General features: G+C 42.7%; 1 protein-coding gene across 3 annotated transcripts; it reads left to right on the plus strand.

Annotated features, from left to right (window-relative positions):
- Positions 1 to 29,855: 29,855 nt before the first annotated feature.
- On the plus strand, positions 29,856 to 36,987 carry LOC309711330 (uncharacterized protein). Of its 3 annotated transcripts, none has more exons than XR_014277937.1 (3): positions 29,856 to 29,992; positions 30,308 to 36,551; positions 36,868 to 36,987. XR_014277937.1 is itself a non-coding variant. In XM_082541589.1 (2 exons), the coding sequence occupies exon 2, from the start codon at positions 30,515 to 30,517 to the stop codon at positions 36,350 to 36,352; it is 5,838 nt and encodes a 1,945-aa protein (XP_082397715.1). In that variant the 5' UTR covers positions 29,856 to 29,992; positions 30,308 to 30,514; the 3' UTR covers positions 36,353 to 36,853. The 3 variants fall into 3 exon arrangements, 1 of the variants encoding a protein (XP_082397715.1); XR_014277938.1 differs by having other exon boundaries at positions 30,308 to 36,544; positions 36,860 to 36,987; XM_082541589.1 differs by lacking the exon at positions 36,868 to 36,987 and having other exon boundaries at positions 30,308 to 36,853.
- Positions 36,988 to 62,014: the final 25,027 nt, after the last annotated feature.

Below are 62,014 nucleotides of genomic sequence, written 5' to 3' on the forward strand. Positions count from 1 at the left end.
TGCAAACAGCACTGCAGATTTAATTTAATGGTAAGGGTCCCCAAATTGTCAACCAGTTTCTTATTTTTGTCCTGCACCAATGCATTTGGAGGTTTAGTGCAACCATGAAGCGATACCAGAATTTCAAGGCAGCCAGATATTGCAAATTGTCCGTTTTTGCATTTCCCAGATTTAATAGGTCTAATTGTAATTGATAACAAAACATTTCTTTCTATCCTTTCTGTCTATTTGAGAGAAATTTTACAATGATTTTGTTTCATTTGCTCAGAAGGGAAACACTGGTGTCCAGTTTTTAAGCAAGCTAAGATCTCCCCTTTTTTGGAAGTAGTGACAAAACTGCCCTTGTGCAGCTCAGTGATATTGTCCCAGAGCCCAGTGAGTCTCATGCAAGTCTTTTTCTTACACAGATCAAAATCATTTGTAGAACTCTGCAGGAAGTCCTTTGAATCCCGCTGGACGGTGACAATAAGCTGCTGGACACCAACAGACATCTGCTCAAAAAAAGGAGTGACTCTATGGAAGGCTTCTGAGATCCATTCAAGTTGGCTGGTTCATCCAATATGATAACTAATTAAAGTGAAATTTTCACATTCACTGTAGATCTGTATGGTCTCCTTCACTGTGCTAGATTAGTTGTTATGGCTATCAGGAAGCTTCGGGTGTGTCACCAAATTATGACTTGTTTTCTAACTTAAACCCATATATAGCTGGAACTATGTTGTTAATAGAAGATGCTCTGTCTATCTCTTTAATTAAAGATCCCTTTAAAGCTTCCTTTCCTACTGTTGGTCTTATTGTCAAGCAATAATCTTATCTTTCTACTACCTGTGTTCTATTCCTTATTGGTCTTTCTTAAATTGTGTCTAATCTGGCTGTCTTTCCATTACTTTCTGTGACTTTGACCCATGTCTGTTCTTTAATATGTGGGTTAAATTTTATAAGTAAGGTTATTTTCTGCTATGACAGAAGACAAATTGGTAAAAGAAAGTAGGTGGGTTTCCTCAACTGTTTAATTTTTGTTAACTATGAGTCAGTGATCCAATTCCAGTCCCCAGCTACTTTTATTAGTTGGGGATTGGAATTAGATGAGAAGATGATAGCCACACCTGCCCTGAGGTTTGTACAAAAACTTTAAATAAAAATAAATCCTTTCCAAGCCTTTTCCAAGTCAACAGCATAATTATGAGAGCTGTGTGTTTCTTGTAGGAATAATATGTCTATGTTTATAGTTTTTATCTGTTTAGCTACGATCGCTTGCTTAATTCCATCTCGGTTTGGTCATTTTTGTAACCAAAATCCTTTCTATTTGCCAAGGTGCTTATAACCTACCATCTTTTGACTTTTTGTACAGAGTTTGAGTCTGCGAAACATGTTTAAAACCTTGCTGATCTACTTTAACAAGTAACATTATTGATCATCTTGTGATACAATGTCTGAAAACTGTCTGTTTGCTCTAACTTTCTCTCTGTACCACTGGAGTTTGGCCTACCACCAACTCTACACATTCACCATCCACCACTGAAATAAAAGCACTAAAATGCAGGACTATATGAGATAGTGATACATTTGTACTGTATTTATCACAAATACAGACAATATCCAGAAGAATGCTCACAGGATCTTTGACGGATACATCTTTAAGAAATCTCTGTAAATGGAAAGGTTTGGCCTGTAAACTCCAGATACCCATCTGTGAAATATATGTGTAATCTTAGCTAATATTTAATCTGCTAAAGATCTTTTCACTCATCTTTTCGCATATCATTTTGATCACTTAATAACACAAAGGGAAGCAAAATAAAACACAATGCAGATGAGACAAGAGACTATCAAAATAAAACAGGAAACCAACAAAGAGATAAAGACTGAGACACATAGGTCTTGTCCAAATTCATGGGCTGCATCCTCCTGAGGACCCGGCCTTTGCAGTCTACGTGGGCCGGGTCCTCAGAAGGTCGGGTAGGCCGGAAGTAAACGGCTGGGGAAATTGGACGGTCTAGCCTTCTGATTAGCGTCACCGTTGTCTCGGTGGAGTTTAATAAACTCAGCCGTCTGCTCCTTGCTATCTAAAATATAACAGGACACTGGTATAAATGCTCGACCGTCTCACACTTCTGTTTAATCAGTTTTCTATTTGACGTTTAGTCAGCTGTGTAAAAACCAAGGAGGAACCCACGCGGGGGATTAATAAAGTTTTATTTTATCTAATCTAATAACTTTAATCTCAGCCAAACTTTTGGCCGAGTAACTTTACTCACGAACAAACAAAACACTGAAAAAAGCCCAACAATAACATTTTTAGGTTGTCTAAGTGACTTATATATTACGTTTAACCCGAGTAGCGAAAGTCCGCGGTGATCTGAAAATGATGTGCCGGGAGTTGTGCCGTCCTCGGCCGCATCAGTGACCCTCAAGCTCCCGGCTAGCTATTGAGCTGGTGGGTAGCAGACGTCTCCGAAAACGTCGAAGCACTTTTGCAAATATGCGATATCTTGATAAACCGAGCAGATATTTGATGTTTACACAGCTACTTTCTCGCCTGAAAATATGTTAAAAGTTTATTTTGTGACACAGAAAGATTAGTATGAGTAATTTTAAAACTTAGTAGCGGCCGCCATTGTTGGAAACTGTCGTTTGGCTGGGCCACGCTATGAATTCTGGGATATGGTGGGCCACGAAGGACACACCCGACCCATCCTTCAAATTCGGGGAAAAGGAGGACGCATTTGTCGGCTGCATTCGGAGGAGTCTACGAATTTGGACAGCCTTCGGCGCGTCGCTGTGACGTAATTGGTCTACAAATGCGGCCTCAGGAGGATGCAGCCCATGAATTTGGACACGACCACAGACTTGACAAACACAAAGGGAGAATTAACAGAGACACGACTGACTACATAAATAAAGTACAAAGGGACCAGACAGACCGAGACATGACTGGGGAAACAGACTGAGAAGGCAATTCAAAAGTTAAAAACCACTATCATAAATCTTTAAAAACAGTTAAAGAAAAATACAAAACTAAGGATACTCTTAACTAAGACTACAAAACTGCAACTGAAAACACTGGGCCAGGCTCAGGACCATGGTTATGGCGATAGGGCTTTGGAGCGTGATGTCACGGGGGTGGGCGTGGAAAGGATTTTGGCCCGATCCGCCATTTTGGGGGTCTAGCGCAAGTGAAAAGGGAGCGAAGGCACACACAACAGCCATGGTTCGTATTTGCTGTGTGGTCGGCTGCAGTGTTCGATCACACGACCGGCAAGAGAATAAGGTTGAAAATGGTTTATCTTTTCATTCTTTCCCAACCTGGAAGCAACATGACGCAGCTCGTGTGTTACCAAACGAAGGCGTCTAGCCTGGATAGCAGCTGTGAGACGAGCTGATATCCTGTTCTCTTCCATCTCCAAATATCTGTTGGTGCTCCAGACATTTTCATTCCGGTAAGTTCTAAATATGTTCATATCACTCTTTATAGCCTATTAGTTTTATTTTCTATGCGCTCTGAGGTCATAGCAAATTAGAACAAACATCCTACTGAGTGATTTTGCAGAACTACCTTCTATTTTTAGAGTTGCTAATTATTTGGCATTATTGCAGCAAACCAGCCAATGAAATGGATGAAACATCATGACTGGGTTCCAGCGCTACACAAGGGACCTGCTTCAAACATACCACCATGCCAATCAGATTACTTCTTCCATGTAAGGGTGAAGAGGTGACCCTTCTGGATAAGACGGTGAAGGTTTGCTGAGTTTTGGTGAACAGTGTGATAATAAAACCAGGGAAAATGAAACCTGCTCCTGTTAAATATTCTTAAGTATTGTGCTGTTAAAATTGCTGTATTTTTTCAAAAGATACAGTAAATAAAGTAATGTTAGTAGTGGGTGATGTCATGTAAACACTCATGATTTTGTGTAAACATTTTGTCCTTTATAAACTATAAATGACATGGATTCTACACTGTAACTGATGTGATGTTCTATAAAGTGGTTTTAATTAAAAAAAAGAGGCAAAAATTAGTTTGTTTCTTTATTCAACTTTTGAAACGTGGTACTCAGTCAGTACATATTCAGTAAATGCAAATTATTTACACGGCAGTGCACTACAGGCATAAATCTAGACCCCTAGATAAAACATTATGGGTCATTCCCACAACCCACAGCTTTACTGTGTTCCAGCAAAGTATCCAATAGCAGTGACAACTCCTCCACAGTAGCAGGTGGGATTTTTCTGTTTTGAGGATGGCTCCTTTTACCTGTCAATACGGATGGTCTGTTTATGTTTTGATCAAGAGCCTTTTTTGGGGCAGCTGAAGAGGAGAAGTCTATCTTATGGCCAACCTCTGGCTGTATCTTGGTCATATTACCCAGCAAAACCCAGTATACAGGTTTATCTGTAACAGTCCTTGTGCCACGGATCAACACTGTTGCTCCTACATTAAACAGAAGAGCAGGTACAGTACATGGGTGCAGGTCTCCGCGACTCTGGCCATACAGGTGCGGTGGGCGGCTTCAACCTTCCCTGTGATGCTCACAGTGACCCATGGCTGCAATGCTGGTTCATTCAGTCTTTGAGAGTGCAGGACCTGAAACACACACAGACAAAGTTCATTTAAAGACAAGAACTATGAGCCATGGCTGACGTAAATGTGTTTTATCTACTTTATCATAAATGTAACAAAGTGTTTAGAAAGTTAGCACATACATGTAATTTTTCATTTTTTTATGTATCCATCTATAGAACTCTGCATGTTATATTCTAAATCTGCCTGTTCTCTGTCAGAAACCTGCCTGCCGAAAATGAACCTAAAGTATGTAATCAAATCAAATCACTTTTATTGTCACATCACATGTGCAGGCACACTGGCACAGCACATGCGAGTGAAATTCTTGTGTGCGAGCCCCACAAGCAACAGAGATGTGCAAACACAACAACACAAACGAGCAAAATACAAGAATGGCCAACCTGAAACTAATAAATATATGTACAATATATAATAGTGTATGCATTTCTGGATGTGTATACTAAATATTTTCCTACGTGTGTGTGTGTGTGTGTGTGTGTGTGTGTGTGTGTGTGTATACACATTTTTACAAATTAAATAGTAAAAAAAAAAAATAATAATAATAATAATAATAATAATAATAATAATAATAATAAAATATATAAAATATACAGAGTTGAATATGTGCAAAACAAGTGGCATTTATATACAGTGTGGAGTGCATAATGTTGAAGTTCCAGTAGTGAAGCTGAGGTGTCTATGACGTGTTCAGCAGTCTGATGGCCTGATGGAAAAAGCTGTCTCTCAGTCTGCTGGTACGGGACCGGATGCTGCAGAACCTCCTTCCTGATGGAAGCAGTCTGAACAGTTTATGGCTGGGGTGACTGGAGTCCTTGATGATCCTCCCCGCTTTCCTCAGGCAGCGCTTCCTGTAGATGTCTTGGAGGGAGGGAAGCTCACCTCCAATTATCCGTTCAGAGCACCGCACTACTCGCTGGAGAGCTTTGCAGTTGTAGGCGGTGCTGTTGCCATACCAGGTGGTGATGCATCCAGTGAGGATGCTCTCAATGGCACAGTGATAGAAGGTCCTGAGGATGCGGGGGCTCATGCCGAATCTTTTCAGTCTCCTGAGAAAGAAGAGGCGCTGCTGCGCCTTCTTCACTGTTTTGTTTGTGTGTACTGACCACGTAAGATCCTCAGCCAGATGTACTCCAAGGAACCGGAAGCTGCTCACTCTCTCCACAGCAGCGCCGCTGATGGTGATGGGGGTGTGTACTTCTCTGCACCTCCGGAAGTCCACTATCAACTCCTTTGTCTTTGCGACGTTGAGGGTGAGATGGTTGTCTTGACACCAGTGGGTCAGGGCGCTGACCTCCTCCCTGTAAGCCGTCTCATCACCGTTGGTGATAAGACCCACCACTGTAGTGTCGTCCGCAAACTTCACAATGATGTTGGAGCTGTTAGTGGCTGTGCAGTCGTAGGTGTAGAGTGAGTACAGGAGAGGGCTCAGTACACACCCCTGTGGAGCACCAGTGTTCAGTGTGATGGGGGATGAGGTGATGCTGCCCAGTCTGACCACCTGGCGTCTGTCAGACAGGAAGCTAAGGATCCAGCTGCAGAGGGAGCTGCTCAGTCCTAGATCCTGCAGTTTCCTGTCCAGCTTCGAGGGAACGATGGTATTGAATGCTGAGCTGTAATCTACAAACAGCATCCTCACATACGTGTCTCTCTTCTCCAGGTGTGACAGGGCAGTGTGTAGTGTCAGGGCTATGGCATCATCAGTGGACCTGTTGTGGCGGTATGCAAACTGTAGAGGGTCCAGTGAGTCGGGTAGTGCAGAGCAGATGAAGTCCCTGACCAGCTTCTCGAAGCATTTGCTTACGATGGGGGTCAGGGCTACAGGTCGCCAGTCGTTCAATGAGGAGATGGTGGAGGATTTGGGTACAGGGACGATGGTGGCCATTTTGAAGCAGGCTGGGACTACAGACAGAGAGAGGGAAAGGTTGAAGATGTGTGTGAACACTCCAGCCAGCTGAGCCGCGCATGACCTGAGGACGCGGCCGGGAATCCCGTCCGGACCAGTAGCTTTGCGTGCGTTCACCTTCCTGAAGCACTTCCGCACATCCTCCTCAGACACAGTGTGCGCACTGACGTCATCCGCGGTGCGCACACTGTCCGGTCTCATGGTGTTCGCTGTGTCGAATCTAGCGTAGAATACGTTTAGATCCTCACATAGAGAGGCCGTGGTCTGCGGTGTGCTGGTTTTCCCTCTAAAGTCTGTGATCGTGTTTAGTCCCTGCCACATACTCCGAGGGTTGTCAAACTGTTGCTCCACCCTGTCCCTGTACTCACGTTTGGCTGCTTTGATCGTCTTCCGGAGTTGGTAATGTGCGTGTTTGTAGTCCGATGTGTTCGCGGAGGCAAAGGCGGTGTTCCGTGCCGCGCGAACATCTCCGTTAATCCAGGGTTTTTGATTTGGGAAGGATTTGACTGTTCTGGATGGGACGACATCTTCCACGCATTTCCTGATAAATCCACAGACTGAGTCTGTGTATTCATCAATGTCTCTGGCGGCCACGTGAAACATTTCCCAGTCCGCGTGATCAAAACAGTCCCGCAGCGCAGACTCCGATTGGTCCGTCCAACAGTGCACCGCCCTCCGGGTTGGAGCTTCCTGTTTCAGCTTCTGCCTGTAGGCGGGCAGGAGCAGGATGGAGCAGTGATCTGATTGGCCGAATGGGGCGCGGGGGAGGGCTTTGTACGCATCCCGGAAAGAGGTGTAACAGTGGTCGAGTAGCCGGTTTCCACGTGTGTTGAAAAGGATGTGTTGATGGAGTTTTGGTGAGACTTTCTTCAGGTTTCCCTTATTAAAGTCTCCGGCTGTGATAAATGCTGCCTCTGGGTGTGCGGTTTCCTCGCTGCTGATCGCGCTGTACAGTTCCCTGAGTGCACGGTCAGTGTCAGCTTGTGGGGGAATGTAAACAGCCGTAATAATCACTGCTGTAAATTCCCTCGGTAGCCAGAATGGCCGGCACTTAATCATCAGGTACTCCAGGTCCGGTGAGCAGAAGGATTTGACCGGGTGCACGTTCGCATAATCACACCAGCTGTTGTTGATCATGAAACACACACCACCGCCTCTGCTTTTCCCAGTAAGATCCTGTGACCTGTCCGCGCGGTGCACAGAGAACCCCGGCAGTTGTATTGCGGAGTCCGGTACTTTGTCCGATAGCCAGGTTTCTGTGAGGCAGATCACGCAGCAGTCCCGCATCTCTCGCTGGAATGAGATCCGTGCCCGAAGCTCGCACAGCTTGTTCTCCAGAGACTGCATATTAGCTAGTAATAAACTGGGTAACGGTGGTCTGTAAGTGCGCCGTCTCAGTCGAACCAGAACGCCAGATCTTCTCCCTCTGCGTCGGCGTTTGCGGCCTCCAGGGCCAGAGAACAAAGGCGTCTCAGGTGAGATGAATGGGGGGTCTGCAAACGGAGCGTCCGTGTTGCAAAACTTGAACTCCGGAAAGTTATAAGAAAGACCGTCTTTTATGTCCAGTAAGGTTTGTCGGTCGTACACAAGGAGACAAGTGCTGCTCGTGAAAAAATAAAGGAAAAGTAAAATTAAACACGCAAGGATGCAAGGATGTAATCACTTTCAAGATGGAGAAAGCATAAAGTGACAATTATGAATCACTTAATATGATAAGGAGATTCTGCAGGTCATTAATCAATGTATAAAAGTAAAATAAAATGTATTTTTAGTCACACAGGATACAAACATGGAAGCAAGATGCATAATTAGGATTATTTATAATAAATATGAATAAATTAGTGCAATTTCTTTAACCATAAAGAATAACTAAATTCTTCAGGACAATGTCACATCAATGCACTGAACTCACGCGGCCGGGAATCCCGTCCGGACCAGTAGCTTTGCGTGCGTTCACCTTCCTGAAGCACTTCCGCACATCCTCCTCAGACACAGTGTGCGCACTGACGTCATCCGCGGTGCGCACACTGTCCGGTCTCATGGTGTTCGCTGTGTCGAATCTAGCGTAGAATACGTTTAGATCCTCACATAGAGAGGCCGTGGTCTGCGGTGTGCTGGTTTTCCCTCTAAAGTCTGTGATCGTGTTTAGTCCCTGCCACATACTCCGAGGGTTGTCAAACTGTTGCTCCACCCTGTCCCTGTACTCACGTTTGGCTGCTTTGATCGTCTTCCGGAGTTGGTAATGTGCGTGTTTGTAGTCCGATGTGTTCGCGGAGGCAAAGGCGGTGTTCCGTGCCGCCAGTGCCGCGCGAACATCTCCGTTAATCCAGGGTTTTTGATTTGGGAAGGATTTGACTGTTCTGGATGGGACGACATCTTCCACGCATTTCCTGATAAATCCACAGACTGAGTCTGTGTATTCATCAATGTCTCTGGCGGCCACGTGAAACATTTCCCAGTCCGCGTGATCAAAACAGTCCCGCAGCGCAGACTCCGATTGGTCCGTCCAACAGTGCACCGCCCTCCGGGTTGGAGCTTCCTGTTTCAGCTTCTGCCTGTAGGCGGGCAGGAGCAGGATGGAGCAGTGATCTGATTGGCCGAATGGGGCGCGGGGGAGGGCTTTGTACGCATCCCGGAAAGAGGTGTAACAGTGGTCGAGTAGCCGGTTTCCACGTGTGTTGAAAAGGATGTGTTGATGGAGTTTTGGTGAGACTTTCTTCAGGTTTCCCTTATTAAAGTCTCCGGCTGTGATAAACGCTGCCTCTGGGTGTGCGGTTTCCTCGCTGCTGATCGCGCTGTACAGTTCCCTGAGTGCACGGTCAGTGTCAGCTTGTGGGGGAATGTAAACAGCCGTAATAATCACTGCTGTAAATTCCCTCGGTAGCCAGAATGGCCGGCACTTAATCATCAGGTACTCCAGGTCCGGTGAGCAGAAGGATTTGACCGGGTGCACGTTCGCATAATCACACCAGCTGTTGTTGATCATGAAACACACACCACCGCCTCTGCTTTTCCCAGTAAGATCCTGTGACCTGTCCGCGCGGTGCACAGAGAACCCCGGCAGTTGTATTGCGGAGTCCGGTACTTTGTCCGATAGCCAGGTTTCTGTGAGGCAGATCACGCAGCAGTCCCGCATCTCTCGCTGGAATGAGATCCGTGCCCGAAGCTCGCACAGCTTGTTCTCCAGAGACTGCATATTAGCTAGTAATAAACTGGGTAACGGTGGTCTGTAAGTGCGCCGTCTCAGTCGAACCAGAACGCCAGATCTTCTCCCTCTGCGTCGGCGTTTGCGGCCTCCAGGGCCAGAGAACAAAGGCGTCTCAGGTGAGATGAATGGGGGGTCTGCAAACGGAGCGTCCGTGTTGCAAAACTTGAACTCCGGAAAGTTATAAGAAAGACCGTCTTTTATGTCCAGTAAGGTTTGTCGGTCGTACACAAGGAGACAAGTGCTGCTCGTGAAAAAATAAAGGAAAAGTAAAATTAAACACGCAAGGATGCAAGGATGTAATCACTTTCAAGATGGAGAAAGCATAAAGTGACAATTATGAATCACTTAATATGATAAGGAGATTCTGCAGGTCATTAATCAATGTATAAAAGTAAAATAAAATGTATTTTTAGTCACACAGGATACAAACATGGAAGCAAGATGCATAATTAGGATTATTTATAATAAATATGAATAAATTAGTGCAATTTCTTTAACCATAAAGAATAACTAAATTCTTCAGGACAATGTCACATCAATGCACTGAACTCACTATGTTATCCACCTAACAGCCTCCACATGTTCTCACTGTAATTTCCCCTCATGAATGAATTTATGCTGCACTAATCTGAATGTTTGCAGGGAAATCAAACGCATTTCACACGCAGTACTCAAGCTGACTTACCTTTGCTTGAATGACGACTTGTACGCGCTGACTCCACAGACAAGGTACGAAAATATGTCAGGCTACATCAATAGCGGTTGGTCTTCAGGGTTTCTATTCCACGGCCCTATTTCATACGGGTCCACATTTCCAATGCACGTTATTTTCTGCAAGTACCGCTGCTTCGCCTCTGGACGCAATCGGTCTCTATACAGTTCATTCTCTTTTGAGCTGCTTTTAAGCATCTTTCTTGTCGTCTTCGTTCCAACACAGTGTGTTTGTTTTGATTCGTAGACCCCGAAAATGGCGCTGCGCTCCCATAATGCATTGCGCCGTGACGTCAACTCCAAAGCCCTATACTGAAGGAAAAATACTCCTGTAGCAAAAACATCAGACTGCTGTATGAACATAAAAACACAATAAATAATGAGTTCCAAAATATATTTTTTTTCTCTTGAAATGATAATCATAAATTCCGAGCAAGACACATTTCATCCCTTCTCCATTTCGTTAAAGGTAGTTGGTATATTGGTTGTTCTCACAAGCTGACAAGCTTACTTTGCTTTGTACTTCTCCTGCAAAGGTCAATCCTATGAGACCTTGACTGAGCTGGTTTAGGAGGGGTTTAATGCCCAAAGCATACAGCATCCCAGATAGAGGGCAACCTCTCTGAACAGGAACCGGTCAGCTAAGTCCTCCCCCACCTTTAGCCAAACAGTGGCACGTGAATACAACACATTAATCCAAGAAATAAAAGCTTTTCTAAAACAAAGTCTTCAAATGTTCTGAACAATGATCACTCTATCAAATGCTTTTTCTCCTGGAGTTTGGACAGATCAATAATGTCCCAGATAAAAAACAAGTTGTCCATTATAGTCTCTTCCCTTGTGCAGCTCAGAGTTAAGGTTTCAGAAATCAAGCAGTCTACAGTATAAGATAAAGCTCATACAAATGCTTATAAAGAATTCAGAATTTGTTTTAAAATTGTGCAGGAAGTCGATTAACTCCAGACAATCAGCAGCAGTTATTTCGAGTTATTTCGTGTGTTCACTTGGTAAAATGTTATAATCTGTGTTTTGTGTACAACCAATGATGATCAAGCTAGATTGTCTTGTCTCTTGTACTTAGTCTTCAATGACTCCAGAAGTCAGAGCAAAAAAAAAAAAAGAAGAAAAAAGCCATGGGCCAGTTAGCTAAATAAACCAATGGATAATATTGCTGCATTAACTAAACTATTATTGTATGCTTAACTGACATAAAATCTGTCTTGCCTGGCAGCCATCAAACTCCTTTAAGAGACATTTACATGTATATACTGTCTATAATGTGAGACCATTTTCTGCAATGATGGTGGATATCAGGGAACCTAAATGTCAACATCATCGAATATACAGTTGAAACCAGATATTTACACACTCTTCAGATAAAAACAGATACACTTTTTTAATTATAACATCAAATCAGACTAAATGTTTATTTTTTTTTAGATTGATAAATATAAAAAACATATTTGTTAAATTTAAGAGTAAAGAGAGAAACTCTGTATTTCTTAATTGCAAATTGCACCCAAATTGTATTCAAAATTGAGCCACACTTATGGAGCTCCACAGTTCTTTTACTGGTGTTTTGATTGATATCTCATGATTTTCCCATGTCAAAGAAACAGGCTCTGTGTTTTGCCTTATATGCATCCACAGGTGTGTCGTGTTTTCAATAAAACATCCGTAGTAGTTAGCAAGCTTCTTTATTTTAACGTGGCTCACATCCATGTACGTAAACATAACCTGCCGCTGCTTCTACGACACAGTATATATCACAATTTGGTTAGACAGCCCCCTAGTGGTGAAGCTGAACTACCCCCATAACTCCTATCAACACATCCCCTTTTCTTTAGATGTTAGCTGCTGAACAACACTATGGAAACATACCTAACATTGCATAGCTTGAATAACATCACAAACACTTGTGACAGTGTAAACTACGGAACACACAATAATGCAGAAAGTTCCTTTTTGATATATGCATATATATCTAGCTATATATGTATACACCAACATATACATATATATATATGCTTAAAGGTTTAGTCTATCAGGTGGCTTGATAGAGCGTGCTGATCTTCTGACAATGGGTGGCTGGTCTCTTTGCTCCACACTGTCCTTCACGGGTGTTGTTGGTTTAGGTGGTGTGTTGTTGTCATCACACTGTTCTTCCGATGGTCCCATTGTCTTTTGAGTGTACAGTAAACTCCTCCGATTTCTCCTTAATATCAGTCCATCTTCAGTTTTCACATTGTACGATCTTGGGTTTACCTCCTCCAGTACAGTTGCTCTCTTTTCCCAGATGTTTGCATCTTCCACTCTGACTGCTTCATTGGGTGCGAGTGGTTTTAGACTTTTTGAGGACTTGTCAAAGTTGACCTTTTGTCTCTTCTGCAACTGTTTCATTTTGTCTCTCACTTGTTTATGTTTCCTGGTTGTTGTGTAAGGAAGAGTGGTCCGTAGTTTTCTTCCCATTAATATTTCTGCTGGTGACTTGCCATGCTCCAGTGGTGATGCTCTGTAGCTCAGTAGTGCCAAATAAGGATCTGCCTTACCATCTTGTGCTTTCTTTAGTAACTGTTTCACAATGTGCACACCTTTCTCTGCTTTCCCATTGGACTGTGGATGCAGGGGGCTTGAGGTCACATGTTTAAAGTCATATTCCTGAGCAAATAGTTGGAATTCTCTACAACTATAGCAAGGTCCATTGTCACTATGAACAATCTGTGGTATCCCATGTCTAGCAAATATTGATTTCATGTGCGTTATGACACAAGTAGCTGACATGTTGGACAATAATGCCATCTCTGGATAGTTTGACAAGTAATCAATAACCAGCAGGTAGTTTTTTCCTCCTAGGTGGAAAATGTCTGTTCCGACTTTCTGCCATGGTTCCTCCGGTATGTCTGTTATGGTCAGAGGCTCTTTTGGTTGTTTTGCCTGGTGTTTGATACACGTATCACAAGTGGAAACCATTTGCTCAATGTCTGCATTTATACCTGGCCAATAGACTGCTGTTCTGGCTCTCCGTTTGCATTTCTCTATGCCTAGATGTCCCTCATGCAGTCTTTTCAGGATGTCTCCTCTCAGTGAGTGTGGAAATACTACTCTGTTTTGTCTTAGCAGAAGTCCATTCACAACACTTAGTTCTGCTCTTATGTTGTAGTATGTTTTGCATTCACCTCTTGGCCATTTCCCATTCAACAGTGTTATAACTCTTTGCAGACTAGAGTCCTTTTGTGTTTCAGCCTTGATCTGATGTGATTTTCTGTCTGACACAGGAAGTGACTCTGTTACCAGGTTTACATATATATTTACATCCATCTCTGTGGAGCTTTGCTCTTTGTTTGGGGTTGTGGCCCTAGAGAGTGCATCTGCTAACACAATGTGTTTACCTGGTGTGTAGATCGAGTTGAAATCATAGCGCTGTAGTTTCATCATCAATCTTTGAATGCGTGGAGACATTTCACTTAAGTTTTTCTTGATTATGGCTATCAATGGCTTGTGGTCAGTCTCTGCCACAAATGTTGGCAAACCATAGACATAGGTGTGGAACTTTTCAAATCCAAAAACAAGCCCCAATGTCTCTTTTTCTATTTGGGCGTAGTGAGATTCTGTCTCTGTCATTGCTCTTGAGGCATATGCCACTGGCCTCCAGTGGTCTCCATAAGCCTGCAACAACACTGCGCCGATCCCGGCCTTCGATGCATCTGTTGACACTTTTGTTTTTCTTTTTGGATCAAAATACGACAAAACTGGCTCTGTTGTAAGTGTCTTTTTCAGTTGTTGCCACTCGTTTTCCAGTTCTTCATTCCATCTGAACTCGCAGCTATTGTGTAGAAGCTGTCTCAGGTGCACTGTTTTGGCCGCCAGGCTTGGGATGAATTTTCCAATAAAGTTAACCATTCCCAGGATTCTCAACACACCTTTTTTATCTTCAGGACGTGGCATTTCCAGTATAGCTCGTAGCTTTTCCTTGTCCGGCTCGATGCCTTCGGCTGTCAGCTTGTCACCGAGAAAGGTAATGTCACCCACGCCAAACTGACATTTTACTCTGTTCAGTTTAAGTCCATAACGTTTCACCCTTTCCAAAACCTTTACTAGTCTCTCATTGTGCTGCTGTAGTGTGGATCCCCACAAAATGATGTCGTCCATATAAACTCTGACTCCCTCGATTCCCTCGATCATATGCTCCATGGTCCTGTGGAATATCTCAGGAGCTGAAGAAATTCCAAAAGGCATTCTCAAGAAGCAGTAACGCCCAAATGGCGTGTTGAACGTGCAGTATTTTGTACTGTCCTCATGAAGCTTGAGTTGCCAAAATCCTTGGGACGCATCTAGTTTGCTAAAAAATTTTGCACCAGCCATTTCACTTGTTATTTCTTCTCTTGTAGGTATCTGGTAATGCTCTCTTTGTATGTTAGCATTTAAGTCTTTCGGATCCATGCAGACTCTAAGAGCGCCGGTTGGTTTTTTAATGCACACCATGGAGTTAACCCATTCAGTAGGTTCTTCAACTTTTCTTATGACTTCCAGTGCCTCCATCCGCTCTAGTTCCTCTTTAAGCTTGTCTTTAAGAGCAGCTGGAACACGTCGAGGTGCATGAACCACAGGCTGAGCTCCTTCTTTCAGCTTTATCTTGTAGGTGAAGGGTAAGACTCCAAACCCCTTGAATATGTCTGGGTACAGATCCACGATTTCTTTCACACTTTTGGGCTCAGAGCTGTTTATACTGTATACCCGTCTGACTAGGCCGAGTCTCTCACATGCTTTATCTCCCAACAGAGATTCATGTCCCTCTGGCACAATGATAAACATCAGACTGTGATATTTTCCTTTTACTTGTACCCGGAGCCTGCATTTACCTTTGGTTTTGATTGGTTCTCCATTATATGCTTGGAGTAAACTGTTATTTTGGAATACGTGTGGTTTCGTTTTCATCGCTTTCACATCCAGCTCATTCACCAGATTAGCCTTGGCTCCTGTGTCCAGTTTGAAAGTTACCAGGGCTCCGTTCACTGGTAACATCTCTGTCCATTTGTCCTGCTTCACTGTACTGACTGCAGGTTGGTCCATGGGTGTATCTTGCTGCATTACCATTCCCACAAAAAACGTGTCACTGAGAGCAGTTTCTTCTACTGTGTGTACTCTTTCTTTTTGTTTATTCTTTGAAAAACATTGCTTGGCAAAATGGTTTTGTCCATTGCATTTTTTGCATATTTTACCATAAGCTGGGCATTGTTTCCTTCCATGTTTTGTGCCACATCTTTTGCACAAGAAAGTGTCTTTTGATTCTTTCTGTTCTTTTTTGTACGTGCGCCCTGCCTGCCGTGTATTAACTGCAGCTACAGCTGTGCTTTCCGTGTCTGTTTCCCTCGGCGACCTGCTGAAGGTTTTTGCATGTTGTATGGCGAGCTCGCTGGCATGACATACTTTCACAGCACTTGCTAAAGTCAGATCCGCCTCTCTCAGAAGCCTCTCTCTTATCTTTATATCTTTTATTCCAAATACGATCTGATATCTTATCATAGATTCTTGCAGCTGTCCAAAATTGCATGTTCTTGCCTTTAACTTGAGGTCAGTCAGAAACGTATCAAAACTCTCTGAAGGTTGTTGTATACGTGACCGAAAGACGTACCTCTCAAATGTTTCATTCTTTTTGGGCGAACAGTGTTCATCAAACTTTCTCACTACTTCGTCAAACTTTTCTTTGTCTTCTGCAGTTGCGAACACAAACGTGTTATATACTTCCACCGCTTGTGGACCTGCTACGGTAAGAAGCAGTGCAATCTTCCGTGTATCAGGCTTACTATCTAGGCCGACAGCTTGCAGGTATAGCATAAACCGCTGTTTAAAAGTTCGCCACTCACAGTCCACATTTCCGTTCCAGTTGACGGCATCTGGTGGCTTAACACTGTCCATGATGACCTGCTTTACTACCCCACTCCTGGTACCATGTCGTGTTTTCAATAAAACATCCGTAGTAGTTAGCAAGCTTCTTTATTTTAACGTGGCTCACATCCATGTACGTAAACATAACCTGCCGCTGCTTCTACGACACAGTATATATCACAATTTGGTTAGACAGCCCCCTAGTGGTGAAGCTGAACTACCCCCATAACTCCTATCAACACAAGGTGTGCCACCAATTTACTCACATGGACTCTACTAACCTATCAGAATGGAATCGTCGTTTTCTTATTAATTAACAATAAACTAAGTTTATATGTACTCCTAAATTTGATGAAAGTGATAAAAAATAGACAGCTCTGTCTCTCTTTATTCTGACATTTAACTAATTCAAAAGATATTTCAATATTTATTTATCTAAAACAAAACAAGTTTACTCTAAATTGATGTTTAACCGAAAAAAAAATGTTTTTATGTTTTTTCCCTAAAGTGTATGTAAATATTCAACTGTGAATATACTGCTGTGTGTTGAAATTCCTCTTGTTTTGCATAGAAATATACTGAACAACATACAAAGAATAATATATAAAATAACATCTCCCTGAGTTTTTTCTTTGAAAGAAGCTCCTTATGTCCATTGTTGTATATCAGTACATTACTGAAACCGATTTAGAGGGCTTTGTTTAGCCATGGAGGGTAACAACTGAAAATATGAAATAAACACATATGTAAGCTAAGAGTGTCTAAAAAAAAAAAACAGCATTGTTGCTTGTTTTTTCATTTCGCCATTTGTTGATTCACTCCAAGAGCAAGTAACGTAATATGGGTCAAGTGATCAGTTTGATATCAATCTTTTGCGATACACCATCATGTTTACATTATTTGTACAGTACCAATGATTTGCTTTGGTACCTGGTCAAACTTAAGCTCTCCTCTGTCTGCCTGGCTCCGCTTCTCCTACAGCAAACTCGCAGGCAGCAGCTTCTCCCCCCTCGCTCACATGTGTAAGTGCTGTGCTCAGTGGCCTAGTGCCTGAGCTCGGATCATACCAAAATTAGGAGGAATTTACGACTGTACGCTATGTGCTTCGAATATTGTGTGTAGTTTTTGTTTTATACAGTTGTCAGTCAGGCATCTAACTATGAAAAAAATTGCACTCCAAACAACTCCGGGCTTCTCATAAAATGACTCGGGCTTAAGCTCAGTAAGCCGCCCCCCCAATTTGAACACCAAATTCAAAACATGTCATACTACTCAAGCTTGCATAAATAGTGTTGTATTTTTGTATTTAACTATGAAAGACACCCCCAGTTCAATAAGGCAGACCTGAAATCATCTGGCTGCTTTCCTGGCTTTTAGTCTATTCACTCCCTCTTTTCCATGCTTTCAAACTCTATATAAATACTTCATTACTTCATTACTCTAGTCCAATCATTTTCTTGCCTGCCTTCTGGGAGCCAATCAGCCTCTATTCTGCACGATTTAAATTTCAGTGCTCATCACTGTCAGCATCATCAACACCAATGTCTAGGCTCCAGAGGATACTGTTCTAACTCCTGCTAGGATCCTGTTCTGCTATGATGGGTCACCTAAGCCTAATAGCCAAATAACTTAATTGAATTCTGTATCTGAATAAATCATGTTCAGTTCTACCAAATGGCCTCTCCTTATTGAAATGTTTTCACGGTCACGAATGTGTGTGTGAATATGTGATTGGGTAAATGACACTTGCAGGACAGTACGCTTGAGTGCTCAGCTGAGTAGAAGGGACACTAATAAGCAGTGTTGGTCAAGTTACTTGAAAAAAGTAATCAGTAACTAATTACTGATTACTTCCCCAAAAAAGTAATCCTGTTACTTTACTGATTACTTATTTTCAAAAGTAATTAATTACTTAGTTACTTTTTAAAAACACGATTTACAATCTGAATAGGTGATAAAGCGATAGAGCTTTCAGCCCAATTCTACTTTTTCTACATAATCCATCATACAAAATGTAATCAAATGGAAAAGTCTCTTTTTAAAACTTGTTTTATCAGTTTTAATCTTTTAACTTTATGCATCAAGCAAAAATTTAATTATATGCAACATTCTCTGACTTGAAGAAATTTGTTTAACATTTAAACCTATTTTCTGCACATTCCAGCACATAAAATAAAATTTTTTTTGTGTTTACACTCAGTCTTTCAAATAGATGCAAGTAAAACACAGCAGAAAAGAAATAACATCAAAGACTAGCGGTCCTTTTGCTCTATTTTCACCTGTAAAGCAGGAGTAGGGTAGGCGGAGGTTTACCCTGGTGCAGGTGTGCCGCAGCGGTCAGTGGAAGAATCCGTGAGTTTCTCTGTGAATTTCTCATTACGTCGTAGCGCACTCGGTGCTTGTTTAGGGTTTTTTTTTTCACTGTACAAAGAAGTTTTCTTCCCACACACAACGGACACTAATGTTTTTGTCACTTTTTATGGAATCAAACAACGTCGCACTTGCTAACGTCATTGTCATGAGACATTCTCGCAAAAAAATCACGGTTTTAGTAACGCAGTAACGCAGCGTTCCTACGGGAAAGTAACGGTAATCTAATTACCGTTTTTGCAATAGTAATCCCTTACTTTAATCGTTACTTGAAAAAAGTAATCAGATTACAGTAACGCGTTACTGCCCATCTCTGCTAATAAGTACCACTCTGATTACAATTTACAGTTCATCAAGAAGCAGGTGTAAAGAATGAAAGTCAGAAAAAACATGCAGTCCAGATGTCCCAAGTCATCAGCTCCACACACTCACCAACAACCTTCATGCACTCACTCACATTCCCAGCATGCAGTGCAGTAAGGAGAGGAGAAGAGAGATTTATGTAACTTCCCATGCATGCGACCGAGGATTTATTAAAGTCAGATAAACCTCATGCAGAATGTATGAGTGTGAAAGTTTTTTATTGTGTCCATGCTACATAAAAACTGACTGTGTGCTTGCATCTCTTTGAAGAAAAGACGCTCTTCCCTATGGGTAACTGCATGTGTGTTTGCATCTTTGTTCTTATGTGTGTGTGTACTTAATGCAAACGCCCATCTTTTTATAACAAGAGCCTGTAAAATTGTATCCGCACATAAGTCTGCAGAGCCAGATTTGGTGTGTCTACGTGTGTGTGCATGTGCGTTGGTGCACCCTCACCACAGCTTCCATGCTCTCTTATCCCCCTCAGTTACTGCGTTGAGGTATCCTTGCTCTCTGTATTGTGATGTTTTTATCTGTGTGTGATTGCTACAGTTCCCCTCAGCCAAAACACACAGCTCTCTGTAGGCACACACAGTGCCAGCTTTAGCCGCCCTCTAAGGAGTTTACGTCAATAAAATATGAACATGAACTCCGCCATACACACAATCTAACAAACACTAACGCTAACCCGACGACTGTACACACACCGAGGCATGCCTTAGCCTGTGCGTTTACACTGCTGTGAACATCAACACTAAGTGGAAGTTTGCACGCAAACATGGCGGCCACGGGAGTTACCTCAGGCCAGCTGCTCTGTCATCCGGTGAATCAAGCGGCCCTCTGTATTCACTGTCCATTATTATTCAATCCGATTTGGGTAGCTTTAATTAATGAGCAACGTTTCTTCTTTTATATCCTGCCCTGATCTCTTAAGACCTTTGCATCACTCCCAAGCAAGGAAGACAAAAGGGGAGGAATGAGGTAGAGGTATGGCTAGGAGGAGGGAGCGTTTTTCTTTTTTCACATGGGAATGAGGGTTGGTGTGGGAAATTTAGTGCATCAAGTTCACGCTTGATTATGTGAGCAAAGTTTTCCTAATATAAGTGTTATCAAATTGTTAAAGGGATCATTGTTTTCAGTGACTTGCAGTGATTAGGACTGCTCTGGTGACCTGTCCAGGGTGTACCCCACCTCTTGCCCCATGTCAACAAAAACAGGCTCCAGCTTCTGCTGGGACTCTAAATTAGATAAGAAGTTAAGAAAATTGATGGTTGGATGGATGCAAACATATGTGATCCTGTCAAAGAATAATGCCCCCGACTAAGCGGAGCTCCTAATTCTGTTCATTTTCACAAGATAGACTGTCTCAGAGGTCCTGCTGCATGAATCTCCAATGCTGGGATTACATTTGCTTACAGATGTACACTGCTGAAGACACCACAGTAGTTCTTTTTTAAGGACCAAATACTAGCCTCTCACCCACCCTGTGATGATGAAATTTACATCACAGGGACTCAAGCAGACCATAACATACTCAAGGATATGGCAATGGTGAGAAGTCCAGGAGAAGATGAGAGGTTTTCTTTACAAATACAAATACTGCTGGGCTGATTACTCTACTGGTATACACATTAAACATACTTACTGCACAAGCATCAATGAATTTCAAATACAAATACAGAAGAACATGGTCCGCACAGTTGATTGCGTTTGCTTAGAACCCACGGCCAAGTCAGAACCCATGTGCGATATTTATTTTACACCTTAAACTTACAATCTGTCTTTCTCAGACCTATTTAAAGGAAACTTTAACGGCTCACACTTCACATGCATGACTGCGATCTGAAGGAGAATTTAAGGCTTCAAGTCAATTTTTTATGTATTAGAAAAACTGTGAATTTGATTTTGACTTCAAAGCATCTCTGAGTTTAAACTGATTTGTAAATAACACACCCAACACAACAAACTTTGAAGCACAGAAATACTTTGCCTTACTCAAGTTTGTGGCTCTTTGTCCTGTAACAATTCTGTCAAACTTTGCTAATTAGTATTGACAAAGAGAACTGGATTTGTATTAATGAAGGTGTTATCACTTCGGATCCAGACTATTGAGGTATTTAATGGTCTGGCTGGAGTGTCATGAAGCGTGGACTGACGTCATGTCGTGCATGCAGGCTTTTGTGAGGAACAGTTGTCCAGCTACATGTAAGATTTAATAAGACACTAAACTTTTTGCTCCTTAAAGTTATTATTGGTCAAGTTTTTAATAACAGCCACATTCCTTCGTACCTTCTCTTCCCTTCTCTTTTCTTTCTGTCTGTCTTTCTTTCTTTATTTCTTCCTCTGAATGGACAAGGGAGCTCATTAAAGCCATTCTTTATCATTTAATGAAGCCATTGGATTAGAGGTGATGCTTTGACCAGTCAAAGGGGAGAAATGAGGAGAGGTGAGGAGAGCAGAGAGTAAAAGAAAATCAATTGCTGGTAGAAACAATTCAACAAGCATTTGGCTGTGTATCAGTGTATTTACAGTTTCCAGATTATTTTAATCTTCATCATGTACGATTATTGCACTTCTTATTCCCCCATTATGTACAAAGTTCTTATTAACCTTCCTTACCACTTTTTTATGTACCATGATTATACTACACATTACATCCCTTTTGCCAAAATTATTCAAAACAAATTGCTTCAAATACACTTTAAATACTGTAGCATAATACACTGAATACAACTTACATTAATATATTGAGTAAAACTGTAACAGTTAAACAAAACTCTTACTTCCAAATACATCAAAGGTGAACTTTACTATATATATTAGAGTCTCTCCTTTAGACATATGCTCAATCTTTAACATTGCAGATGAGGTGGAAAATTAGATCTTAATAGAAAGGACAGAGTTGTTGCTAGTTGCTTCTAAGGAGGTGAGGTAGAGGCCAGGTATCTGATCTGATTTTCATATTCAGGCCACATAAGAAAGAGTTTTAATATTCGGTTTGAAGAAGAGTGAGACTTCAGGCTTTGTCCTGATGTCGATCCTTGGAGGGATAAAAACATCAATGAGGTGTTCGAGCTTTAAAGTGTGGATGCAAGCTGCGGTATATCTTCCTGACTCCATCCAAGGAGACTGTTCTGTGTACACGTAGCTGTGTCAATATTGAGATATCTCAGCCTAAAGAAACAAGAGAGCAGGCAGACTCTAGCCTGCCCATGATTGCTTTCACTGTATTTTCTGCTATTTCATCTCTCATTTACTACCTTCTCTATCCATTCTTCTCTCTATTGCATTTTCAATCTGTGTCACTGTAGCTAACCCCATATCGCTGATCATTCTTCTTTCTGCCATTCTACACCCGAGCCTTTCCCCTTTTCTTTTTACTGGGTTTTTTCCACTTCTGATTGTTTATGTCTGACATTCAACTCTTTCATGTTTTTTCTGGTGCACTCTGTTCTTCCCTGGCTTTCACTTTTTACTATTATCTTCCTTCCTCTGTTCTTTTCTGTTTTGTACAAGGAGATGCACAAGTTCATCATCCTACAAGTAACCTAAAATGATTTCTACAGAAATTTCTTGGATCCATTAGCAATCAAATTTCAGTGAGTTAGCTGAAACCAGTAGGTTTTGAACAAGCTCTTGCCAAAATTCAAGATAAAAGCGAAACAATCTTTTCTTTTTTTTTTGCCTGTCCCGTTTGTATCTTTAGCCATCAGAATTGTTGTCTGAAGGCCAACAAAGATGCCAAGTGGATTTACTTTACCAAGTGGATCATCATGGCCTTGCCATATTGGTCCATTTGGTTGACCTTTATTATAATTATGTATTTGTTTTATTTTCGTTTTTTAAAAGATGGGACAGACATGACTGGGGGATAGGACAGGGAGAAAGAATGAAAGAAAGAGAGGGAGAGAAAGAAAACCAAAGGGGAGAAGAGACGGTGAGAAGGGGGGGAAGAAAGAAAAAAAAACAAAAAAAAAAAACACCTGGGTCACCTGTATGGAGAAAAAAAAAACAGAAGAGAAAGCAAACAACAAAGAGCAACATAATAAAAAAAACGGCACCATCACAATAAACTAGCTAGCAGTAGATATCAGTAGATACTAAATAATAAACGATATTGTGCAGCACGCAAGATAGACAGCGCACAATGTGCTTTGAGGCAGCAACCAAGAAAGCTGTAGTCCGCGTCTGTGAATACCCGTGTGTACACCCGTGTGCATACCTGTGTGGATCAGCATGCTTGCATTCCAAAGGTTTCTCCATGTAACGATCTGCTAGGGAGTGTGGGGAGCCACAGCCCTGTCCTCCAGGGTATGAAGCAGGTATGGAGGAGATCAAAACTCCAGACATCCAGAGGCCCCCAGAACACAAGAGACCAAGGAAGACCAACAGAGGGGCAGCCGCGCCACTGTCCCAGTAAGAGCTGAGGAGAGTCCCAGATGAGGGCTCACTCAGCAGCCGCAGAGCAGAAGCCAGGGGCACCCCACCTCCGAAGTGGCCCGAGTGAGCCCCAGGCTCCAGGCCCCGATAAGCGGCCGCCAAGGAGTGAGCCCGGACGCCCACCCCCAGACACAAAGAGCCACCAACGCACCGACACCTGAGGGAGTCCGCCACTGGCAGGGGAAGTGGTGGTGGGTGGAGATAGGCCTCCAAACCTTGGAGGGCCTGAGATGTCCCCAGAGAGGTGGCGTCTGATACCCAACCTGACATATAGACACAGACATACAGGCACACACAGATACAAACATTCATTCCCGCCCTCATGCTCTCATATGCACTTACTCCACACTCAACCAACGTGGAGAAAGACATAAAGAGACGCTGTACACACGATCACACTCCCCAAGCGTACTCTACGAACTGGGTCTAGGTACCCTTGCCCCTGGAGGGGGGAACTGCACCCAGACCCAGGTGGTGTTACCCTTTTCCCTGCGGTGGGGAGAGGCAGACCGCCCCGACTCCGCAGCAGTAGGGAGGCCCCACACTCCAGACCGCAGTCGGACGGCCAACTCCTCCTTGCCCCCCCGCTCCAGCAGGTCGCAGAGATAATAATAATTCTGCACTCCCTGTAGTCAACAGGGTCGCAAGAAGCGTGTGGAAAAACCAAGGCGCAAAATAACTGCCCATGAACTGAGAAAAGTCAAGCGTGCAGCTGCCAAGATGCCACTTGCCACCAGTTTGGCCATATTTCAGAGCTGCAACATCACTGGAGTGCCCAAAAGCACAAGGTGTGCAATACTCAGAGACATGGCCATGGTAAGAAAGGCTGAAAGACGACCACCACTGAACAAGACACACAAGCTGAAACGTCAAGACTGGGCCAAGAAATATCTCAAGACTGATTTTTCTAAGGTTTATGGACTGATGAAATGAGAGTGAGTCTTGATGGGCCAGATGGATGGGCCCGTGGCTGGATTGGTAAAGGGCAGAGAGCTCCAGTCCGACTCAGACGCCAGCAAGGTGGAGGTGGAGTACTGGTTTGGGCTGGTATCATCAAAGATGAGCTTGTGGGGCCTTTTCGGGTTGAGGATGGAGTCAAGCTCAACTCCCAGTCCTACTGCCAGTTTCTAGAAGACACCTTCTTCAAGCAGTGGTACAGGAAGAAGTCTGCATCCTTCAAGAAAAACATGATTTTCATGCAGGACAATGCTCCATCACACGCGTCCAAGTACTCCACAGCGTGGCTGACAAGAAAGGGTATAAAAGAAGAAAAACTAATGACATGGCCTCCATGTTCACCTGATCTGAACCCCATTGAGAACCTGTGGTCCATCATCAAATCTAAGATTTACAAGGAGGGAAAACAGTACACCTCTCTGAACAGTGTCTGGGAGGCTGTGGTTGCTGCTGCACGCAATGTTGATGGTGAACAGATCAAAACACTGACAGAATCCATGGATGGCAGGCTTTTGAGTGTCCTTGCAAAGAAAGGTGGCTATATTGGTCGCTGATTTGTTTTTGTTTTGTTTTTGAATGTCAGAAATGTATATTTGTGAATGTGGAGATGTTATATTGGTGTCACTGGTAAAAATAAATAATTGAAATGGGTATATATTTGTTTTTTGTTAAGTTGCCTAATAATTATGCACAGTAATAGTCACCTGCACACACAGATATCCCCCTAAAATAGCTACAACTAAAAACAAACTAAAAACTACTTCCAAAAACATTCAGCTTTGATATTAATGAGTTTTTTGGGTTCATTGAGAACATGGTTGTTGTTCAATAATAAAATTATTCCTCAAAAATACAACTTGCCTAATAATTCTGCACTCCCTGTATTTTGAATGAAACGCTTGATTGTTCGATGATCACGCTTCAGAAGCTTTGCAATTTTGAGACTGCTGCATCCCTCTGCAAGATATCTCACTATTTTTGACTTTCCTGAGCCTGTCAAGTCCTTCTTTTGACCCATTTTGCCAAAGGAAAGGATGTTGCCTAATAATTATGCACACCTGATATAGGGTGTTGATGTCATTAGACCACACCCCTTCTCATTACAGAGATGCACATCACCTAATATGCTTAATTGGTAGTAGGCTTTCGAGCCTATACAGCTTGGAGTAAGACAACATGCATGAAGAGGATGATGTGGACAAAATACTCATTTGCCTAATAATTCTGCACTCCCTGTACAGGCACACACAGATACAAACATCCATTCCCACCCTCATGCTCTCATATGCAATTACTCAGCACTCACCCAACGTGGGGACAGACATAAAGAGACACTGTACATACATTCACACTCCCCAAGCGTACTCTAAGCCCCGGGTCTATGTACCCTTGCCCCTGGAGGGGGAAACTGCACCCAGACCCAGGTGGTGTTACCCTTTTCCCTGGGGTGGGGAGAAGCAGACCGCCCCGACTCGGCAGCAGCAGGGAGGCCCCACAGAGAACGGGGGTGTGTGAAGACTCCAAACCTCCCTCCGCCCGCTCTTATGTAATGTTGATGCATGTGTGTTCTAAGGTGCCTTTAAAACCCAGGAGGGCATGGAGCTACCTGCCAGAGAGCAGCAGGTAAGCGCATAGCCCCTCCTGATAGCCCTCAATGTCTACGTGTATTTAAAATTGAGAGGTGGGCAACGACGCCAGGGGTGAGGTGTCCACCCCCACCCCCAAGATCCTATATGTATGTGTTATGAGATTGTGAGTAATGTGAATGTCTAAGTTGTGGGATAAAATTGAGGCAGAGACAGCCAGAAGGGGACAGAGGGGGGGGGGATGCCTCCCCTGCACCTTGGTGACACATCTTTACCCCAAGGCCCTGCATGTGTGGGTGATTGTGGTGGAGCGGGAAGGGGGAGGAAGCTGGAGATGGGGAGGGAAGGAAGGGAGGGGCAAGTGACCCCTCCCTGGGGCCAGCTCCCGCGCTGACCCCAGTAGGCACCCCCATACTCTGCAACCTGCCAGGGAAAAGGGGGCCCAGGCCCCTCCCGACCAGGACCCAGTACAGCAGTGCCGCCCGGCCCCACAGAGCCCGGGAGAGTCCACCCAACCCCACCACAGAGAAAACTGCACCCACCCCGTCATCCACTCATCTTCCAAACTGCACAAGACAATAGACGCCCAGGCTGAGATCTTCCTCCACCTCTCCTGTATCTCCCCCTCCTGCAGAGTGAGTTCCTGAAGAGAAGAGAGCTCCTGCAAGATGTAACAACCTCCCCCACCAGTAGAAGAGCCCCCCAGGTGGCTTGATGCACCGGCGGCACCCTGCGCCAGGACTGGGGCCCCATACACCCACCCGCCCACAACCCCGGCAACACACCAACCAGGACCCAAGCCCCCAAGGCCCAGCCAGGGCCCCAGCCCAGAGACGGAGCACCCCCAGAACCCCGCCTGCCCTGGACACACCCAGAGACAGCCAGACTCCCAGGTCAGTAACCCACATCCGTCAGCACAGACCCTCCCCTAGCCCCGCTGCATGCAGCCACGAGGAAACCGTCACCTAAGAGCCAACAGAGCCCTTAACAGGCCATGACCGCAACCCCGGGTTGAGCCCTCCAAGGAAGACGCTTCTGGGGAATCCCCTGACGCCCCAAGCCTGTCCCTATCCCCACACCAATCACAACAGCGAAGGTGGGACCAAACTATGACCCCCCACCCCCACTAGGTGATGGAGCTGATCAAAGGAGCCCAGAGCAATTGATGTGGTGGCAGAGGCTGTATCAAGACTAATGTAATCTAATAGATAATTTCTATATTGACTGGAATCAAGATTATTTTTATTTTTCCAGTTCATGAGGACTGTTTTCTTGGCTATGCATAGGGCAGTGAAAACCAAATGGGCGATATTCTTTTCTGTAGTGACATTATCTAAGCTGCCCAACAAACACACTAAAGGGGAAGTTGGAATGTTACATTTCAGACACTTTGATAAGTCTTCACATATCTCGCGCCAAAACTTCTGAACTGGTGGACAGAACCAAAGAGCGTGCATATAATTGTGAAACAATCTAAGGGAAATCTGTTTATGATGAAACTATTATCTCTGAGCACTTTGTTACATAAACAGCAAATTAATGCCTTCAGTGTTGCTATTAAGACACATTATAACTTTTAACAGCTTAAAAAATTTGAGTAAAACAAATGTTTTTTTTAAATAGTCCAAAAATGTCAAAGCAAACAAGCAGAATTTTAATCAAAACTAACTGAAAGTTAAAACTATTTCTTACCACCTACAACAGAGAGATGTAAATTACACACTGACATGAGTTAGGTGGAATAGACTGATCATTGATTAAATTTTCACACCGCCCTTATGCAACAGTCTGGCTGCATAATATTAACTTGATAATGGCATGATCAACAGCACTCATGTGTCAGGAGCATAACTGAGAGCTGGGTATGACAATTTCTACCCTGTCTTGTTATCTTGCAAAGTGTGTCACAGCCACCATGTCACACCTCAAAGGGCCCAAACAGATGGACAGCTTAACATTTTTATACACATTCTCTCACCTTGTTTGACAATGTAATGACAACCCATACAACACATAGCTGCTTTCATGATCCCAGATATCTACAGTATGTGTGGCTGTCTGATTCTGTCCAATCTGCTATAATAAGGCTTTGCTGTGTTGTCTGATATTATTCCCTACAAAGTTAGGCTGCATGTCAAGGGACTATGATAGGAAGACTTATATACCATACAGTATGACCCTGGTTTCATCTGGGATAAGGTTAGTAAGATTTATCTCTTCTTTTTTTGGTCAGTATTGTTTAAGAAAATACTTTGCCACTGATGAACCCAAGATATATTATTTGTAATAAGGTTATGGCAGACATGGATAATACAAGCAAAGGCTAGAATGTAGGATCTTTTGGCAATGGGTCTGAAATTGTCCTTAATCCTTTTGGTTGAAGCTTGAGTCAGTATGTGTGTAAGACAAACAACCAAAAGACAAAAAAAACATAGGCCAATTTATTACAGGCCCTATAGAAGGTCAGAGTACCCGCAGTGGTTGAAATTATGTGTGCCCTTCACTCTGGTGGATAATGAGTTCATACATTGATATTTTTAGTTATGTCACATCAAATGGTGTCGTTGTCATGGTCCTGAGTCTGAGGACTCAGTGTTTTGTGTTCCTTATGCTTTTGTTCATTCAGAGTGTGTATACTGTTGTGATTTTGCCATTTGTTAGGTTTCTGTTCTTTGCCTGCCTGCTTCCACTTCTCTGTGTTCCCTCTGTCTGTCCATGGTGTTATTGTGTCTGCTCATGAGTCTGCCTGTCAAGTTCAGTGTCCGGTCTGGTTCTCTGTGTCTGTTAGTTTCCTGTTTTATTCTGAAAGTTCATGTCTCATGTCAGTGTGTTCAGTTTTACCTCTCCCCTGTCTCGTTAGCCTTATTGCTCCCAGCTGTGTCTCCCTCCTGTGGCCCATTCCCTGATTACTCCCCGTGTATTTAAGCCCTGTGTTTTCCTGAGCTCTCTGTCGCGTCGTCTGTTTAACTCCATGTCAGTCTGCATTATTCTGTTACCTGGTATTCATTCTGCGTCTCTCTGCCATCTCTCTTTGTGCATTTCGCTCCTCCTCCTGTGAGTGTCTGGTTTAAGTTTTGTTCTTTAGTTTTCCCAGTTTAGGTTTGTTTACTCCCCGCTCTGCTCTTCCTGTTTTGTCACTTTATCACCTCTGCAAATAAATTTTCACTCGCACCCCAGTCAGTGCCTGCATCTTGGATCCTTTTCTCAATTCACCACACGACTGCTGTGCAGCCGTGACAGTACGACGCGACCACAAGATGGATCCAGCGGTCTTGGCCGGGGAGAGCGACCTCACACGTGCCCTACGCCTGGTGGACTGGGTAACCCACACCTCCAATGCACGAGCGAAAGTTGTGGGGATAAATGCCGTTGAGGCAATCCTGGCCGGAAATCCCTATCTCCACCAGGTCCGGGGATTTACAGACTTAATCGCTGAGCTGCATAAAGCCCAGGAAGCGGTGCAAGCTCGGGAAGTAGCCAATTGTGCCCAGCAACAATGGACTACGACCGCCACAAAGCATCCGTCTCAGATTCACCCACCGGAGGTTTCACGGCCCGACCCCCCAGAGGTTTTTCCCTGCCTGTCGGAGCCGTCAGCGGTGGGGAGGAAACATTCGCGCCACCGACGCTTCACCCCACAGCCGGATTCAGGGACTCCTGTGCGACCAGCTGTGGTGAGTTTTAAGGACGCTGGTGCTTCTGGGACTGTGTTTTCTGGGGCCGTTCATGGGGAGGGTAAAGACAGTACACGGCGTTTACCTACCTTCGTGGTAACTGACCTCTCACAAGTTGGCATTTTCAAAACATCCATAACAGTAGCTGTGCTGCCCCTTTAAGGCAGGCATGATCATTTGGGTGTGTGTTTTTTGTACCAGCAGACTTGCCGTAGTACCTCACCAGTGAAAAACAGTCCTTTAGACAAACTGTCGTCTATTCCACTTTTTGTTCACTTTTTCTTGCTCAGCCTGAGAGAGCACATGCCTGTAAGTAGTTGCTATCTGTTTTGTAAGCTTTCCCGCGATAGTTATGTGTAGCAGTTTAGAGATTTGTGTGGAAAACTTTCTTTTGTGAGGAAAAACGGCCGCGATGCTAACACGTTAGCCCGTCTATGGGATTTCCCATGTAATGTTAGCATTAAGCTAATCGCTAAATGCGTGAGCCTAATAACTAGTGAAAGGGTTTGGATACGTTTGTGTTTATGTGTTATATACATTGTAGTGCATGGCTTAATGTTTGATGTTGTAAAGAAAATTCAATTACAGCAGAAATGTAATATTTTATTTTTGTTTCTGTACCAGTTTTACAGTGCTTCAACAGTAAACATCTAAAACGTATCCGCTGACTCCTGGATGTTTATTGTGGACCTGTTAGCTATCTGCCAAGCTAGAAACCAGCTTTACACCCTAGTGAGGGCAGAATAGTAAAAAGGCATCGTCCCAACACGGCTACCTACAGAAAAGTGGATCTGCGTGGAACACAGTTTCTTCTGTTTCTTCTAAGCTACAATGGATAGTAACGACGACACGCTTGAGACGCGGTCAATATGCTCCAACACCTCACGTGCCAGTCAGCGCTCTTCAGCCAGTGCCATTGCAGCCAGAGCACGGGCAAAAGCAGAGGCTGCACGTGCTCAAGCACTATTTGCACAAAAAGAGGCAGATATGTTAAAAGCACAAGCATATATTGAGGAAGATCAACAAAAAGCAGCAGCTGAGGCTGCTAGGAAGAAAGCAGAGCTGCAAGCCAGTTTGCATACCTTGAGGCTTGAGAGCGCGGCTGCAGCTGCCATTGCTGAAGCGAATGTTCTTGAAGCAGCCGTTGAAAACGAATTTGGGGAGTTAGATCGGGTTAGCCTAAAAAATGAATACGTTGAGCGTAATCCAAGTCCTGAACCTCACCAAAACTCACAGCTACCAGAACTCATACCAACTCTGATGCACCAACTACCAGTCGACAGTGATGAGATCAGCAAATACGACTTGCCTGTTCAGAGAACATCCAAATTGAGTCAAGATGCCACTCCCTTTTACCCTCGTACTCAAAGCCCCTGCAGGACAGCCCCGTTCAAGCAAGAACATTCACACAGCTTAAATCCATCCAGGGATACCTACAGACACCAGACACAGTCACATGATATGAGACAATACAGCAGTAGCTACCAACCGCCTCAGTCTCATACAGGTGCTGCCAGGACTGACGAGCCCACTTCATCATCGACCACAGACTTGGCCAAGTATCTAATACGGCGAGAGATGATAAGCTCTGGGCTGTTAAGGTTCGACGATCAGCCAGAAAATTATTGGGCCTGGAAGCAATCTTTCCACAGTTCTACAGAGGACTTAAAACTGACGTCAAGAGAGGAGCTTGATCTGCTATGTAAATGGCTGGGACCAAAGTCATCAGAGCATGCTAAGAGGATACGAGCAGTCCACATACACGATGCAGCTGCAGGTGTAAGAATGGTATGGCAAAGGTTGGAAGACTGCTATGGATCGCCAGAAGCAATAGAAGAAGCTCTCCTAAAGAAACTGGATGATTTTCCAAGAATCTCAAATCGAGAAAATCAAAAGCTGAGAGAGCTGGGAGACATTCTCTTGGAGCTTGAAGCCGCCAGAGCCAATGGGTTCCTACCAGGCCTCAGTTACCTGGACACATCTCGGGGCATCACTCCAATCATCCAAAAGTTGCCATACTCCCTGCATGACAAGTGGGTCTCTTTAGCATCTCGTTACAAAGAAAATCATCAAGCGTCTTACCCACCGTTCTCCTTCTTCGCAAAGTTTGTTTGTGATCAAGCCAAAACGCTCAATGATCCAAGCTTTGCCCTTCTTACAAGTGGTTGGAGGACGGGGAAGCCAGAACACCCCTTCAAATCAAACATGAAAATACCCATTTCTGTCAAAAAGACAGAAGTCTCCTCAAACTCTAAAAACATGCAAGCCAGCCCCTCAGGGAAGAGGAGGGCCGAACCAGATGAACAATGCCCACTCCATAACAAACCACACCCCCTCAGAAACTGTCGTGGGTTTAGGAGTAAATCTTTGGATGAAAGGAAAGCTTATCTTAGAGAAAATAATATTTGCTTTAAGTGTTGTGCTTCGTTCACTCATCTAGCAAAAGACTGCCACAAAAACGTTCAGTGCAGAGAGTGCAAGAGTGAGAACCACCCTACTGCGCTACACCCAGGGCCGGCCCCCTGGATATCAGAGACTCCTGTAACCGCAAGAGAGCAAGGCGGGGAGCAAGGAGAAGAAGCTCCTCAAGCTGTCACAGCAAAATGCACAGACATTTGTGGGACTACCGTCAGAGCAAAGTCGTGCTCCAAAATCTGTCTTGTCAGAGTTTATCCAGCTGGCCAGAGGGAGAAAGCTGTTAAGGCGTACGTTGTTCTCGACGAGCAAAGCAATAAGTCTTTGGCAAGAACAGAGTTTTTTGAGCTTTTTGGAGTTACAGAGGGCGTGGCAGCATACACCTTGAAGACCTGCTCAGGAGTTATGGAAACAACAGGGCGCCGAGCTAACAATTTCATCATGGAGTCATTAGATGGTAAGACTCACATTCCACTCCCCACCTTAATCGAATGTGACATGCTTCCTGATGATAAGTCTGAAATCCCCACACCTGAGATCGCCAGACATTATCCACATTTCAAGCGGGTTGTGGATAAAATCCCGGCTATAGATCCATCAGCAAGCATCCTGATCTTGCTCGGTCGAGATGTACCACAGGCACACAAGGTTCGAGAGCAATGCAATGGGCCCCACGATGCCCCCTACGCCCAGCGTCTCGACTTGGGATGGGTGATTGTGGGAGAGGTTTGTCTCGGAAGAGCTCACAAACCAGAGTTTGTAAACGTCTATCGGTGCAACGTGCTGAGTAACGGTCGTACCTCTCTGTTCGACCCTTGCACTAACAGTTTCTACATCAAAGAGAAGCTTGACACTCCAGAGCAGCATCATCAGTTTCTAGGAGCTAACGCATCCGAAATCCTGTTTGATGGGAAAGATGGCCTTGGTGAAGGGGTCTTCCGGCAAACGCCACACGACAACAAACCTGCTATGTCTGTGGAAGACAAACTCTTTCTGGAAATAATGGACAACGAGGTCTTCATAGATGACTCGAATAGTTGGGTGGCACCACTACCCTTCAGGCAACCAAGGCACAAACTCCCTAACAACCGAGCCCAAGCAGTCAAGCGTCTTTTGACATTACGGCACATGCTGGAGAAGAAGCCAGATATGAAAGAACACATGATTGCCTTCATGCAGAAGATCTTTGAGGCAGGTCATGCTGAACCAGTACCACCACCCACTGGTGAACAGGAGTGCTGGTATTTACCAATCTTCGGAGTGTATCATCCGCGAAAACCAGGTCAGGTACGGGCAGTGTTCGACTCCAGCGCTAAGCAGGATGGTGTCTCACTGAATGACATCCTGCTGAGTGGCCCTGACTTGAATAATTCACTTTTAGGAGTGCTCATCCGCTTCCGCAAGGAACCTGTAGCGGTGGCAGCAGACATAGAACAAATGTTCTATTGCTTCAAGGTTCGCCACGATCACCGAGACTTCCTACGTTTCCTCTGGTTCGAGGACAATGACCCCACCAAGCGCATCACAGAGTATAGGATGACCGTGCACGTATTCGGCAACAGCCCCTCTCCTGCTGTTGCCATATACGGCTTGAGAAGAGCAGCTTTGCAAGGACAGGAAGACCAGAGTGCAGAAGCAAAGCAGTTTGTTCTAAAGAACTTCTACGTGGACGATGGTCTTGCTTCCTTCCCCACCGATGACAATGCCATCCGAGTGCTGAAAGAAACCAAGGAGATGTTGGCTGATTCCAGCATACGGCTACATAAGATAGCCTCCAACCACGACGTAGTAGTGGAGGCGTTTCCACCTGAGGAACGTGCTAAAGAGCTGAAAGACCTAGAGCTAGGTGTGGATCCGTTACCTATGCAGAGAAGCTTAGGTCTCAACTGGCACCTTCAAACCGACAGCTTTACCTTTCTTGTCTCCCAGGAGGAGAAGCCCTTTACCCGTAGAGGTATTCTCTCCACAGTTAACAGCATATTCGACCCGTTGGGGTTTGCAGGTCCTATAGTAGTCCAGGGCAAGGCTATAGTCAGAGAGTTATGCGCTGAGCATTGCGATTGGGACACCCCGATACCTGCTGAAAAAGTGGCACAGTGGAAGTCTTGGAGAGACTCACTGAAGGCACTCGAGCAACTTCACATACCAAGGCCATACCTACCTGTTTCTCTGCTTTCCACACGGCACAGGGAGTTATGTGTCTTTTGCGACGCGTCCACCATGGCCATCTCTGCAGTTGCCTACCTCAGGGCAGTTGATGATGAAGGACACTGTCTTGTAGGATTCTGCATGGGGAAATCTAAGTTAGCACCCCGGCATTCCCATACTGTGCCCCGTCTAGAGCTTTGTGCGGCTGTACTAGCAGTTGAGCTGGCCGATATCTTGAGGGATGAGCTAGATGTGGAAATCCACACAGTGAAGTTTTACACCGACTCCAGAGTTGTGCTGGGCTACATCTGCAACGCCAACCGGAGGTTTTATGTGTATGTTGCTAACAGAGTAGCACGCATCCGGAAGTCTTCGCAGCCTGAACAGTGGCAGTTTGTCAGTTCAGAACAAAATCCTGCTGACCATGGTACCAGACCAGTTCCAGCTGCACTGTTGAGAGATACAAACTGGTTTTCTGGGCCATCATTTCTTGAAAACGACGAGCGAGTTGCACTTACCCCACCAGAGTTCTTTGAGCTCGTTGAACCAGACGGGGATGCAGACGTGCGTCCACTAATAGCAGCCTTTGCGACAGGAGCTTCTGAAAGACAGCTTGGTTCACACAGGTTCGAGCGCTTTTCCAGCTGGAAGACACTTGTATGTGGCATAGCAAAGCTCATCCAGAAAGGCAGATCCTGTGCTAAGATCCTGGAGGGAGATTTGACAAAGGTAGATGAGCATATACAGGCAAGAACAGTAATTGTACAGACTGTACAGCACGAGGCCTTCAAAGAAGAACTCAAGAGCCTGTTCAAAGGAGAACTTGTCTCAAAACGCAGCCCTCTCAGGAAACTTGACCCTTTCTTGGATTCAGATGGTGTACTGAGAGTTGGTGGCCGCACGTCATTATCCGCAATCTCACGGGAAGAGAAACATCCCATAATCATTCCCAAAAGCAACCACATTGCTACCTTGTTGGTGCGGTATTATCATGAGCAAGTAGTACACCAAGGTAGGCACTTCACGGAAGGGGCCATCAGATCCGCTGGACTGTGGATTCTGGGAGGAAAAAGACTTGTATCAAGTATCATACACAAGTGTGTCGTCTGTAGGCGGTTGAGAGGAAGTCTGGAAAAACAAAAAATGTCCAACTTACCTGCTGATCGGTTGACCCAATCTCCTCCTTTCACCCAAGTTGGATTAGATGTTTTTGGACCATGGACGGTTTGTGCCCGTCGCACGAGGGGAGGCCTTGCAGAGAGTAAGCGCTGGGCTGTTATGTTTACTTGTTTAGTAACAAGGGCAGTTCACCTGGAGGTGATAGAATCTCTGTCTACGTCAAGCTTCATAAATGCGCTTAGGCGATTCACTGCCATCAGAGGTCCAGCAAAGCTCTTTCGTTCAGACCGAGGCACAAACTTTGTCGGTGCATGTAAAGAACTTGGTATAACCCCAGAAGATGCAACACTTCATTCTTACCTCAGAGACCAAGGCTGCACGTGGGACTTCAATCTTCCACACTCCTCCCACATGGGGGGAGCATGGGAAAGAATGATAGGGATGGCTCGCCGCATTTTGGATAGCATCTTACTCAAGATGCATTCCCCTAATCTTTCACACGAAGTGCTCACTACGTTGATGGCAGAGGTCGCAGCCATCATGAATGCCCGGCCAATAGTCCCTGTGTCGTCAGATCCAGACATGCCGACCATACTCACCCCTGCTATGCTTTTAACACAAAAGGTGGACTCCGTGTCTGCTCCCTTGGAAGACATCGACCTCAAGGATCTTTACCGAAGTCAGTGGAAGCAAGTTCAAAGTCTTGCGGATTCATTCTGGAAAAGATGGCGTCAAGAGTACCTAACGACACTCCAGCCAAGAAGGAAATGGCAAGCAGAACAAGCCAACCTGCAAGTTGGAGATGTTGTGCTCCTAAAGGACAAGGAGGCTAAACGAAATCAATGGCCCACAGGGCTTGTGGTAAATACCTTTCCGGGTCGAGACAGCAGGGTCCGGAAAGTGGAGGTGAGAGTTGTTCAAGGAGGCACCCCCAGGGTGTATTCGAGACCCGCCACTGAAGTTGTGTTGTTACTCAGAGGGACATAGTGGTATAGTACTCTATACCAGGCGGGGAGTGTGCTGCCCCTTTAAGGCAGGCATGATCATTTGGGTGTGTGTTTTTTGTACCAGCAGACTTGCCGTAGTACCTCACCAGTGAAAAACAGTCCTTTAGACAAACTGTCGTCTATTCCACTTTTTGTTCACTTTTTCTTGCTCAGCCTGAGAGAGCACATGCCTGTAAGTAGTTGCTATCTGTTTTGTAAGCTTTCCCGCGATAGTTATGTGTAGCAGTTTAGAGATTTGTGTGGAAAACTTTCTTTTGTGAGGAAAAACGGCCGCGATGCTAACACGTTAGCCCGTCTATGGGATTTCCCATGTAATGTTAGCATTAAGCTAATCGCTAAATGCGTGAGCCTAATAACTAGTGAAAGGGTTTGGATACGTTTGTGTTTATGTGTTATATACATTGTAGTGCATGGCTTAATGTTTGATGTTGTAAAGAAAATTCAATTACAGCAGAAATGTAATATTTTATTTTTGTTTCTGTACCAGTTTTACAGTGCTTCAACAGTAAACATCTAAAACGTATCCGCTGACTCCTGGATGTTTATTGTGGACCTGTTAGCTATCTGCCAAGCTAGAAACCAGCTTTACACCCTAGTGAGGGCAGAATAGTAGCTGACTGTGTTTCATCCACTCCACCACCAACTCCAGTCTCACTTCAACCAGTACATCAGCCTTTAGCCAGTTCATTAGCCCAGCCTGCATCTATGCCATTAGCCCGATCACCCGTTCCCTCCATACTGGAGGCTGTGTCTGTGCCACCCATTTTGAATCTCGTTCCTAGCACCCATTTTGAGCGGAGAGACAAATGCATTAAAACCACTCTAGTTTCTCAGAAACTGGCTAATTTAGAGACTGTTACTCGCCCCAGGGCCTCCCCAGAGGCTGGGTCTCAGCCCCCAGCAGACTCAGGACCCCTGGCGGTTAAGAAGCCAGCTGAGGACCACACCCGGCCGTCGCTGCCTGAGCAGACCCAATGCTCTGTGCAGCTGCAGTCTGCCATGTGTTTGCCAGAGGCCCGTGCGCCTGCTAGTTCTGTTGCGTCCCTGCCAGAGGCCCGTGCGCCTGCTGGTTCTGTTGCGTCCCTGCCAGAGGCCCGTGCGCCTGCTGGTTCTGTTGCGTCCCTGCCAGAGACCCGTGTACCTGCTGGTTCTGTCCTGTGTGTGCCAGGGGCTTTAGTGCCCACTGGTTCTGAGACTGTTTTTGCTGGGGGGCCCGAGGAGCCCGTCCAGCCTTCTGCCTCGTCAGCTGGGGGGCCCGAGGAGCCCGTCCAGCCATCTGCCTCGTCAGCTGGGGGGCCTGAGGAGCCCGTCCAGCCATGTGCCTCGTCAGCTGAGGGGCCCGAGGAGCCCGTCCAGCCTTCTGCCTCGTCAGCTGGGGGGCCTGAGGAGCCCGTCCAGCCTTCTGCCTCGTCAGCTGGGGGGCCTGAGGAGCCCGTCCAGCCCTCAGCTGCAGTCTCATCACCAGCTGCAGTCTCATCACCCTCGCCTGGTCCAGCTTCCGCTTCCTCATCACCCTCGCCTGGTCCAGCTTCCGCTTCCTCATCAGCATCGCCTGGTCCAGCATCTGGTCCAGCATCTGCTTCAGCATCGCCTGGTCCAGCATCTGCTTCAGCATCGCCTGGTCCAGCATCTGCTTCCTCATCAGCTGCTTCGTCTGGTCCAGCATCTGCTTCCTCCTCATCAGCTGCTTCGTCTGGTCCAGCCACTGCTTCATCCTCATCAGCTGCTTCGTCTGGTCCAGCCACTGCTTCATCCTCATCAGCTGCTTCGTCTGGTCCAGCCACTGCTTCATCCTCATCAGCTGCTTCGTCTGGTCCAGCCACTGCTTCATCCTCATCAGCTGCTTCGTCTGGTCCAGCCACTGCTTCATCCTCATCAGCTGCTTCGTCTGGTCCAGCCACTGCTTCATCCTCATTAGCTGCTTCGTCTGGTCCAGCCACTGCTTCATCCTCATCAGCTGCTTCGTCTGGTCCAGCCACTGCTTCATCCTCATCAGCTGCTTCGTCTGGTCCAGCCACTGCTTCATCCTCATCAGCTGCTTCGTCTGGTCCAGCCTCCGCTTCATCCTCGTCTGGTCCGGCTCCAGCATCCTCATCAGCATCGCCTGGTCCGGCTCCAGCATCCTCATCAGCATCGCCTGGTCCGGCTCCAGCATCCTCATCAGCATCGCCTGGTCCAGCCTCCGCTTCTGCTTCAGCCTCATCAGCTTCGTCTGGTCCAGCCTCTGCCTCCACCTCCGCCTCGTCTGGTCCAGCCTCCGCTTCGCCTGGGGCTGCAGGGGCCACGCAGCCTTCAGGTCCCCTACTACCACCTCCACATCGTCGGTCATCTGCCAGGCCGCTTGTTGGGCATCTCCGCCACTGTGGACGCCCTCCTGAACGCCGCCACTACCTTCCACGTGGCCGGCCTCCGGACTTGTTTCCACACCGCTGTTGCCGTCCGCACGGTCGGCCCCCAGAGCTGTTTCCACGCCGCTGTTGCCGTCTGCACGGTCGGTCCCCAGAACTGTTTCCACACCACTGCCTACTGCGTGGCCGGCCTCCGGACCTGCCCCACTGCTGCTGCCTTTCACACGGTCGGCCCCCGGAACTGAACTGTTTTGGCCTCCGGGTCGGCCCCCTGACCTTGTCCGTCTGGGCCTTTTCGGACTATGTCCCTCCGTCCTGGACCCCCACCGCCCGCCCTGGTCGGGTCGTTTTCTGTTTTTTGGTTCGTGGGGGATTTTTTTGGCTTTGGTCCGTTTTTGTGTTTCTGTTGGGCTGTCTGGTGCCAGCCCTTGAGGGGGGGGGGGTACTGTCATGGTCCTGAGTCTGAGGACTCAGTGTTTTGTGTTTCCTTATGCTTTTGTTCATTCCGAGTGTGTATTCTGTTGTGATTTTGCCATTTGTTAGGTTTCTGTTCTTTGCCTGCCTGCTTCCACTTCTCTGTGTTCCCTCTGTCTGTCCATGGTGTTATTGTGTCTGCTCATGAGTCTGCCTGTCAAGTTCAGTGTCCGGTCTGGTTCTCTGTGTCTGTTAGTTTCCTGTTTTATTCTGAAAGTTCATGTCTCATGTCAGTGTGTTCAGTTTTACCGCTCCCCTGTCTCGTTAGCCTTATTGCTCCCAGCTGTGTCTCCCTCCTGTGGCCCATTCCCTGATTACTCCCCGTGTATTTAAGCCCTGTGTTTTCCTGAGCTCTCTGTCGCGTCGTCTGTTTAACTCCATGTCAGTCTGCATTATTCTGTTACCTGGTATTCATTCTGCGTCTCTCTGCCATCTCTCTTTGTGCATTTCGCTCCTCCTCCTGTGAGTGTCTGGTTTAAGTTTTGTTCTTTAGTTTTCCCAGTTTAGGTTTGTTTACTCCCCGCTCTGTTCTTCCTGTTTTGTCACTTTATCACCTCTGCAAATAAATTTTCACTCGCACCCCAGTCAGTGCCTGCATCTTGGATCCTTTTCTCAATTCACCACACGACTGCTGTGCAGCCGTGACAGTCGTCACAGAATGAAAAGCCAAATAACTGACAGGTAGAAAAGTGCAAATGTTAAAAAAAGAAGAAAATATCCTTAAATGATTATATGATCATTGTTCTCACCTCCCCTCTTTCTACTTCCTACCACTCCTGTTCGCCCTTCCTTTTTGCACTTTGGTTCTTCCCGCTGATCTACTTTTCTGTTTCTCCTCCCTTTCACTTCTCTCCCAAAGTCTGTGCTCTCTCTCTCCGCTCCTTCACTCCCCTTGAGTCTCCCTCTTTCTCCTCTCTACTGTCTTTCCTTTTTCACCCCCACCCCCAATCTATAGGGATAGAGACTCAGTAGAATTACCATCCTCTTGATCTATAATTACCACACAACTCTCTCTACCCCTGGCTCCCTTTCTCCTTGCTTACTTGCCAGACAGTCTCAGATTGTACACAGGATACATGCATCATTGTTGAGCATATGTATGACAAGTGTGTGATAGAATAACCAACATATTGAATAAACAAGTACGAATACATGATGTCTGCCATCACATCTTTTAATTTTCATAAAAGCTCACAAGGTAATGTTCTGTGCACAGGGAGCCTAATTGTCTAATTGCATATCCAACTGTGCAGGTCTTATATCTATGGCAACGTTTTGTGCCTTTTCCTTATTTAACTAACGACTTCTAATGATAGCTTGTTATCTTAGTGTAACTTTAGTTACTGCCCTTCAATTTTGTATCATTTAATTTATGTAGACTGGAAATGAACTTATGTTGCATATTAGGCTGTACAATATTATTTTGTGACTTTGCATTATATATTTAATTCATTATTATTTACTGCACTTTAAAATGTATGTGTAACATTTAAGTTATTTATTATAACTCCTTATGAAAGGTAATTTTGGTTCCTACCTGGTAGTGTTTATGGTGGGACTCTTTAGATTGTAACATGCTCTGAGTATTGGGGAGATCATTGAGTAAAATTTTGAATGCACACTTACCTGCCATGGTGGTGTTTGTTCTAGAAAATATTTTTAAGAGAAATGTAGCCATTCACCCACAACCCAGAGAGACCAGGGAGCGCTACCACAACAAGAAGCTAGCTTGCCAAAAATGTCGTGTGGTGTGTGTGAAGTCCAGCTCTAATTCACTTTCTTTTTATAAGGGAGAGGACTTTAGTGTTTCAGTCATATAGTTTTGTCACAGCTGTATTGCCAAACTTCAAACATTCAGCAATACAGTGGCCTGGAGACCATAATATTGCCAAAATTATTGCAACCATGCAATAAACTTGCAGACTCATTGCCTTTCATTGCCAGTCATTTCATATCTTCAAAGCAGCGTTGGTGTTTTCACGCCGGTGGTTAAACAACAGTAAGTGCCATCAGTCTTTTATCAGTTTATGACTGAATAGAGTCAAGTTAGCACATACACACTATCTGCTTGGAATGATGATCCTTATAAAGTTGCCTTATAGTAGGCCACCTGTGCAATCGCCTTGTGGTCAAAAGCGGTAACTCGCAGATTGAGTGAGCAACATCTGGAAAAGTACTGTTGGCAGGTTAGATGCCACAACTACTTCCAAGAAAAACTAAATGCAATCACTGCTCAACTACTAATTTTCCTCAGTCACAAGGAGGTTGCCATCCTGTTTTTTCTCTAGTGTGACTAGGCCATAAAAACATCTGCAAAACCAAAAGTAAGCTATAAGTGAAGAAGCCAAACAGAAATAGAAGCAGCACACAAACCACTGGCTAGAGGTTCATACTGTTGATCTGCTTACTTGCCTATTTGTACATTGCCAATTTAAAATAATTCTCATGAATATCAGCTACAACTTTGTAAAGAATCAAAATTATGCTGAGAGATAACTTAAAAAAATCTACTAAACACTTAGTAAACATAACTGAGTCGTTATTGTCAATATTAAAAGAAATTTAGCAAATAAACTTTAATGAGCTAACAATGTGCCATTATTATGAAGTGTTACTATGTGTAGCATTTTGTTCTGTTTTAGACATATATAACCACTGCACTTTTGAAAATTGTGGTCATTAGGCCTGCAGACTCTCTGTTGGAGGACTTTATAATGCTCTCAACACTTAACACTAGTTGGTCTGGAATAGCACTTAATGTAGCAGACTCTCCATACAAGTGTGCAAACGGAGAGGGAGCGGGTTGGGGGAAGGCATGGGAATGCGTTGAGATTGAGTCTCTGTGTGCCTTTGATACCTAGTGAGATGGAACGTAATGGTGTCAGCCTAGTCTAAGTCCACATACAGAAGACTATATCTTTCATTCTGACAAGTCTGCAGTAAATGTTCACCTTTTCATCCACGATAGTGATGAACAGTGGGGATCACAGTGTTAGCTGGGCAATTCATTCATTCATTCATTCTATACCTATTACTATGTGGACTGAAATGTTTCTTGGGATGAAACTGTGTAAATCCCTGAAGTCAGAATCCTATTGACCCTACCGGTTCTCTGACTTTTACTTCACTAACATAATTAGGTAATTTTAAGCTGTCTTGTTTTATTGTTTTTTTTTGTTTTTTTTGTTTTTTTTTTCTCGTTCTTTAGCCGTCAGAATTGTTGTGTGAAGACCAACAAGGATACCCAATGGATTTGCTTTGCCAAATGGATCATCATGGCCTTGCCGTATAGGTCCATTTGATCAACCTTTGTTGTTATTATTTATTTTATTTTATTTTCAGTTGTTACAGACGGAACAGACATTACTGAGGGATAGGAAAGGGAGAAAGCAAGATGAAGGAAAAGAAAAACAGAAGGGAAGAGGGACAGTGAGAAAAGGCACTTAAAAAGAGAAAGAAGAGGGGAAAAAATCTCCTGGATCACCTGTTGAGAGAAAAAGAAGAGAAAACAAGCAAAAAAAACTGAGCAACATACTAAACACAACACCATCACGTTAATCTAGCTAAGTGTAAACAGCAGTAAATACTAAATATTGAATGTTGTTGTGTAGCAAGCAGGACCGACAGCGCACAATGTGCTTGGAAATAGCAGCCAAGAAAGGTGTAGTTTATGTCTATGAACAGTGAACACCCGTGTGCACACCTGTGTGGATCAGCACACTTGTATTCAAAAGGTTTCCCCATGTAATGGTCTGCTAGAGCAGCGGTCTCCAACCTTTTTTGCGCCACGGACCGGTTTATGCCCGACAATATTTTCACGGACCGGCCTTTAAGGTGTCGCGGATAAATACAACAAAATAAAACTAGTACCGGTACCAAAAAAAAGAAGATTTATTTATAACACACGTTATAAACCCCCGGGCCTCGGACCGGTACCGGTCCGAGGCCCGGGGGTTGGGGACTGCTGTGCTAGAGGATGTAGAGATCCTGTCTTGTCTCGTTTTATTGTACTAATATTTTGTTTTTAAAAATTAATTAGAGTGTAAACCTTTTATTTATTTTTTTAGTGTATTTCTACCTTCTTTGAGTTTGAATACTGAAATATGCAGTAATAGTGGGAATGCCATGCAGTACAGGTTTCGTGCCATGTACCATAACCATTTTAATGGTAGTTATCAGCCATGACCAAAATCTTTTCCTTACCTTGAATGAACATTTTAGTTCCCCTGTCATAAATGTTATAATTTTATAATTATGTTTTTTCAAAACTGTCAAATATTTCTGTCCCATTACTATGAATGTGCATGAAGAAATTTAGACTTCTCACTCTCACTCACTCCTCATACGGATATACACTGAGACATTCAGCCAATATTTTAGGGAAGGAGAAAATGAGTAAACACAGGTTTGTCTGATATAATACTTAACTCTGCAACTGGTACTCGGAACACTGGGAATCACAGCATTAAATGGAATATAAACTCAACTGAATCAGTCAGTCCTTTATATGATGAAATCAAAGATGTGTGAAGCAGTGACCCAGTATACTAGCCCTACCATCTATAGCAGATTTGAGTGCATAGTGGGTTCCTGTTCTTAACTAGCATTAACAAGTCATCTAAAAAAGGAGTCAGTTATCCAGTTGTTTAACTACGATGAAATTAATAAGGCAGTAGATGAGGCAGTGAGGGTAAACACAGTTTGTAACCTACACTTCTATTCTCCTCAACATCTATTATTCATTGGCCAAGATGATTCTTTCATGAGGCAAGCTAGTTGCACATAATTCATAACGCAGGCTGTGGAAACTAGGACAGAGTGAGATACAGGCAAAGAGGGGGGAAATGGGTAGAGGAGGGGGGGAAGGATGAGAGGGCTGAGTGAGAAAGAGGGTGACGAAAAGGATGAAGACAGAGGGTGTCAGGATGAGGAGGTGAGAGAGAAGAAGAGAGGCAACAGGATCTGGGTTTACAGAAATGTGGGGAAACATGCCGCATAGCCTGTTCCAGTTCACCACAGAGAAAGAAAAAGATGGAATTTGGAAGATTGAAATACAGGAGAAGAAGAGCAACAGAGAGATAGGGATGAGGGGGGGGGAGGAGGAAGAGAGCTTAAAAGAGGGGAGGAGGTTGCGTCTAGCTGATGTGACAGACATCTTTATCAGGCAAAGGGGGGGTGGAGCCTAGAGTAAAAAGAGAAGTTTATCATTGGTGCTTCGTTTTACCAAAGCAAAGGGGCAATACATTTGTTTGAGCTTAACTGCTGTGGTGGTGAGACAAATGGATTTCCTGTGGATTTTTCTCCACAGAATCTATACCAAGGAGAAGCCATCTTGTGATCTAATAGTCATGAAAACTCCATTATTATTCTTAACTTGACAATAGGTTGCTCAGGAGAAATTCTCCTTAATGCAGTTGCATTTAATTTTCGTCTTTAGAAAGCTTTGCTAGCAAAGCTTCTCTAACACATCTGACGTAAAACAGTTCAATCTTCCACTTGTGGTCAGTGCTGTCTGAATCTCCAAGAAAGAGGAAGATGAGAGACGTAAATGAAGAAAGAGACAGGTGTAATTATCTGATTGAAGAACGAGACGAAAGTTTAGCCCACTTCGCTTTGGTCTGGTATTAGGAGCAAAAAAAGATCAGAATTCAAACAGCCCTGTGTGTGTATGTGTGTTTGAGGAAGAGACGGATGACAGGCAAAAACAGAGAGAGAGGGAGATCACAGAGAGTGTGCACTTTTCCCCTGCTATATAGCTCTGAGCCATGTACACAGCAGAAAGTCACGACCCCAAAGTACATGCATGATCTGAATTCCAATGACTTTTTAGACTGAGACAGAGCAGCTGTGACAGTGTGTGTGCATCTTTGCTTGTTGGGTGGAAGCACACCAGGAATAGTATTCTTGTTCAGAACCTACAAGAAGAATGCACTGAGGTGGTGGTGGGGGAACCACAGCACGACTAAGCAAACTGACGGACGCATTGCAGAGCATTTTTCCTATACTGGAGGCTCGGTCATGTGTCACTTGAGAATTCCTAGAGGAGCTGAGGAAAAAGGAACAGAATGCTAAATTGTGGCAATGACATACCACCATGGTAGCATACACCAAACACACACACACACACACACACACACACACACACACACACACACACACACACACACACACACACACACACACACGGAAAGCTAATCACTGTGCAACCTTCTGCTTTATAAAGCAGAAAGTTGCACAGTCATTAGCAAAACAACTGGGAAAAAAAAATTGATTTTAGAAATTTACACAGACAGACATGCTAGAATATGTTTTCAAAATGAGTTTAGAAAACTATAGGAAACACCATTATGACGTGTTTTTGAGTCAGCTAAAATCTGTGTTTCAAATCCTTATTATCTTTCAAACACTGGTAAACTGAGTTATCTATGATTAAAGTCCTTCTACATGCAAATTTTACCACTTGGTACCTATCTTGGAAAGCATTCCAGGCACTTTTTATTATATTTAATTTTTTATTTTATTTGATGTCTAATGTATTAATTTTTTAATTTGTAGTCTTCTGCGAGTGTTATTTAGATAGTCCTTCTTTATTTACAAAACAAATGCACCGTTTTTATTGCTGCCTCCATGTGGCCAATAAAAAAATAATAAATAAGTACACAGTTTTCTAAACATCCTTCTTATTGTTAAATCTTATATTAACTTAGATGTTGTTCTGGGTTCTTTTGTGACTTCGTGGATGAGTCATCAGTCAATTTTGGAGTAATTTTGATAGGCTGGCCCCTCCAGGGAAGATCCACCACTGTTCCCATTTTTTTTCCATTTGTGGATAATGGTTCTCACTGTGGTTCACTGCAGGCCCAAAGCCTTAGATGTCAATGGCTTTATTTTGCATCTGTTATTGAGTGTCTTTAGCATGTGGCATGATGTGTTTCTTTCCGATATCCTACTAGCCTACTTCACTTTGTCAGAAAGTTTCTATTTAAGCGATTTCTTGATTCAACAGGTTTGTCAAATAACAAAAAAATCGGGAAGAGGGCAAATACATTTTCACAGCACTGTATGTCAGTTTTCTACCTGTGTCAATGTATGTTAATAATGTTATGTTTTTTCCCCAATCCTAACCTAGTATGTCTATGTGAGAATAAACAAATACTCATTCATATATTTGATCACTCTTGTTTCTCTTTAATACAGTGATGTACTTTGTCTCTCATATTACAGTGTATGTTACACGCAAAGTAAATCTGTAAGGCCATCAACACATTGCAAAAAAAGAAAAATTACAATCAATACCCTTAAAGGCAGTGAAGTAATCTTTAAGCATGTAGAGTACTGAAAGCAGTTACATATTTTGATACGCTCCAATCTGAAGTAAAAAGCAGTGATTTTATTGAAAGTCAAAAAAAGGTCTGGCAGGAGTGATGTAATGCCCGTTGGTGTGTCATTTACTTGGATATGTATACTTACCATTTATAAAAAAAGTAATTTACTCTAATTCACAGTTCATCTATAAGAGAGGTAGAAAGGGTCATCTTGTGTCGCAGATCATTGGAAAGCGGGGTCACCCAAGGTCAGAAGCAAAATATATTCCAACTTGATTTCTTAAGTATGTTATTTAAGAAGTAATATTTCTTTTTCACTTCACCTAAAACCCCTGGATAAGCACTCAGCAGAAACTTTAGAAGGCCTTGGATAGGAACACACCCATCTGAAATCAATAGTGTGAGACAGTGCCACCTTTAAAGATCAATAGTATCACTTAATGGAAGTGTTGGGTTTTGTCATTGTATTTTGTAATTTCTCATTATATGCAAAGAAAAAAGAATATGCCCCTAAAATTTTAGTAGGTCAAAATGATGCAAAACTATTAGAGACTTATTTCTTTTAGGTAGAACAATTAATTGCTGTCTGTCTGATATATTTGATATATACAGTTTTTGAGACTTCTACATCATTAGTGGGATTGTTTTCCCCAAAAATCCTAATTAAATTGCACAAAACATTTTTAGGCAATTTAGGCTAAAAATTGCTACATCTAGCTTTTAGGCAAAGCCAGATGTAGCTAATATGTTGCAAATTAATTTTTTTTTAAACAAATTTGTCAGATGGTTAATATATATATTTAAAATATATATACATATATGTTTCTGACAGTTATTTTATACTTCAGGCTTTAAGGTGTTAAGAAAAAAGACAGATAGACAAATAGTGAGCTCACCTGGATTTAAAAATTGCATTGTCCATTACACTTTCTGTGGCCAACATCTAATAATACCAAAGTTCACTTAGATTAATTTAACGATGTGTTAGATGATATTGGCTGACTTCCAAAACCAGGTCATGTCTTCAACTTGAGGGAACACTTTTAATGCCACATCCCATGTCAACAGAAGGTATTTACAGAACCTTGATCACTTTTGTGTAAACTAATTTATATATTTACAAGCTGATAGTAAATACAGTGCATTATTAGGTTGTTCGAGAGTTAAAGGATTCATGGAATGAATGTTGTAAATTACAATTCCAGAAAAATAGAAAATCCCAGTCAGAACCCCCCTTTTATCCATACCTCAGAGAAATGACACACTGGTATTGATTTTCTGCAGAAAGGAAAAAGAGAATATGGCAAATCACAATATAATATTTAAAGCTCCAGAAGAGTTGACTCGCTTGTTTTTACCACAGAATCTTATTCTGCAGCTATAAATAAATAGCAAAAACACATTTTGGTGTTGCTGGGGTGTGATTTGTCCAGTCGGTAGCAAGCAGCTAATAGATCTTTAGAGTCAACGTGATTTTTTCAAACTGAAAAAAAAAAACCCACAAAAAGATGTAGAAATAATCATATACTCTTCTGTCTTCCTCATAAGACTAGAAAAGATTCTCACATTGTTCTCACTTTATGTCTACAGCAATGCACACACAGTAATAATTTAGAACTCATTTATTTGACAGGTTTAAGTTTAACTTGTGGCATTGTCTGCTTGTTTCCTCCGTCTTTAATGTCTCGGTCTCTTCTTTTTTTAACACTGTGAGGCGGTAGGTTGACAGCCCCTGTAAGAAAATGCCATGTAGCATTTCAAATGATTGCTTAGTTATTGGAAATACCTGTCTGTCTCTGTATGTGTCTTTGAAAGCGGCATGGGTATTATGCATATGTCAATGAGTGCATGTAAATGTATCTGTGTGTCTAAGCGTGCTAATTGTAATTAGTCGTTTCCTGTATCAGGCTGTTTCCAGTTTGAAGCTCAGGCTCTGCCAAGTGCCCCAAGGGTGTGTGTGTGTGAGTGTGTGTTTGTGTGTGAGTGTGTGCGTGTGAATGTATTTGACACTGGTGGGTCTTTGTTTGTATTGGGGTCAACTGACATCACACTTCCTCTGCACTAGTATTCCCTGTCTGGCAGTCTGTGCTTCTGTGTGAGTTTGTGTGGATATTACCACTGGCAGAGTCACAAAAGCCTTAATAAAGCTGTCACCAACCCAGTGACTTCCCCCCTCCTTGCTACTTTGCACTACTTTGCTGTATGATTCTTTTATGTCTTCTTTCTCTTGAAATGAATCACAAAACCGAAATTGTGTTCTCTTGCACTTCCCCCACCCCTTTCTGTCTTCTTATATGTTTATTTATTTTTGTCTTTGTTTTTTAAGTTGTTACATCTCTCTTTCTCCATTGTTGAATTTTCCTAGTGATTTCCTCCCCTTATCTTTTTTTCTTTCCTTCACCTCTTTTTAGGAATGGAGGGTTTGCAGAGTTTAAAATGTGTGTTGTTAGGAACAGGGCCTGTCTGTGTACCACTGGTTAAAAGCCTCTTCCCCCCAAATGGTGAGCGAGAGCTGCCTCACCAGGATAAACAGCATTTAGCTACCAGACTGTAAATGGCATTTAAGGGAACCTGCTGTATATACATGTAGCTATACATGTACATAGGGTTGGGAATTAGTAAGAATTTAGTGATTCCAGTGCCATTATCGATATCACATATCAATTCAATTTCTTATCGGTTCAATTCTGTTATTTAATTACTCTCAGGAAAAAGTAATTAATTATACTATTCTTTACATTAGTTTTGTGTTACCTGTTGAAGTTCAGGATCTAGCTGCCGTGCTAAGATTAGCATTCCCTCGGCTTTGATATTAGTATGGATTCTTGGCTAGCTTAGCATTTGCATGCCGTCTGCACACATGCTTGCAAAGAGCCTAAGCTGTGTTAGCAGAATAATGCTGCACCGTCCTTTTGTGGAATAAAAATATGTCCATATCCACGCTGTAGACTGCTCTGCTGTTGCCCTACTCTGACACACTAACTGAAATCAGCTGATTGTAGCTGAAGTGCAAGTAGAATCCATAAGCGGTATTGATACTCAGGCACAGGGACGTGCAGAGAGGTTTAAAGGGGCGGGTGCTCAAAGTTAAAAAGGGGCACATTGAACCAGGCTGAATAACAACAACACACATTCATCAAGAATCTAATATGGGAAGGGCAGGGCTGTGTTGATCTGAGACTGTAGACATTAAAAAGTCCACAGGAGAGATGGTAGCTGATTAAACAAGTGTCATGAGATAATAACAAAATGCAAAGATTGGTGACAGCGCTTGGAACCATAAGGCAACGAAAAACTGTGACATAAACTCGGCTCTGCCTGTGAATCACTCTTTGCTTCTCTTCTTCCTTCCTTCCCATCATTTCATATATCACTCTCCACTTGCTGTCTATCTGAGAACAAGGCACAACTTGCTATTGCAATAAACTATAATCTAATTATCCACACCTAACAACTCTTGCACTTAATCTATAATAAAATGATGACAGAAAAATGTTATAGCCCTGCCTTTAGTAGCCTCATACAGCTCCTACTGTTTCCTCCTCATGTCCTTACCAGCCATGTCTGGACAATGTTATATCATGAGTAATATTTTTTTAAATCCAGCTAAATAAAACACACACATGCACACACAGTGACATTTTAGACCTTCTTCAGAATACTGTATATACTATGGGCATCCTTACATTATTATTCATTACTAGAGCTACAATAATAAAGCAATGAGGAGCAATATGAAATAATGTATTTATGATGATTCCATTTGTTTCACTATCCACTCTGTGCAGGGCAAAGCTTATTACATTTTTAAACTGTAGAGATACAATCATTTTACTGCTGTAAAATCCAACTTTTGCCTTATTTAAAATATAAATCTAATATAATCTGCTTCTTAATGTATGTTCTTTAAAATACAGCGTGTGTTTTTTAATATATTATAATTATAATAATTATTATGTGGACATGCATATTAGATCGTTTTTTAGTGAAATATAATCCCTCCAGAAAGGCAGGAAATGCCCAGAAACTTACTTTAAAACTAAATATGTTCCCTAAAACGGTGACAGAGCTACAGACCCATGACAGCCTTACACAGGTAGCCAGCAGCTGTGACCAGCACTACTTGTGCAGTTAATAAAAGGACAGGTAATGTTTGTCACGCTGTTGCACACACAGCACGCTCGTTTCAGTTCGTCAAACTGCCACAAGACAACTTACCAACGTGTACGTAATAAGCTAATACTCCTGTGTGCTACACACTACAGTGCACGCTGTACACCTACTTACTGGTTTTGTCGCATCAGTCTGTCTCTGAGTTAACTTGTGTTTCTCCTACAGCTCCAGACCGCAAAAAATGCGCGTGCTCTTTGTGAGCTCGTTCCCGGCTCGTAACCAGCGCGTTCTGCCGTCGAGGGCGATCATTGGTTAAATGTGATCATGTGACTGATGCAAGCCAGATCCTTTTATTTAGCAAAACTATGATTAATAGTTAAATATTATTGTTGAGGGGCACAGACAGGACTCTGCACGCACACACACATAAAAAATAAAAAAAAATAAAAAAATTTTTTTTTAAAGTTGCCTCAACAAAAGGGCACTTTGGGCACTCATCAGGAAAGGGGCGGGTGCTCAAGCCCCTCTAGCCCCCCCCCTCTGCACGTCCCTGCTCAGGCAGATCGATGCCTCAGAATTTGACTACTGGGAACTGATTCTCTACAAGAGTCAGTCCTCGATTCCCATAACTGCCCATAACTATTCACTGAAATAAACCAAAATATACATAAACACCTTCCCACACAGAAATATCTAACAGAGCTGTCATAGTGCTGGAACTAAGTAGATGAGGCAACTACCAGGGGTGCTTTGTGCCACAGAAGGAGGTTCTGCTCTCTTTCTTTTTAGCCTATACTTCTTTGAAGTTCCAATTTCCCTCTCCTCATGTTTACTAGTTGTGTATGCTGTATGTGAGAGAGGAAAACACAAGAAATTCAAGCAGTAAATGTCGTGATATTCATTATGTTACAGTTAAAGTCTCAACTCATCTAATGCAGTACTTTCCCAGCCAATAAAATGCATATATACTTTGTAAACAGGCACTGGACTACAGAAAGTAGACTTTTTTAAACTGACGTTCCAAAGAACTGTGGATATAAAGCAAAGATACTGCCTTTATGATGTCTAATGGAAATTTGAATACTGATCTTTATGAGATTCTTTTATGCAATAAGAGGACTTCAAATTAAAAAGCTAGCACTTTGGAATTTGTGTATTTTCGCTCAAATTATGATGTAATTATATTTACCTTCAAAAACTTACCAGGCGATACACTAGAATTAGGGAATAAGAAATAACTGCAGTGTAAATAGTTTTAAGTATTGTGGATTGTGATGTTTTTATGATTTATTCTGGGGGAAAGGATTGGAAAAACAAGCTTATAAGTCACTTCTTTTATGTAAGTATTAGCTGGATATCAGGCACCAGGTCCCTAAAGATTTGCAAAAAGCGTGTTAAAACTTGATTCTATTGTGCATTATACAGTTTTTTTTAGAACAAGTACTCCATCACTTTGTGGAAGGAGGAGACAACTTTAATTTTTTTTTTCCGTTCTTCAATTTTTTTATTTGATGATATTGATTTAAATACATTTTAATTATTTTCAAATTGTATATATTTCAAAAAAAATTACCATATTATGAGTCTTATCAATTTGCGATTGTCTGCTTCAAAAACCATTGACATTTATAAGGTTTTATCAGTGTACAATCAGAAATCTGTCGCTTCAGCATTTTTTGGCCACAGTGCCTGCAGTACATGAAAAACACATAAAGCCATCAGGTCTTTTTTTACGTCTCTTTTTATTGCTATCCTATATGTCTGTCTGCAAGCTGGTCTCCCAGCTCCACTGTAGTGTTGCCAGCTGTGCAATTGCTCCCCTGACAGGTAAATCATGAGGCCTGATGAAACAAGCTAGCAATGTAATGTCAGCTTTTTAAATAAAAAATGTGTTTTGCCTCCCAAATTCTTGCTCTTCACATAAAATATGAGTACTGTAATGTGTTATGACCATGGCACAGACAACATCAACCATGAGATTTCTTATGGTGTTGACCTTCAGGAATCCTTGGCATGGTCAATAAACCAGACATTCAACACAATAGACATTTAGTGTTTTCACCTTAGAGGATACTGTAATAACTCTCACTTTATATGTAATACGTATTAAGTTTAATATGAAAAATGCTGCCAGATTTTGGCTTCTGAAATAACTTTTTTTGATCCCTAACAGTTTGTTCAACTACTGGATTCATTATAAAGCCAGTCCTTGCCAAAGGATGTAAATTTGAGGGTAATAAACGAGCTATTAACCAAAACTGATTTATTTTTGCATCGTTACATTATGAAGATCAAGTGAGCCCATCTACAAGATGTTATTTAGAGAACCTCTGCAGTGTCTACCAGCTGTGCCAGCTCTTTCCTGGCAGGCAGCATATTCACAAAACCATCTGTGTATGCAGGCATCAGAGAGCAACACCAGCGGAGTATATATGTCCTCCTTTAAAGTGACATTGTACCTCTGCTTTATCCACAGATATGAAGAGCAAATGCTTTAATCATGCTTCTCAAAGAAGTTATCTGGTGATACACTGAACCCATCCATCTATATTTTATTTTCCTTTTTTAAAGAACAGATATTTTAACGTCATTTTATGAAATAACGTGCAGTCAACGGGAATAAAATACAGCCATTCTCCTTCTTTCTTATTTCTAGCAATGCAAGGTTGGCTAAAACATGCAAAACTGTAAGACAAAAGATTTTTTTTCTTTTCTTTTCTTTTTCTTTTTTAATAGCAAGGTAGGAAGTGATTCTGCTGAGAAAGATTGCCCCTGACCTGGCTATAGTGCCCTTAATTACTAGCATTTTATACTGCATAGACGCACAAAGAATCATTTCTGCAAAGTATGGAAAAATATTGGTCCCTTGTGAAAATGAGGGACACCCTGGATATAAGACCATAGTAAAATCCCAAAGTGTGACAAATTGTAGTCAGTTGCACTAGGGGGGAGTCTCTAGTCTGAATAGCACAACCACATACCTTGTCAAATTTGTATTTTAAAGAAAATTTCATGGGTTACTTCTTCTCAGAAAGATTTGTTGTAAAAGCATTTTATTCATATACGTACAAATGCAAAATACAGTGTTATTATTAACTGCAAGACACCACAGTCACTGAAGAGCTCTGGCTCTAACCCCATTTCTGCTGGTAAAAAAAATGTATATTTTGTGTAGTGTATTTAATGCTCATATGCCTCACTTCAAAAAAAAAAAAAGGGAGGGTGGGGGAAATAGGCATTAAACAGGCTTTTGAAGTTTATTGGTAATCAGTAATTTTTTTCTGTTTGGTTGATTCAGTTTTTTCTTTTCTTTTTATCGTTTTGTGCTTCGTTTATGTTTTTTTTTTATACATATATAAATCTTACCAGCTGTTTAGGTTATATTAAAGACATTTTAATTCAACAGCCATTTTCAAGAGTCTAGACCATATATATCAGATATAGATATTTAAGTCTACATGTATAAGATTTATTTCATTTTTTTATGTAACAGGAAAGCAGGAGTAATATATGGTAATTCTCCAGGGAACGTCTTTCATGTTACCTCATTTATATGCATCTACGCATGCCAGCAAGTTTATTTCTGCTCTATAGGGGTTCATTCCTGAAACATTCAGATTTAACATTACGTGTACATGTGTAACCAAGGGGTTGATACCTGTAACCAAGGGGTTGATACTTGTTTCTGTCTTAGTTGGTGGTAGTAGAACGGAAGCAGTACAAATGTGAATATTCTAGTGAACCTTTGTGATCCAATCCCACATGTGACTGACACTAGCTGGAGCAAAGCCATAAATGTTTCCCATTACCAATTGTTAGAATATTAACTTCTGGTTAGAGGGTCGGAATGAATCTACTATTAATGCAGATATTATTCATAATTAATGAAAATGCTAATAGCAATCTCTGCAGTTCCATTTAACTGTGCTCTTATTTAAGGCCTGTGTCAATGTAGTTACCCAAAATTCAAATTAATAATTAGTAATTGAAAAACAAGTCAGGAAACCAGGACCATGGCACGTGCTGTATTGATGGTGTTGCCATAATCCCCTTCCATATTGGACATAACCCCACTAACACCTGCTGACATCTGGTTTCTGTTGTCGTGGGGAAGAGAACAGTCAGCATTCTTTCCCAGGTCAATTGATTCTTCTGTGGTCAAAGGTATTCATGGGCTACGCCCCCAATAAGCAATAATGGAAACATAAAATTAGGGTCGACACAATTTCCACCCCTATTCCAGTGTAACGCTGTGATGCAATTTCAAGAGGCGACTCTCTGTTATCTCATTTACCCTTTTGAAGCTCATTTGAGAGTGATTTGTTGCTTTCTGTTCGCTATCACTTCCACACTGCACTATTTCATCTGTCTGGTATGGCAAAGAAAAGAAGCAGCATCATTTTTTTTTTTTTTTTGTTTGTTAGTGTTTTGTATTATTGTAGGGTCTATCTTACAATATAAAGCACCTTGAGGTGACTGTTGTTATGATTTGGCGCTGCATAAATGAAATAAAATTCAACTGAATCATTTTCAGAAATTCATTCACAATTAATCTTTAATCTACTCAAGTTTTTAAAACTGGCATTAGTTATTTTTAAGTTTGTACAATATAAACATAAAACACACCCATGATAGGATATGGGAATATACGTAATATACGTACATATAAGAGGTTTGCTGAACACATTTTTGTTGTCTTATTGTTGTTCCGTAGATGGATCAATGCTATTAATACTGCAGTATGGGAACCCAGTGGCAATTGTCTGAAAACGCAGCCTGTGGGCATAACAGTTAAAGCTTTGGGGCTTCTGATGAAAACAGTGGATGTCTGGATAATGGATAACTGATATCCGGGGCAGCACTTCCTGTTCCGTGCACTGCTTCCTGCCTGTGATTTAAAGGTTGCATTCACGCCAATGCATTACATTAATGTTTGCCTGAATGCAGCTTATTCCCTCTCAGACATGCCTGGATACTTCTACATGCCTAAAAGCTAACAGCAAATTAAAAGAGAGAAAGAAAGAACTTGTCCTATGGGTACTGTAATGCTAGCGCCTCTGACTTCATATTGTTTAAACAGCAGCATTCAGTCATGAACACATGTTTTGTCACTGATATAATGTTCAAATATATGATCGCACATGATTCTGTTAGTGGCAAGATTTTCTGTGTGTTTCTATATCAGAAAATCTGACCCTCAGGTAGCAGCTGATAAATTGTGTACATTGTATTTTGGTGGAAATGTGCAAAAGGAACAGAGATAAGAGATGGACATAAAATGAAAGAGAGACGGCAGCCTTTTGTTAACGCCACTGAGCTGGACTTACAATTGATTGGATTACCCTGGATTCTCTGTGTGTGTGTGTGTGTGTGTGTGTGTGTGTGTGTGTGTGTGTGTGTGTGTGTGTGTGTGTGTGTGTGTGTGTGCGTGAGCCTACATCATCTATACTTCTGAAGGCTACATGTCTATGCAAAGCTCAAACAATGGGGTGCGATTTAGAAGTCATTTACTTTTTACATTTCCCGTTTCTTTCAGAAGTAATTGAATTTCTATATCTTTGGTCTTGCTTTCATAATTCTAAATTCTTAACTGATTACAGAAACACAGAGGTTTCGAGACATTGCTTATGGTTATGTTTTTTAATAGAATCTTTGGAGGACCACGTTTGAAGTGTGGTGATATGACAATGAAGTGTAGGAAGGGAAAACAAGTGAGAAAGTTTACCACCAGAACAAAGTAAAGAGAAAGAGAGTAAGAGTATAACATAGGATGTATTGGAGAAAAAGCTGTGGGAGAGGAAAGCAAAGTGACAGAAAAGTACATGGACTGATGTGGGGTAAGACTGACTGAAAAGAGAGGGAAAGAGGGGGTAGACTGGAAAAGACAAAAAGGATGAAATAGATAAAAGAGGATAGGGAGCTGGGTGTGCCTCTGGGAAATGGAGAAAAGCCATAGTAAAAATATACCAAAATACTGAGGGGTGAGGGAGTGGGGGTTGTGTTATGTAACTTCAAAATGGTAGCTCTGATTTTTAAAATAATCTGAATTCTGAAGCACCCTCATGTATCCTCCAAGCTGATTTTTGTATAATCAGAACAAAGACACTGTGTCCTGTGACTTAGACTGCATGAAGTTGAGGTGAACTGAAGCCTCCCAAAATTTAAGGGTAAAAACAAATGAAGAAACAAACAAACAACAAAAGGAACCTTCACAATGAAATCTTTTACCATCTACTGCTTCTGACTGCTTTATGGAACGTGGTACACAATAACTTGTATGTATTACATAATGCACATGTTTTATATACATACCACATTATGCATCTGGCCACTTCTCCCAGCATTCGTTCCCTGTATGCAGCCAGAAGGACTCACCCGCACTACGGCCTGACCACTCTTGCTTTGCATTTGCTCTGGAAGCGACTGGGAATGACAACTACTCAGCCACCAAGTGGTAGGCCATCACAGAGCGGGGTCAGTGGATGCTGAGGCTCACTGTGTGCCTGCAAAGTCAGTGCAGACCTCAAAACTTAATGTGGCCTTCAGATTAGCTCAAGAAGAGTAAGAACAATAGTAAAAACCTCACCAGAGAGAATGCTGTGAAAGTATTTCTCAAAGTGTGGCTGGTTGCTAATTTCCTCCTGTGCATTAGCCCTGGTAGTTTGGAGGACAATGTCGTAGCTCCCACCTCCTTCTGTCTCCTGTGCTTTTTCGGCAATACTGGTGTTTCACTTTTAGTCTTACTGCATTGTAAGACTTACACCAATACCAAGACCATAAATCAAAGTACTGTCTTTATTTAGTGTTTATGCAACAGCTCATCTTACAGTAAATCCTTGAGCCCTTTTTTCTCTTCAGTCTTCACTAGGAATAAGTTCTTCCTCAGCCTCTACATACACTTTTTAATATAAAGTATATATTCTGTAGGTCCTGAGTTAGGAGATAAAAAGTGTGAAAAGAGAGCAGTAGGATTTGGAGCAGCATGCAGAGGGGAGCAGCCAAAATAGAGGGAGAATATCAGCAGCCCTGCCTGCCAGCCTCACTGAGCTGCTAAGCAGGGCTTAACGATGCCCAGGGGGTTGTGTATGTGTGCGTATGTGCATGTCAGTGTGAGTGTGTGTGTGTACATTTTTTGTGCGCTTTCCTTCTTTATAAGCCCAAACAAGAGCTCCATGTTTCGGGGTCAAAGAGAGGCCAGAGAATTTGAAATGTATAACTTTGTTTGAGGGCAGATAACTACTCAAGCAGTTAGTAAACTATGAAAGGCAATGTAGGTTGTTTTATTTGCATCAAAAGTGCAGAAAGAAGAAGCTCTGTTATTCCTTATTCCTCCCTACACTGGAGTCCATTTGTGGTGCTTGAAGGTCGCTTGACAGTTGGATACTTAACTGTCTTTTAGACAGCACGGTGCCATAAGGAAACATCTGTCAGACCTGCCCGCTCTTTCTACAGAGTCATGATGATGTTGTCAGCTTCTTTTTCTTACCTGACAGCAAGGAGGTTCACCGTGAGAGTTGAACAACTAATGATGTTGACACTATCTCCCAGATTGTTTGTCCTCTCCTGAATGAACAGTCAACCTGAGCAACCCGTTGGAGCTACCAGTGCATCAGTTAGGACAGGTCTCTTCCTCTATGGAACCTGTAGCAGACCTGGGGGTGTAATATGAAAAAAGATTAATGGGTTAGGGAGCTATGGTGAGACTAAAGCCAGAATATTCTCTTTTCACATGACTCCAGCAGTAATGTATGTTGTACCTCACCTGTTCAGGTGGAGGTTATTTTCAGTTTTAAAATTAATTCAACAGTAAAACGTGCCAACTTTAGAAAATTATATTTGCAAGCCTGTTGAGTTGTACATTTGTGAGGCCGTAAATGGAAGTAATACAATTACAGCAGTGCAAATGTGTGTTTGACAGGGGAATTAACATGCATTCAGTAGATGAACAGAATAAATATTTCTGATTGGTCTGCACTGTGCTGATGTTCCACATTAGAAAACTGATACATATTAGTTAAGTTGTAGAAGTAAATCTAGCCATTTTCTTAACAACTGATCCAACTTCAGATTGTAGGCAAGCCACCAGGCTATTGCAGGGCTAACACAGAGACACAAACAACCATTCACACTTGCATTCACACATATGGCCAATTTAGAATTACCGGTTAAACTAACGTGTATGTTTGTGGACTATGAGAGTATCCAGAGTTTTCAGACTGAACCCGAGCAGACACAGGGAAAACATCAAACTCCACACAGAACAGCCCAAGCTGGACTCAAACCCAGGACATTCTTGCTATAAAACATTGCTAACCACTTCTCAGAAGCAACAGAAAACCAACTTCCAAATTTACAACATTTTTTTTCCAGCCCTGTGACCAATTCCTCAGAGGTTGATCAGTCCATATTGTGCAGAGGACAATAACATAAAAAAATACCTTGGTTAACAAATAAATTGCGGATTCACCATTGTAACTATAACTTTGGGATCTAATTTACTTACTTACTACTTTGTTGAGCCAGCTAATGCAAAGAAAACCTGTCTATTTTCAGCTTGCTTAGCAGTGTACCCTTCTGCAGTTGGGAAAGACAAAGTTTAGCTGTTAACATGATGGTGCCTCTTTTTCATGGTAGGTGCTCGAGTGTGCCAGCATGCACAACAGAAGGCCTCTGGAACTTTGCCAAAAAAGGCAGCCAAAATTCATGATAGTAACTAGAAATACTCTTGCTGTTGTGAAAAGTAAAAATGTTCATCATTCTCTTCTTGAGCCCTAAACAGAAACATTTCTATTCTCTTACAGTTTCTACACATCATGGTGGGAATGTTCTAGAAGGAATACTGTAATAAAGTTGAAATATCCCTTTAAAGCCAAATGTGTTGTAGTGTTTCACTATTTAATGTCATGGTATTCTGAAAAATCCCAGAGTTCCCTTCAACAAGGGGCCAGCTGGTCAAGTCCAAAAGCTGATTATTTGGGGAACTGGGTGATAATACTGTATGTGTGTGCATGAATCTTTGTGTTGGGGTTAAAATACACAGTAATGTCATGTTTGTATATAACGTGCATGCATTTATAAACTTATTTTTTTATGGTTACACCCTGGGAAAAACACATCAACATTATATGTTCTTCATATTAGTAATATGGCGAGAATAAAATAAATCACTGCAATTATAGGACTGCATGTTCATATGGGTAAAAGGCATTTGGTTACATACGGACAGCTTAAAAGGTTGAAAAGCTTAGATTCCTTCCAACCGGATTACTGTAAATACTAGAAATATTATGCCAAATGGTCCGGCAGTAAATATGTACAAAAAAGAAGACATGCTAGAGTCAGCTATTTAGTTGTAAAGTGAGATCTTCTCAGCTGGAAGGCCAGGCCAGTCTCGACTCCCTAGGCTTGCAACAAAGGTGTTTAATGTGCACTGTGCCAACAAGACGCTCACTGCAACAAGTGTGTGTGTGTGTGTGTGTGTGTGTGTGTGTGTGTGTGTGTGTGTGTGTGTGTGTGTGTGTGTGTGTGTGTGTGTGTGTGCGAGAGAGAGAGCGGAGGAGACAGGCAAACCTCTACAGTATTTACAGTGTGTGTGTGTGTGTGTTGCACTGACCCTCTCTGACCTTGCTTTCCTTTTCCCTCCCCTACTGTCATGAGTGAGCAGACACAAAATCCCAGCTGACTATTCAGCCCCCAAGGTACCATCACATCTGATTGCACCAAGCCACTGGTTTTAGAAAATGCTTCATGGTGCTCTACCATGTAGTGATAAAAAAGACATTCTGCCACCAATGAACAAAATGGGAAATGGTTGTGGTTTTCAGATGAATGGCATGCCTATTTATTTATTTATTTTAGCATGTGTATTTACTAATATGTGTAATTTGAACTTACTGGCCATACTGTTATTAAAGAAAACTTCACAAGACATCAAAAGGACAATATCTGCAATTTGTTGTGAAGCAGTATTGTCTTTTTCTATATCTTTAACTGGCCATATATACATTTGCTAATAGGAAAAGCACAGATACTCAGAGTCACATAGAGAGTTATTACTCTGCCATGCAGAGCCCAGCCTGTCACAGGCCGCAAAACAGCTCTGATGAACTGTACACTGCCTGTCTGGCACGAAATGGAAGACACACAGAGTCAACAAATGGATGGTGAACTTAGTGGTGTATTTAGCAACTAAAAGGACAGAGCTAGTAGAGACCCACAAAACATAAATGTTGGAATGAATGCTGCATCCCCCAAAAGAAAAAAAATATATACAAATTCTTTTTTATTATTATTATTATTTTCATGGCTAATCTAATCTTGTTTGAGGATCTTAGTCTGAGTGCAGCTGTTGTATCCTAAAACTGATACATCTGGAGAATGCCTACCACTTCCTGCATCGTCTATTTTAGGGAATTCCACCTGTCCATCCTTGCTTTTATATAACTCCATTATTGCTGACCTAAAAATATCTAAAAGTGAAACCTCACTCTTTCCACCCATTTACCAAACAGGCGTAGAACAACAAAAATGCATTCTCAACCAACAAAAATGAGAAGATTCATCTGATGGTAAGGCTCCTTGCGGGGTGAATTTTTCTTACACTTTCCTCCGCAGACCTTTTATAGAATTAAACCGACACCTCTAGGAGACAACAACAGTTTCTGGCATCCCAGAACCACCTCCACACCCGCTGTCACTGCTGATCAGACCCCTACACGTCTACAATACACTACCACCTTGGAATTACACCTACAGTTGCATTTGTGCTTGGCAAACAATTTTTTCACATATTTAAAAGGATGCAATATTTAAAATCCGAGGTTGTTCAATTTCTGTAGCAAAAACAAAACGTGGGGCCCTGTGCGCCTATCAGCGAGGTCACTGAGTATCTTGATGTGTTTCCAAGTTGGGGTGAGAGAGAAATCAATACCTGTGTCTATCCATGTGTTATATATGCGTAGATCTGTGTGCATACACAAGGAATGTAGGAGGTGTCAGCAGGGTAACACATGTGAATAACACCACGAATTGCTTAGTGATTAAAGAATGTAATTTCACCACAGAGAACGAGAGAGAGGAAGAAAAAGTGAAAAGCAAAACACATACAGAAAACACAAATAAGTAACAGAGATAAAAATACAAAGAGATACGGCATTAATTGGTCTAAATGGATAAAGGTAACAGAGAAAATGTAGAAGATGGTCACAAAGGAAAGGAAAGCTCACATCACAGAATCAACATACAACTTCTTAAAGTCTCACATTCAAAAATTATGAACTGATTTTAGGCAGTTTGAGGAATTATAATCTTACAACACAGATTATAAGAAACTAAAACTCAAATACACCAAAGCACATTTAACTGGAAAGCAAGACAATTGTA

Source organism: Aulonocara stuartgranti (assembly GCF_965226115.1).
Source record: "Aulonocara stuartgranti genome assembly, chromosome: 7".
Lineage (NCBI taxonomy): Eukaryota > Metazoa > Chordata > Actinopteri > Cichliformes > Cichlidae > Aulonocara > Aulonocara stuartgranti.

Coding starts and splice junctions, on each gene's coding strand:
- LOC309711330 (XM_082541589.1), top strand. CDS start 30,515: ATGGATAGTAACGACGACACGCTTGAGACGCGGTCAATATGCTCCAAC.